At 28.9% G+C, this 72,089-nt stretch overlaps 2 long non-coding RNA genes across 2 annotated transcripts; one reads left to right on the top strand and one right to left on the bottom strand.

The window, feature by feature from the left end:
* Positions 1-36,629: 36,629 nt before the first annotated feature.
* LOC123298477 lies at positions 36,630-52,784 on the top strand. Its single transcript, XR_006535274.1, has 3 exons — positions 36,630-36,641; positions 40,621-40,631; positions 52,483-52,784. It is a non-coding gene; the product is annotated as an uncharacterized LOC123298477 (long non-coding RNA).
* On the bottom strand, positions 45,770-52,533 carry LOC123298478. The gene is made up of 3 exons (XR_006535275.1): positions 52,475-52,533; positions 48,489-48,499; positions 45,770-45,781 (listed from the first exon to the last, which is right to left on the bottom strand). It is a non-coding gene; the product is annotated as an uncharacterized LOC123298478 (long non-coding RNA).
* Positions 52,785-72,089: the final 19,305 nt, after the last annotated feature.

Raw genomic sequence — 72,089 nt, 5'->3', positions numbered from 1 at the left:
TTTATGCCTTATCCCATTATTGATACATTCTGCTTTATATCATAAATGATACATCAATTGGAAGAACTTCTCGAAACATTTCTACTTGACATTTTGTGCTCCATTCCTCTGTATTTTCCAGATATAGTTATTCCAGTGCACACTCTATACACATAAAGAATATAAATAAGAGACAAAATAATGCTATTTTTGTTTTCTACCTTTATGTAGAGACCCCTCAACGCTTAAAAAGTGAAATAGTTGAAGTATATATGCATATTTATTTCCTAAGAGATATATTATAATTTTATGGAAGCATGTAGCAGAATTATTTGATTAATAAAGTTGCAAACTTGTTCAATTCCCAAAAATGTCTGATGTGTCTGCTCTATATAGAATTATTTTAAAGACATAATATTTTTTAAGGATGTATGATCGTGTATGAACAAGTCATTTCAACAAATTAAGAAAATATATTTTTTTTATTTTGATAGTGAATTATGTCAAAACTTAACGATATCAGACGAAAAGATGAATAAATTTTTTTGATATCTGGCGTAAATTTTAAAATATTTACCTGCTTATAAAGGGCATTAATGAGAATGCATATACACGGTGTTAAGATGATCCTCAGAAAACGGGATTTTTTGGGAACATACAATGAGATCTTGTTTTTCGCAAAATCACTATCTGCAAACTTTAATTTCTAGTAGGGTAAATAAACTTGTTCGAATGGACTAAGGGAAGCTATTCAGGGAACAATTATTACAGTAATCTTAGCCGAAATGCTATATAATAAATCGCATTTTTGGGGGAAAGTCCGACTTTTTGTTACGGTTAGCGTAGTCAAAGATAACTTTAAATTGGAAAAGGCGGGATGCTATCCTTTGTAAGGCCGCCATCTTGGTTTGAATTGAAGGGGTGAGTTTGATTTTTTGTAATAACTGCTACACTATTGACTTTAGCGAAAAAGTGCCGAACGAGTTGTAAAGAATAAAAAAAAATGAAAATCTACAAAAAAGGTCCAATGCATTTTATGCGTAGGTCACACATTAAACAATCTACTGAAAAGTTAGTGCAAAAACTCTAAGCTCGCACATGAAACATAGCTAAAAACACTCTCCGTTTAATTACCTTTCAAATGAATCAAAAAAAATTAAAATCGGTTCATCCGTTTAGGCGCCACGATTCCGCAAACATACAAACACAAAGACACACACACATAGCGGTAAAACTTATAACACCCCTTGTTTTATTTCGGGGGTTATTTATAAAAATAACAAAATCAATCCTCTCTGAAACTGAAACATGCTTGAACATAATTGTGAATACAATTGAAAGTTCAGCAATCCAAAGTACCTATTTAAGAACGGAGATGGAAAGTTTTGGATGACATAAACCTATAAGAGATAAATTTTTGAAAGCTAAAAGATAATGTGCTAATTGTTTTCAACTTCAGTACTTTATGGAGACGCATGGTGACAATACTTGTTATATGATGAATACGTAAGGACAACAATAGTTTTACGTTAGTAAGTTTATACAATTAGAAGTTTTGTATAGACCATTGTTGTGACATTGTGTGCAAGCAACTCTCCAAGGAATATACATGATATCGTAAGCTGCCTTTTAACACGAGTGAGGAAAACTAATGAAATTTTTTTTTGTTAAAGGATTCTGTTTACAATCAAAAAGAGTGGTTTTCCATTTAAAATATGAGGTCAAAGTAAAAGTCACATATACAACATACTTGTATGCTATATATAAACAAGTAAAATGTTTTCTTTTGCTTTTGATTTATCATTTGATTTATCATTTAAAAACACTATTATTACCCTTGTAAAAGTATAATGAACTTACTCTATCATAGAAGTACATATTTCTTTTCACAGAAGAAATATAGATTAAAGGATTATTTATGTAAAATCAAGAAGGAAAATCTCTCTGAAATTTTTTGTTCGTTAATACTTTATAGTCTTTTATGATTTTATCGCATATTTTTTACAAATTTCATATTGTAAGAGCATTTGAACTTAAATAACTTTCATGCTAAGTTACACGCTCATACAGGTTGCACAAATCGATATATTCCTAAAATTTTTTTCTGTCTCTTTGCTATACTACAATCTGTTTCTGTGCTGAGACATTAAACAGTAGATTTCTTGAGTATTCAATTTATTGGAGCCTAATTGGCCTGTTCGGCAAACAACCTATCTCGTTTCATACTTTACTCTACTTGGCTTAACGTATGCCTTGAATCAAGTGACGTTTTAGTCTGCGAGACAATTGATTTTCTTCCATCAAGTCTCTTGCAAAGCTGTTTAAAAAAACTGGTATATTTTAAAGTAAACGATATTGGTTTATTTGAAAGTTAAGGCTGTTATGTACAATTTTTTGATTGACGTGAAACATTCTTTGACTGGAGTGAAACTAGATAATTTTTGTTAAAATCCTCTTAAATATTAATTGATGGAAAAAAAATGTATTGAGAAAAGCGGTTTTCCAGATAAAAATGGTAGAATTTTACGATTGAATATCTAGCACTGCGATTATACCTTTTACTCTATCCATTTGAAATTTGAATATGTTATAGGTATTCATATTCTACCTGCCCTGGGTACTTTAGTTTATTTTTCGAAAAACCTATGAAATACAAAAAATTTCTATAATTCCAGGCCAGGTAAAAATATCCTACCATTCAAATGGTGAAAGAAAATTTTGCTTTTTATTCTACTTAGCAAATAGTAAGCCGAATTTTTCCATTCAAAATTTTTCAAAACAATAAAATACAAGTTTAACTTACAACTTTAAAAGTATGTATTGTATAAACATATAAACAAATATGGATTATCTTTATTTTAAACTTGTATTTTATTGTTTTGAAAAATTTTGAATGGAAAAATTCGGCTTACTATTTGCTAAGTAGAATAAAAAGCAAAATTTTCTTTCACCATTTGAATGGTAGGATATTTTTACCTGGCCTGGAATTATAGAAATTTTTTGTATTTCATAGGTTTTTCGAAAAATAAACTAAAGTACCCAGGGCAGGTAGAATATGAATACCTACTGAGAATTTTTTCTGTTAAAGAGGTTCAGTATCACGTACTGAATGAAAATGCACAAACTCTTTACAAAAATAGGCGCGGCAAGTGCCTCCATTTTAAAAGTTAAGTTATTATCATTTTCTTGTTTAAATCAATATTAGAAGACATATCGGTCAAATAGTCAATAATTAAATCGTCATAGTCGTATAAGTCATAAACGGTTAGTGAAACAAAACAAAAAATTACTTACAAAAAAGGTAGATCATTTAATTATCTTCAATAAAAGTTATTACCATTTTTGATATAAAGTGCACGGTTATGAAAGTATACCCTAAAACGTTTTTCCCCAAAATGGAAGCACTTTCACCGCCTATTTTTGTAAGGATTTTGTGCATTTACTTTCAATACGTGATACTGAACTAATTTAAATAACTCCTGTAATTGAGTTCATTATGGACAAGAGTAACTAGTTTCTTTATAACCTGTAGTAATAGGATCCTAGTAAAGTATTGCATAAAAAAAAGTTTACAAACCTGATAACTATCAATAATTAAATTTAACGTTCATGTTGAAAATAGTATTATCATTGTAAAATAGAATTCAATTTCCGAAACTTTGTATATATGTGCATATAGAATTAAATGACAACCAAGTAAACTACTACACATTTACTATAAAGCAGTTGAATAAAAACTGGGTGTTCCGCAAGTTAATCATCAATCTTTTGAAAATATAAGTTTTTTTTTGTCTAAATAGTATACGTTATTTGTTTTGTTTGTATAGTTGTGTCACTTATTTAATCAAAAGACTTTTGATGTTTAATGTATTCAAATTAACTCCAAACGGACACAGATTAAAAAAATTACATATCATTCTGACTATAATCACAGTTGTTTGAGTTTCTTAAACATTTACCCATTTTCAACTTTCTTTTAATTAAACGGCTTCAAAAAAGGGAGGAGGTTCCCAATTCAACTGTTTTATTTATAACTTTTGTGACCTCAGAACTTTTGACTGCGTGAACCGATTTTGATGGTTTTTTTTTACTTATTCGAAAGCTGGTGCTTCTCGTGTGGCCCCATTTCAATTTAGTTCAGTTCTGACAATATCATCCATTAGAAAGTCATATAAGTCTTAAATTTTCATTATGCATGTGCGCGGCAAATGGACGAATAACTGAATATCACGCCAACCGATTACAATGATTCTTTTTTAATACTAAAAAGTAAAAAAAGTAACGATAATTCTTATCTAAACGAAAATTTGGGCAGCTCACGTAATAATATATCGTTGAACTTCCAAGACAATGGCCCGAATAAAATTTTTCACAGAATTTGACTCCATAAATAATATTTAAATACAAATTTCGTGGGCTCTACTAACCTCAGCAATTCCTAGTATACGAAACTCGAACTGTACGATTTCTCTGTTTTTCATAAAAGTCCCGCTATCACGAACGATATATTTATATTTTCCTTTTAATGGGATGTGAATATAAAAACGCTAATGGTGGTGTACTTCTTTCTTAGACCATTTTACTAGGAGAATCGCATAACTGCCAATGACATACATATAATTTACATACATCTATATACAAATATAAACAAATACCTGACTGACTAACTGGCATATCAACTTTCCGGCCATACTCCTGGGGTTACGCCTGTGAAAATTTGTAGGTGTGTTTATTTCGACGCTGTACACTGTAGATGAAAACTAAGGAGGATTTGAAAATTTAACTCCTAAAATGGTGAAAAGGGGTATCAGTTGAGACTAAGAAAAGTGAAGGACATAAAGCAATATTCTTTATCGTCCAAGTTGAAATTATCCAGCGATGCGGTAGTATATATATTCGTAAATTATATATTGATTTTTGAAACACCTTTATATGCGTACGTGAAGTAAAATGCTAAGAACTACTAAAATACTTTGTGTGAATTGAAATCGGCAATAAATTTTCAATTGTCAACAATTGTATTGTCTAAGGAAGACTGATCTTTCACTTGCTTCACAGTAACGATTTATACGTATCTTCAACATAGATATAGCTCCAGTTCTTCGTTTCTTCGGAAACTCGTAGTTTGTGTGTATACCAGTATAGCTTGACATTCACGTTCATCTGTAATATGTTCATAAAACTGTCTATCTATCTATCTATCTATCTATCTATCTTTCTATCTATCTATCTATCTATTACGTCATGTAGATGAATATAGGTAAACTACATACAGTTATTGTAAATTGATTATGACGTTGTATTTGAATTGAAAAAATAAATCACAGAATAAACTAAATTTAAAATGAAGAAAATATTAAAATGTAATTGTGAATTTCATTTCAAAATACCAGATTGAATATTAAATTCAAATTTATTTGTAAATTACACAGAAAAAGTTTACAAAATAAAAAAGTCGCGAGCAGCAGAGCTCCATCAATAAAGTCATATTTAACCCTGAGTTAATTTTTCTTATTGTATGATGTATTGAAAAAAAAAGTAGTGAAAAAACATGTTATGATTCATTCAAATTATACATGCAAGGGGGGGGGACCTTGCAACCAATAAGGTATTTTTGTTTTTTTGATTTGTTTTTTGTTAAGGCAATCTTAAATCCAAGTGTTCGAACTCGACAAACGACCGGATCATGTCGAAAATTTTGACCTTGTATCAGTTTCTGTCGATTTTGACTCGCATGGGCTGGTTTTTCAAATCAAAAACTGCACTATTTATTTTTAAAGCACGTTAAATTTTCAACAATTTCAGATAAAACTGGCTTTTACAAGACCAGTTTGAAAAGATATCGCTTTTCAAAGTTTGTCTATTTTGACAAACAAAAGTTTAAATGTAAAAAATGTTTCTTATAAAAAAATAAATAACTTTGGTTTTGAACATTTCTTCGTAATTTCCCCAAAACCCTATAACAAAACCCTATAAATCATGTTCTAGGGGCTATGAACTTATGAAACAGGTTTAAAACACACCCTTACCAGTTTTCGTTAAACTTCAATACAGTGCATAAGTCTATACTTTCGACTTAAATCTGACTTAAATAAAATGATCGATAATATTATAAAACTTTATAAAGCTAGAACCAGCATTAAGTAACATTAAATCTGGATACAAACAGTACGCAGGAAAAATGATACCATGGTATATACCTTAACCATAATCCATAACTATACTAGAAATGTTATATTTGAGATATATTAAAAATTTGACAATCAAATGTTGCCAAATCTTAGCGACTTTTCTCAAACTAAGTGAAATTTTCTAAATCAAATGAAATATTACGAACAACTTAACAAATTTAATTGATTGCATAGCAATCAATAAACTCTTCTACCCTTTGTAAGATTTTCTCATGCCCTAGTCTTCAAATGACATCTGCAAACTGCGTTAGACATCACAAACTTTGCTGGAAGTCGAATGCATTTAAGGTTATGAATTAAACTAGGAAATTAATGGCTTATGCTACGGTTCATGAAAAATCTACAAATTAGGCGGAAATTTGAATGGCAGTTTAAATAGAACTAATAGTCTATTCGGGCTGTCGCTTATCCATCCCGTTTTAATTCGAATTGCTAAGGATTGTAATACTATGCGATTTATATTGAGCTAGATTTTTGGAAATTTTTGGCAAATTCAATGAGTACCCAAGAAGTATCAATCTTTTTAACCCACGAACCAAAAACAGGGGTGTTATAAGTGACCGCTATGTGTGTCTGTCCGCCTGTCTGTGTGCCTGTCTGTGACATCCTAGTGCCTAAATGGATGGACTAATTTGGTTTTTTTTTGTTGCGTTTGAAAGGTAATTTAACGAGGAGTGTTCTTAGCTATGTTTCAATGGCGAGGTTACGGTCCGTACCCGGAACAACTAAATAATAGGCAATGATCCTTAAAATCGATTCAGTTTGAAGAAGGCTCTAAGGAAAAAAGTAATTTAATGGAGATAATTCTTAGATACGTTTTCGGTATCTAAGAAAAAGGTAATTCTTAGATACGATTTCGGAAGAATTTCTAGGGGTTTTTTAAATTTTGTAAATTTCATTTTTTTCTCAGTATGTTCTCTTGTTGGTATCGTTTCTTTTAACTGATTATGATTTAGTCTTTGTTGTGTAAAAGATTAAAGGCTTAATGGAGAGTGTTTAAGAAGTCTCGTACTCAAGATAATGTGTTCCACTTTCGCTGGCACATATTTCAGGGGCTTTCTTACATTTTGAATTTAATATTATAATACATATTTTACGTAGGGTGGCATAGATATAACAGACATCTACCAGTCAACTACAACGCAATATTATATTATTCATATGAGAAACGCTACAAGTAATGACTAATTATACATCGATTATCGATGCAAGTACTGAAGGAATTATTAACATAAACGTACAGTTTTAAGTAGAAAGTTGTATTATTAGCCATAAGTAGTATAAATACCACTATTATGGTATTACACGGTTTATTGTATTGAGCTTTCAAATTAATTATAAAAAATAATAACTACTGATGTATGTAATGAGTATTTCAACTAAAAAATAAAAAACTAACTATTTTCATACAAAAGAACCATTCTTTACATTTATTCGACTGAGCAACACAAAGGAGTGGTAATGTGTTTATCAGTTTACACATGTATATGTGTTCCTATGTGGCGCACTAGAGGCCGATTTTGATGATTCGGGTGTCAATCGTGTGTCTTATCCTTGCGAGTGCTACTGGAGATATGAGAGTAATGAAAATTCAGTATGGCAACCATCCAAACGGCATATTAAATAGACAAACCGATTAACGTAACAATCACTAAAATCGGTTTACGTGTTTGCTCTCTATAGCACCTCAAAAGACTAATTATAAATACAAAGGTCGAAACGAAAGTCGACAAACTATGGAAAGTTGGGTATCGTTGAATAGAGCCGCTATTTTCATAGCGACTTTAACAATTGGGAAGATTTGAGCTGGTCTAAATTTTAATGGGTCCGGACCGTTAAAGTCGCAATGTAAACTGCCGGATTTGTTTTTTCTTTGGTGGAAGCGCAAATAAATGTATATATTTTCGGATATTGAAATCGTTAATTCTGAAAATCCTGATCAAGATAATGAAATAAACTTATAAAATTAATGTACTCTTATTGGTCCTTGATAAGTACGCCAAATTTCGAGTAAATTCGACGTCTCATACTAATATACGTATGAAACTAATTAAAGCATGTTAAAAAGTAATTATAGTGATTGAGAGAAGTTGGGTTGTTTAAAGGGGGAGTATTTATTGTCAATGCGTTTAGGATCATTTAAAAGCAATCATCATAACTGTTAAGGGATTGGGGTAGCTAAAGTTTGAAAGATATTCCTTAGAATAAAACAAAAAGTTTGTGTTTTATTTCCAGAAATTTATTATTTGCGGTTGAGTTGTGTATGTAAATTTCTAGAAACCAACAAACAAGTATTGGAATCATTTTTTCAAATTCAATTTTATACCCCACTCTAGATAGAGAGAGAGAAAGAGATAGTGAATACAGTAAATTTTACGGTACCGTAAGTTGTTTGAGTAGTAAGTAAAGTATATTATGTTTCTTTAATGAGAAGAGCTACAAAACTACAAAAGTCAATAGTTATTAATATAAAAGCTTCTCGAATTGGTTCACACTAACCCCCAAGCAACATATTTAGTATGCATCATCAATACATGTTCATTAACTTATTTGTTGCTATTAGGTTACCCCCCTTTTCTAGATCAATATTTGATATCATAGACATGTATACTAAGATGTCATCATCAGCACAGATGTTATCATCAGTACTAGTAGATAACTACGAAGACATCGAATATATATTCAGAATGGGTGATTCAGTTCCTTATGGAACTATTATCGAGGTTGATCATTCGAATGTATTATTTGTTTTTACTGGAAAATGCACTGAATCAAATCTCATGTTTAGAGGATGCGACTTTTACATCTTGTCTGATTATTGAACCAGTTGAATTCAATTTGTTAACCAAGCCACGAATAGCCAATTTCACTCATGTTCAATAATTTACATGCGTTGTAGCGAAACTGCGTTTGCCATTTTTCTGGTATTATACAGGGTGGTTCATTTTCATCTATAATGGCAAATAACTGCTTTTGTAGTTAGCCAATAAAAAAATACTTCACGAAAGAGTAAAGAAGGTTTTCCAGAATGTGTCTAGCCAAGACGTTATAATAATAAAGAATAAGATTTTCTCTAGTAAAAAGTCTGTACCTAAAAATCGTGAATGCCTTCACAGCACTCTTTGCCATATTTTTTTGCTTTATCTAAGGACTACGCTTTCTCAAATTTTTGACTTATCTCAAGTAATTCAAAGGAATTGTAGGCTAGCTCAAAAGTTATAATGAAAGCGTTTTAATTAAAAATTTATATCTAACTTCCAGAACGCATCTGATAATAAATAGTGACATTTTATTTTGGAAATTTTTATTTATAAATTGAAACATTTCCTGGTCAATTAATGAACGACATCTGTGTTATAAAAGAAATGCATTTCTTTTTGTTATCGAATACCATATTTATTTTTCTTATTTTATTTGCACTAAAAAGAACAGACATTATAGGAATAAGGTTACAATATCCAGTTTCTAAACTGTCTATATTGAGACAAATACGTTCTGTGTATATGTTTATGTATTTGTACATATATAACAATTTGTATCACCAAGACAAATGAAAAGGATAAATATCAGGATCCAGTATTGTAACAAAAATTTAAAACTGTGCAAATAGTACAAAATATTGACTTTGAGTGATCTACCCTTAAGTTATTTCTTAATGAGAGGAATATTTTATACAATGTATTGCAAATATAAATATAATCGAAGATAATAAATGAGAACTCTAGGATATTTTGAAATAAATTTCGATTTTTGCCCCAATTTCCTAAATCAGTTTTTTGTATTTTATAAATACGTATTTCGACTACCAAGTAGTCATCATCAGTAAAAATTAGCTAGTCGTGATTACTCTTATTATGAATGTTACTCTTTGCTAATTTGGTGGCGGACTGCACGCATTTGTTGCAAAACAAAACAACTTTAGGGTTACCATCCTTTATGCCGGCAAGGCTAGGGAATAGAAATAATGGATTAATTATATTTTATTCGACGACTACCCTCATCGAGTTTTCTTATAAAATAGTGAAAATAAGCCAATCTTAAAATTATCGCGGATTTAAGTTTCAGTAATTGTGATAGCTCAAAAACTACAAGAACCCTAAGATTTGCTTTCTTTTGATAAGTCAACCCTATACCACCACCGAACTTGCAATGGTATTATTTACATTTTAATTTATAATATGTAAGGAAACGATAAAACGATGAAGCTAAATAACTATTCTCTTACGAAATTATTAAGCTTCAAACACGACAACTCAAGGATAAGCATATTTAAAAAAAAAAAATTCCATCATGTTCGTAATATTATTATCCGACTGTCAAGGAGTAGTTATGTTTTTCGTACGTATCTTGTATGTATGGACTGGTGTATTGTATTTTTGTTTGTAAATATCTTTATTACCTCAAATCGTCCAAACACCTCAATGAATTTCGACATTTAAGCTATCGTTATGTTCTTCATTAAAATCCGAATGCCCATAGTTTGGTGTTTGAAGAAAAAAAACAAAATGGCGGATTTTTGTCGTGATAAAGGCGGATTTGAGGCGCGATATACATAAATATTAGACGGATTTTTGGCGGATAGTGGGGATTTAATACAGGAAGGTGTAGTACCTAGAATCAACATTTAGATATCATTTTTTAAAAGCTTTTTTAAATTTTAAATTGTCTCTTTATGTAACTCTGTTATTCCTCTACACTAATCGAAAAAAAAATTAAAAAATTAAACAACTAACGCTAAAAACAGATGATTCATAGTACACTTGTCATGTGTCATCCATTCCAAACTATTATGTATCATGGATCACACCATAATGTACCTAAAACCAACTCCACTGAATGTACTTGAAGGTGTACATGGTTACAGTTCACTCTAGGAAACATCATCATAGAATGTATGAGATTAAAACCCTACACTTTTTTCTCATCGCTTTTGTAATACATAAGAATATTCATATTTTAATAACAAATAAATTTTTAGTGAAATATGTTCTTTAATTTTTGATGTATGTATTAAGATGGTCGAATTAACCTATTTACGCGAACTGATAAAATTAATTAATATTCTATAACTGGCAAATATACAATGGCACACATAAGATATAAGATTAATTTGATAGACCTTGAAGAAATGGATTTCAGTGTCCTCATCAACATTGGCACCTTAATGTTGGGATGCTTCTTTTGAGATTTTAAATTTTACAAGTAAAATTAAACATTTAAAGTTACAAGGGCTTAAAATAAGCTGTAAAAACTAAATATTCGTATTGGAATATATCAACACGGATATACTCCGTGGGGAGGGATATTGGGTCTTATAATTTCACTAATAATTTCTTATTTAGTTGAAAACAATTTTGGTAGGAATGTAAATAATATTTTGTACTGAAGATTATATCTCGTGGATGGTTGCATTTAAATAAGAAGAAAAAGTTTCATTTATGAGATTGAAATTTTGGTAGAAGTACCTACAAAATATGAAATAATTGGACAAAATAAATTTATAAAAATTAATATTAAAATTTTTGCAATTTTAAAAGAGCCGGGAAAAATTTACTTACGCGTTGGTGAATACCATTTTGAAATCTGTTGCGTGATTTACAAGGAGGAGTGGATAGCCAGAAAAACAGGTGCGGATAGCGACTTTCTTTTATAGTACCTATGTGTAGATTTAACGTAAATTTGATCACAATAATTTGACTTTGTATATTTAAATTGGTCTAAATTTTATCTGACATGACAATATATGACTATATTTATACCATGTAACGCCCCAAGTTTGTAACGCTTAGAAATATTGATGCTACGAAAAAAAATTTTGTATAGGTGTTCATAGAATCACCTAATTAATCCATTTCCGGTTGTCTGTCCGTCTGTCTGTCTGTCAACACGATAACTCAAAAACGAAAAGAGATATCAAGATGGAAATTTTATAGCGTACTCAGGACGTAAAAAATGAGGTTGAGTTCGTAAATGAGCAATATAGGTCAGTTGGGTCTTGGACCCGTAGGACCCATCTTGTAAACCGTTAGAGATAGAACAAAAGTTGAAGTATAAAAAATGTTCCTCATAAAAAAATAAACAACTTTTGCTTAAAACATTTTTTTGTAAACATCACTGTTTACGCATGAAGGCGTTAATTAGGTGCAAATTTTAAAGTATGTTTTAATATGGGAATATCAGTTATGTTTGTGTGGCTATTTAAAAGTGGATATCTTTTTTTATTTACGTGACGTGGAAAACAAACGATTGCGTCATAAACACTGTCTATACATGGTATTTCAATAATTAACTCAGTTAATTGTTTGTTTCAACTTGTTTTATTCTTCTTTTTCAAAGTTGGCTCAAAAAATATTTAATTATGAATTTATACTTCAGACTACCGAGAATTTTTTTCTGCGTTAAATTCCAGGAGTAATTATCATTGTTTAAACAAATATTAGAAGAGATATTTGCCAAATAATCAATAAGTTTATCGTCATAGTCGTATAAGTCATAAACAGTTAGTGATACAAAAAAAAATTATTTTACAATAAAGGATTGTTATTTAATTATCTACCATAAAAATTATTACCATTTTTGGTGTAAAGTTCACGGTAATGGAGATAAAGCCTAAAACGGTTTTCATTAAAATAAAGACACTCCCCCTCCCCGCCTATTTTTGTAAGGATTTTGTGCATTTACATTCAATACGTGATACTGAATCTATTTTTTTTTTAAATAACTTCTGTAATTTACTGCATTATGGACAAGAGTAACTAGCTTCTATATAATCTGTATTATTAAGGGCAAGCAACTATTAGCTTTAAATAGTTATTTACAATATTGTACTTTAAAAATAAATCCAACATCTATGTTGAGCAACCATTCATAAATCTCCATTTCTACTTCTTCTGTTTTTACCTAACTTTTTACCTCTATATACTTTATAATATAGAGAAATTTTTCACAAAAAAAAATCGATTATAGATACGTTTTCAAGATCTTCTGACTTGAAGAATTCTATAGGGTGTTCCAATTTGAGCTTCGGAACTTTTATTTAAAAAAAACAAAAAAAAAAAAAAAAAACCGCAAAATGTAATATTGTTTTTTTTTTTATTAATCGAATACTAAGAATAATCCATTAAATATAAAAAACGATGCCAGTCAAATGGCCGCGTGTGAATATTCTGCAGTAGGTACAAATCCCAAGTGCTTCATAAGAAAGGTACAAAACTTGTAAACGACGGCGAACTGATAATTAGTAGTCTTCCCCTACTAATTATTGCCTCTATCACTCACAGAGGCAATATTATCGGCCATACGCTCCTACGATGATCTAACCAATCTTTAATACCCCCAGTTCCCTCGGTATGGTGAAAAATGTATTGACAAATGTAAAAGAAAACTAACATTTTTTTGTATTATTTCCAAATGGCAAAGACTGCTACCTTTCTGATTTTAAGCTGGAGTTTTCGGTCTTCAAGACCTACCTCTGGTGTCCGATAAAGATAGCAGTTCTCCGGATTTAAACGAAAAGTATAATTCTTTTCCTCAAGAAAGTACATGAAAAGCTTGTGTTGTTATCAAAAAATCCAAAAATACTCCATTGGGTATAAATTGCCGAAAACTAATTTTTACAATTGAATTTAAGAAAACCACATTAATAAAATTGAGACTATCGATTAAAAAATTATACCTTAGAAATGTAATAATCCAAAATTACTTTAAGATTTTACGATGTTCAAAAATTCAGCCTTAGAACAACCATCTATGCGTTTTTTTAAAACAAGTATAGAAAACTCGGAAACGGACAATTTGACGAAAAAAAAGGTAATGAGATCTCTTGAATTTAAACGGCATGATATGAAACCTGGCTTTTACAGTCAAAATATCATGCAGCAGTTGATTTATTCGAGGTAATTTTCTTGAAAAATTTAGAAGAAGATGCTAGAAGAATCTTTTGTGTGTAAATTTTATAATAATGAATCATAAAAAGAAAAATCTCAAATCTCTAGCCAAAAAATTTTTTTAAAGCAGAAACTCCTTTTGAACCTTAATTGTCATGTGTTTCGAGTTCAAGTGATTGGAACAGCTTATTTTTTTAAATATTCAAATTTAAAATAAAATCTTTTGTTTGTTTTCCGATCAAAAAATATTTGGTAATTGGGAAAGCTGTATATATGGCTGCGGAGATTGTGTGTTGTTTACTTAAAATTTTTAAAATTTTATTTTAAACCATAAAGTATCCATTTGAAGTGAACCAATTTAGCGACATTATGTTAGTGATATAAGTACATAAGAGTTTATAAAATTAGTAATAATCTTAAAGATGGAAGTACGTAGGTGTATATATACAGCTGTTTGTTGTAGGTATACAGGGTGTCTAGCTCAGTTGGTTACATATGGAAAACTTTTTTATTATAAGGTTTACGAATATAATTTATTTTAAAAAGCTCTGCTTTCAAAAATATTAACATTCAGCTATTCACTTTTAACATCGAATAAACAGGGTGTCCACATATTAAGAAATTTCAATAGGAACGTTAATATTCGTTGACCATGTAGACCATTTACAACAGATAATAAGGGAAACGATTCAAGATGTCACCCCCAAGATATGTATCACTGATGATAAACAATTTTGTAAAAAACCAATTTCATGTATGGAATACAAAGTTGGATACGTTGAGGCAAAAACGAACTGAAGATAACTGTTTTGACTTACGTCAACAATAATATAGTAACGTAATTTATGGAAAATAAATGTTCTGTATTAATTATTATACCATGTATATATGAAATATACATAGTATATTAAGTTTAGTCCCAAGTTGTAACGCTTAAAAATAATGATGCTAGGAAAAAAAATTTTGTTATAGGTGTTCATACAATCACCTAATTAGTCCATTTCCGGTTGTCCGCCCGTCCGTCTGTCTGTGGACACGATAACTCAAAAACGAAAAAAGATATCGAGCTGAAATTTTTACAGCGTACTCAGAACGTAAAAAGTGAGGTCAAGTTCGTAAATGAGCATCATAGGTCAATTGGGTCTTGGGTCCGTAGGACCCATCTTGTAAACCGTTAGAGATAGAACAAAAATTTAAATGTAAAAAATGTTCCTTATCAAAAATTAAACAACTTTTGTTTGAAACATTTTTTCGTAAGCATCACTGTTTACCCGTGAGGGCGCCAATTAGGCGGAAATTTTATAATATGTACTATACTTGATTATTAGTTATGTGTGTGTCACATGTTTGTATGTGTAACGTGATAAAGAAATCAACACTGACTATGCATGGTATTTCAACAATTAACTCAGTCAATTGTTTGTTTTCACTTGTTTTATTATAAATAAACTTAATTTAAAATTGAACTGGTTAAAACATTTTCTTCGTTAACAATTCATTCCTTAACAGTTATCTTCGGTTCGTTTTTTGCCTCGACGTGTCCTCCTTCGTGTTCCATACATGTCTGGAACAATTGTTTAAATACACTTGAATCGTTTCTCTTAATTGTTAAAAATGGTCTACTTTTCTATCATGAACATGAACGACCTTGAACATTAATTTCGAACTTTCTCCATTTGTAGCACCCTGTATATTCGATGTCAAAAGTGAATAAGTGAATATTAATATTTTTGAAAGCAGAGCTTTTAATAAATAATAAATTTTTTCGTAAACCTTATAATAAAAAAGTTTTCCGTACGTAGCCAACTTAGCTAGACATCCTGTATATGTATATATATATTTGTAGTAAATGCAATACTCTGGTTGTTGTTTGAAGTTGTTATTTAGAAAATTAACTATAGCACCTATATGACATGTACAAAGTTGTCTACGAGACGAACGAGGAAGATAGTCAGTGATCTAGTAAGCGGTTAGCTTATTTCTAATAAGCTCATACCACACACATAAGTAACAACTATCTAGTAGTGTTATAGTAGTGTAGTTCTATCTACCTTCATTCTTTAGTTTAGTACCATACTACACTAAATATAACCTATACCTTATACCTTAAAATACTTAATGTATACCGAATGACCAATTTTTAACGTCCCATCCCCATTTTTCCTTAGAATTTCGAACAAATAAAAAAATTTGGTCTATCATCTTAGGGGCCATTCATTAATTAAGTAAGTTTTTTGAGGAGGAGCGGTAATTAAAAAATCTATTCATGTGCTTATGTGTGGGAGGCTATAGAGCCCACTTACGCTATAGAGCCCATTGTGATACCATAGATGTGTTTTACCACCTTTCCGCTGATAATTTCATTTATCAGCTCCTCAATTTCAGAGGCTGAGTGCATCTCCTTCATGCATAAACCATGCACTACACCAGCCTACCACAACTATTGATTGAATTAATTTTGTTGCGACGGCGGGAATCGAACCCGACACCCTAAGCATACCGCGGACAGAATTGGTTACGCCTTAATCAACTGAGCTAATAGGATAATACATATTAAATAATGTGTATTTTTCAAGCATCAAATATATCTGATATGTTGATTCTTTTGCAATTTCATTGACCACGAGATACATCGGGAACTATAGTCTCTGCGCTAAATAATTAAAATCTTTAATTTACGTCCAACTGTGAGTTTAGTGTAACTAATCCTATTCTAGCAATGTTTTATTATTCGGTAAAATGAAATTGAATCGTGCGTAAGAAAGGCGAGGGGGTTCGATAAATCATGTATATGCTTACGTGGGGGGGATGGGGGCAGATTCAAAAATCAAAGCGTCTTGATTGTCCGCTGGTAATAGGCTATATGGCGTTACGTTGAATTAAATATGGCGCCCTATAGAAAACATAGAGTTATGATCGAAAAACAAATTTCGATTTAATGATAACGTGTTTGGTATCAAAATAAAGGGCGTAATTAGCACTTTTCAAAACTATATATATATATTGTCAAACATTATCACCAAATTATAGCCGCAAAATAGTTTAAAATGCATATATTTTCGTCTGTTCCCCTCTAGCTTCTAAACAACTTATCATAATTTGGCAAATGGGATATCGTTAAAAGCGTTATAATCATTCGCTGGTTAAAGGATATGGGATGTCACATTAAATTGAATATGGCGCCCTCTAGAGTACATGAAGTCATGAACTTAAAATAAATTATTATTTATTGATAGCGTGTTAGGTATCAAATGAAAGGGCGTAATAAGCACTTTTCAAAAATATATGTTTTGCAACACTTTATCACGCAACTATAACCCAAATAAAGTTCAAAAACTAAAACCCCGGCGCTCGTACAAAATCGTGCTCTTGTATGCTCTTGTAAAAAGTATGAAAACAAGAAAATATTTTCATCTGTAATTGTTATGATAAGTAAAATCGCCATTGCAGTCGGGGAAGCTCTTTTCTGTCCCGTAGAAAACTGTTCATTCTTAGAAGTCCCCCAACTGTAATGACGATTTTACTTTTCATAACAATTTCAGATGAAAATAGTTTCTTATTTTCATACATTTAAGAGCACGATTTTGTAATAGCGTCGTGGTTTAGTTCATAATTTTTATTTTTTTGAAATTTTGCACCGAAAGAAAATAAAGGAATGGAGCGTTAAAACTGGTCACCCAGTCAAGTCATAGTATATAGTATAGCATAGAACAGAGCTCAGCTATACTAGCAAGCTTCATGCTGCGATACAAGTGTGTTATAATTTAATGTCACACACAGATTGTTTTTGAAATGTTATTGTTGTTCTCATTTTCTCATCCAACACTACCACATTACTAAACTAAAGTAACTCCATATTCATTCTTCATATAACTATAAAACAAAACTATTATTATTAAAACTCTACTATTTACTCAACTATTTACAAGGGTTTTACAATCATTCCCTCAATACAACTCAACTGACTCACAAATAACTGCAATGAAATAACTGTCATGACAACGACGAACTTTTACAAATTTTTCTTGCTTGAATTATTTCACTACGTAGCTTTGTTACAAACTGTTTCGAAAATGTCAGCCCATTTAAAAAAATTATCAAAAAATCATTGAAAAATCAGTGTGACGAATAGAAATCAATTATCACTCAAAAAGCCCTTCAAAATAAGAAAGTAAGATTTTTATACCATGTATATGAAATATACGAAGGTATATTAAGTTTAGTCCCAAGTTTATAACGCTTAAAAATATAGATACCATGAACAAAATTTTGGTATAGGTGTTCATAAAATCACCTAATTAGTCCATTTCCGGTTGTCTGTCTGTCCGGCTGTCATCGCGATTACTCAAAAACAAAAAATATCAAGCTGAAATGCTTGCTACAGCGTGCTGAGAACGTAAAAAGTGAGGTCAAGTTCGTAAATGAGCAACATAGATCAATTGGGTCTGGGGTCCGTAGTACCCATCTTGTAAACCGTTAGAGATAGAACAAAAGTTTTAATGTAAAAACTGTTCCTTATAAAAAAAATAAACATCTTTTGTTTGAAACATTTTTTTGTAAACATCACTGTTATTGCGTTTTATCAAATTATGCGCAAATTGTATAGTATGTATGTTCTGGCTATATCAGTTATATATGTGTGTGTAATGTGACGGAATAATCAACACTATACATGATATTTCAACAATTAACTCAGTCAATTGTTTGCTTTAACTTGTTTTTTATAAAATTTGACGAGCCCTAGTCAATGTTACTTAAACCTTAAACTTGTCTGGCTTGTGAAAAAATTGTTCTTCAATTTTCATCTTCATAAAGGCTTTCAAAGTTCCCTTCTAAGGTTTATACATGGTAATTCCGCCCATTAAATCGTACAGGCTTCAATTTTACTATAAATATGTAGGCCTACAAGAAAAAATTCACATTTTTCGTAAATTTAAAGAAACAGTTTTTTTTTTTTTTATTAAAATTGGCTTCAGCAAATTTTCTATACAGCCATTATCCAAATAAAATATACAATTAAAGAAACAGTTACGAGTATATTCTTCGCAGCTCGTAGGGGTCGTTATAATATATTCGACACTAAAATATAGGTACACCACAAAATTTTTCACAAAATTTCATTCAACTTTTTATCAATCGTAATTCCATGCCTTAACTTAACTTAGCATCTTAACTTAGCACTGCTTTAACTTAGCATCTTATTTTGTCTGTGAATCACCGCTTTCAGTTTCTTCTTTCGTATCCATAGAAAAATTCATTACACCTCATGGAAACTATAAACATAAACTCTCCGTCTTTCAAATAGATTGAAATTTTGACAAAAATGTTATTGCATTAATATTTTGGCGTAGGGTGTGTTTCATATTTCACTGATTTCGAATCAAACTAATAATAATAGTAATATTTATTGTTTTGAAAAGGATTTCATAGAATTTTTAACAGTGAATTAAACTATCCAGAATATTTTGAATTTAAATCATGCATAGAATGAGTTAGAATTGAAATCATTCGATAACTTTATTATTACTGAAATATTTAATATTTTATAATAATTTACTTTGAAATAGTTGATATTTTATTTTATTTATATCTATCTACCCAAACAAAGAGAATTATATATAACGTATAATATTTAAGAAAAAAAGTAGGTACTGAATAAGGACTGAGTTTTTATTTTTTTTCTTGTTCCAAGAACATCAACTAAGAGAAATTTACATATCAAAAATTAAAAATTTTTGTTGAATTATTTAGCTTTCGATATTTCAAAAACCAAGATAGATATCGAAAAATTTTATAATTACTTTTCGTCTACATTTATAAAGTTGTAACAAAACTCATCATCAAAGTTGAAAATAAGGTACAAATAATTTTAACCACAAGTCAAACTTGCCTTGGCGCTTTTACCACCTTAAACTACATATAAATAATTGAGCTAATTCTTTCGAGAATCTCATGTCGCAATTATTAACATTATTTTTCTGAAATTGGTTAAGGAGTAACCAATTCTGTCTGCGGTATGCTCAGGGTAGCGTATTCGATTCCCGTCGTCGTAACAAAATTAATGTAATTAATAGTTGTGATGGGCTGGTGTAGTGCATGGTATATGCATGAAGGAGGTGCACTCAGTTTCTGAAATTGAGGATCTGATCAATGAAATTATCAGCAGAAAGGTGGTAAAACCCATGTATGGTATCACAATGGGCTCTATAGCCTACGTGTGTCCTTCGTGGACAGCCAATATAACCTAAAATAACCTAACCATCGTTACATAACAATATATATATATTGATTACAACCTATCAAAAAATTTACCATCCCTTATAAAATTAAATAAGTAGTAATTTATGTGCGTGTGTTTTCTTAATTCTCAACTTATATCATCTACAAATTAGGAGATGAAAATTGATAAGTACCCTATATTTTCTTGGAAACTTGTCTCACTCTGTTCTTGAAACAACAATCGAATGTTCATTTATTTTATATGCTTCATACCATACTCACTTACTCACTCTTTTTAATTTCTTTTTTTCTCCGTTTGACAAAACAATAAACCAAAATAAAAGCATCAGTTAATTAATTGAAAAAAAGTTTTTTTTAATTAATAACATTGAAAAAGTATTAAAATAAAAAAAGTTTATCATTTTTCAATACAATAGTCAGAATTTGAAATGGTACACATTTTACCCGACTCTCACAGAGTAGGTAGTTATGCTTCTTGTTCGTATCTTGTATGTATGTATGTATGAATGTACAGTGTGTCGCAATTAAAATGAAGACACCCTCACACTTTCGTCATTTATAGGAATATCAATTGGAATATTTGCAGAGTCATTCAGGGAGATGGGTTACATTTTTTAAGATATGTAACCGAAACCTGAACCTTAAACTATGCCTACTACAAATTAATAAATAGGGAAAATTCTTAAAATTTTGCCTTGCGCCAGAGATGGTTAGAGATATCGCAAACAATTATTAGAAAAAGTTGCTTAGAATATTTTTTTATGCTCATATACCGATTTTCTTTACTCAAAATTATTACAAGTTTATTTTTTAATTTTATGACTATGGAATGTAAAAACTGGAACAATTGATAATCTAATAGTGTTATGTATTCAAATAAAGAAAATAATATAATATTGTTTAATTCAATAAAGTTGTAATAATTTTCCGTTCAGATCAAAATAATTAAAAACTTAAAAGTTCGAATTTTATCATGAAAGTCGGTATATGGGCAAAATTTATTTGTTCTATTGTTCTATTTAAACTGTTTACTTTTTTATTCATTTTTGTACTTAGAAAATTATACATAGATAACGCGAGGGATATGCTAGCCTGTAAATGGATGAGACATGATGAATGAGAGAGAAGACTGCCAGTTTATTCCTGTGTCCTTGTCATAGTCATCGGCCATATTCATATGATGCAATATCTTGCGAATGTCATATAGATTAGACAAGTACACATAGGAACTAACTGGCAGTATTCTCTCTCATTCATCATATCGAAAATTTTGGGCCATGGCGTTCTCTATGTAATAGGCACCTTTGTTTCTGTAATTCGGTGGTATCTCTTTAAATAATGATAGCAGTGAATTCTTTATGACTAAAACAGCTAAAGTGGGTTCTTAAAACATTACATAAGTAACAATTTAATAAATTTTGATTTTTACACAATAAAAATTAGTAATATAATTTAAAAAAATAGTAAATAAAACTTTGACCTCTTCTTTTTTCATGCATTAGTTTTATATATTTAGTTTTTTAATGAATAAAAATATTAACTTTTCCATTTGCAGACACTACAAACATTTCTGTTTTTCATTAATGGGAAATTTAAAATAAATAACAAAATATAAAGAATATATATACAAGCATAAATATATTACCTATGAATTACACTGTAAAAAATGTTACTATAGATGCAAGGAATAATATGTTCTTCGTTTAAGAAAATATGTTATTAACAAGTAAATATTTTCCTTTTCCAAGTATTAAAAAATTTGTTTACAGAAATAACTAAATTCTTATTTCAAGAATGTTTGTTGTTATAACGTATTTTCTTACTTTATACTCTATATTGAAATTTGAAATTACGAACTTGAAATATCTAAAGTATTGTTTTAAACTTATATATGCGTCTTAATTCAAGTAAATATTTCTGAGTACTCAACTCTTTATCACAGTGTTTGATTTTCTTAATTCAAGGCAGGTGTACTTCGATTATGGTTTAATCATAACAAAAACTTATTACTTAATACTTTTCTTACGTTATTCAATACTTAACTTTGTTTTGAAATGATATTAGAGAAAGTTGTTTACTGGATAAGTTTGAGAATCAATGGCTTAGATATACGTGAAATTGTGGACTTGAAGCAAGTAAATGATTACAATAAATAAATTCTGCTTTCAAGAAAATTGAAGAAAAAAATTTAAACAGTCAAATATTTTCTTGAATTGATTATTCAGATCGTTGAATCAAGATATAATTACTTATAAAAACATCAACAGTCAACATATTTTTATTGAGAAAACTAAATATTTACATTGGTTTGTGTACTTTTATAAGTCAAAGTGCCTTATCACTTAACATATGAGAGAGAAAAAATTAGTCAAAGCCGGGACTTGAACCGGGTCCTCCAGATATCCGGTTTAAGACGAAACCAACTCCGTCACTTCTGTCCTATGTGAGTGACACAAATTATGTGTAACGTCTTTTGCATTTGTGTGTATATAAAAAACACAAACGTGTCACATTGTTATACAAGTCATACAAATTACATATTTTTTGTACTTTAAGTCATCAGCCATTACTTCAATCAAGTAATTTATTTTTGCAGTTTACAGTAATAACACTTTCCAAAAATAACCCATAGTTAATAACTTTTCAATTCGTAGAAAAAATGCCATGTTATAAATAAAGTGTTATTTTTTATCATAAAATTTCATTTTATTAATGTTATTTATTTATAAACCCAATCTACATTTTTGTTTAAATTATTTATTATTTATTTGCAACAATTTTTGTAAATGTTTTCCCCAGCCGACAGCCGAACAATCAGCAGTAAGAGAACTATTAAGAGAGTCACCATTTGTCGCGATTATGAGATCAGGCAACATTTATAATTTAAAATTAATGACCTGCAATTTTGTTTCGTATCCTTCAGAAAATTTTTGCAATCACTTTCTAACCATCGTCCAGGTATAGTATTAAAAACTTGAAATCTCTTCTCTATCTATTTGAAGCTGCTAGTGCAGTAAAAAATTTGCTACTTGAAAGTCAAAAACCAGCTTCGATACTTGAAGATGTATTTAAAACATATTTCATAAATTATACCATGAGTAGGTTAGAATCACCCATTTGAATGTAAAAATTCCTACCGTTATGATTGCCTCGGTATTTAAATGAATTTATTAAAACTGAAAATTTTTATACAGATTATATATTGCCATATAAATAACAGTTATGACAGTCAGTCCGTCAGTTAAATATGAGAACATAGCTTATTAATTTATTGTACAGACATTAAGGCTGACTGACCAGCCCTTTTCTAAAATTTAACTGACTGACAGTCATAACTGTTATTTATATGCAATATACAATCTGTATAACAATTGTGAGCTTTAGTAAATCTATTTAAATACCACGGCAATCATAACTGAATATTATTTCTTTATTATACATACATAGGGGCTGACTGACTGAAATTTGGTTAGATTTTTTTGAAGGTGGGGCTAATTAAGGGAAGGCATGTAGAGAGCATCCATCGATTGTGTATTTCTTACTTATTTGAACTTTTTTTTTAAATTTTTAATTTATATTTTTACAAGAACGTCGACATGCGATACTCAGAATTTAATATGATGGACTTTGTACAATGATTTTTGTATGGCTATTGACAACCCTTATACAATAAGTACATTGTACCTATAACATATAACCAGAGTTAAATCTTGCTTCTCATTCTCTTATGGACAATCCGTTATTCAGTTCATATTTCCGCTTTTCATAATACACATACAGAAAACAATCCCTTCACTACCTGCCATAACTGCCAAGTTTATAATATAGAATACAAAACAACTAGCAACCAAACGACGACAATAAGTTCTGCCAACAATAAAATAACAAAAGAGTTGTGATAATCTCACCAACACATACACATCCACACCCACACCCACACCCATACACATGTATAAACACAAATACCCCTAAAAATGATGTTATGTGTACGTATGTACATGTTATGTTGACTTTTGTAAACTGAAATCGTTTAATTAAATTTTATCAGTCAGTTAGTTACAATACAATATTCTTTTCTATATTCTCTCTATATTAACAATAAAAAAAAAAACATTTCAATTTTTCTATTTTCATATGTCAATAATATTACATAATTGGTTTTATTATTTCTTTTGAAGTAAATAAATAATATTTATAAAATAAAATGTATAAAACTATGCATAGGTCAAAGTGTATTTAATGATTTGAAAGAAAATACTGTTCCGTTTTTACAAGAAACAATTTTACTATCTAGCTAACAATTTTCTCAAGTTTAAATAAAATGTTGCGTAGGAAACGAATATACTTTACTAGAGCACCAGAGATGTAACTAGGTAATCAAATATTACAGTAACTTTATACATTACACTATGCATCAAATCCGGTAGTTCTGAGTCTCTTTTTTTGTAGACTTGTTTATGATGTTATTCCAATGAATAATCCAAGTTTGTGATCTCGAGCACCGAACGCAGCTTTGCCAAAAATCGAAAAATCCGTGAAAATTTCGGTATTTGGCGATTATCACCCTAAAGGATTAGTTTTTTGATAAAATCTTTTCAAAACGTTTTTAAAGTAGACTAAATTTGCTACAATATTTTGCGCCGAAAATGGACTCTAAAGACCAAATATTTTCCGAGATAAAGCCTTTTAAAATTTATCGACGTAAGTTTATACATCAGAGCAAACGTCAAATCCGGTAGTTCTGATTTTTAGCAGATTTGTTTATGATGTTGTCCCAATGAATAATCCAAGTTTGTGACCTCGAGCGACAAACGTTAAATCGATAATCGATACAAAATATTAAAGATAAAATAAAAAATGGTAAACATTTTCTACAACTTTAAATGGTTGATTAATTGTAAAGTTAATTTAGTATCGAACTATCCAAAATATGACTATTCAAATTCATTGGCGGCATCAAAGGCGTGCCAACAAATTTTCAACTTATTTTATTTCACATGACTAGATTCATAAGTCAAAAATCGAATGCTGAGAATCGATTGTCGATCGACTTTTTAAAGTAAAAATCGATTCTCAAAAACTGATAAAAATAAAGGAAAATGACAGGAAACACTCGTATTTTGCTAATACCCTCATGGAATGTATTTCTAAGGTGTCAAATATCATTAGTAAGACATGAGTTAGTGGCGCAAATGTTTCTATCTGTTAATAAACAATAAATTGTTAATTAAATGAAACGGTCAATGCAAAAGTTGATTTAAACATTAGTAAATAGGGATCTTGTATTACGTATGAGTAATACATGTATAATTATTTTTCGATTATTTGACAAACATTCTCTTACAAATGTAATACAAGTTGCCTAATTATTAATTTTAAGTCAACTTTTGCATTGGCCGTTTCATTTAATTAACAATTTATTGTTTATTAACAAATATAAACATTTCCACTACTACCTCATGCCTTACTAATGATATTTTACATCTAAAAAACACATTCCATGAGTACAGTAACATCTTTTACTGTACTAAAAAGTCGATTCTCGAGTAGAATCGGAATCAACTTTACCATTACTAGTGGAAAAAGCTGGGCACTTAAACTGTATAGGTGTAATCAAATACTTTAACTAAAAATTTAATATTTGGATCAGAACTGCTTGTAGATAACTGACAAAATTTGTCAATTTTGTGTAATTTTTGCTTACTGTTTTCTCTTTCTTGACGTTTGCGCTTAAACACACCATTAGAAACTATACTAATCATAATTACATAATTATATTGTCCTTACACAAAAACAGTATCCTTCGCCAGATATCACAGCTTTGTCTTCTCCCAATTACTACCTTCTGCTTTAAAAAAGTACAAGGTAGAAACTTTAACCGAAAATAGATTACTTATTTTGAACTTGAAACTCAGATATTAGATTAAGAGAAATTAAATATAATAAAAGCTTGAAAAAAGCAGATGTGGGAACAATAATACGTACGTTTAATATTTTTTTAATCTTCAATTAAACTTTAGCGTGTTGGTTACAATATCTTTAATTTTATTATATTATGCTAATAATAATACTATTAAACGTGTACAAATTAATATGCATGCATACAAACAGTAATTTAAATACATTGATTTTTATTACCTTTTTTTTTAATGCGTTGTTAAAGAATATAGCGAATTTTGACATAATAATGCCACCCATTGACATAAAATGATTTAAAACAGCTGAAATTGATTGCAGCTCTAAATATTCAAATATCTACCGACAATTATCATACACAGTGTGTCGCATTTAAGAGAAAGACACCCTCATTATTTTATTATTTAAAGGAATATCGATTTTAAATTTTACACATACTGAGTGATGGATAACATTTTTTAAGAAACTTAAACGAAATCAGAACTTACTACACTCAGCCTACTACAAAATGACAAATAGAGCCGATTCTAAATATTTTGCTTAGCGTCAGATATGGTTACAGATATCGAAGAAAAACTCTTTGAAAAAGTTGCTTAGAATATTTTTTTATATCTATCCACCGATTTTCATGACAAAAGTAGCATTTTTAATTTGTTCATTATTTTGGTCTTTACTCAAAATTCTTACAAAAATTGAAATATTTGCATAACACAATTAAATTATCATGTCAAAAAAATGATCAACCTTATCTCAAACATCACATATGGTCACGTGTGCGCGTCCTTAGATATTCATGTCAAGATATTCAGATATTCGTCGTTTGAAAATCAATTTTTTGAGAATATCGTATTAACATTTACAATACAAGTTGTAGAGGATAAAATTCTAAACAAATTTCGCTTGAAACAGTTTTTTATACGATGGAACGTTTTTGAAAAAGAGGATTCAGAAAATGAAGCGCTCAGCTATACGTATCTTTATCAATCTAAGGTATTTAATGATTTTTTTATTATTATTATTAATGTAGTTTAACGACTGTACGTTAAACAGCTTAGGTCATATGTACAGCCAATAATATACAATGTATTAATGGTATAATATTTAATAATTATTTAAGTAGTATTTAATGAATAATTAAGTAAAAATAGCGTATAATAGACTAAGATTCGCGATTGACACTGTCTATTAATCGGGGTTTTTACTTAATTATTCATTATATACTAGTAGTATAATTATTGCATACCTTATTTCAAAAATGGTTCAACTTACAAAAAAAGTTTCAGGCATTTATAGAATTTTACCCTCCACAACTTTTATAATAAATGTAAATACGATTAAAGGGAAAAAAACGATTTATTATCAAAAAAAATTGATTTTTTGCGACTTTTGACCATGAATATCTAAGGACACACACACGTGATCAAATGTGACGTTTGATAAAACATTTGTACTATTAAAACAAGTGAAATGTACAAAATTTAAAAAACCCCCGACAAATTTTACGACTACGGAACCCTAAACTAGCATTTGAAACATATCTATGAACACTCTTTATAAAATTGCCTTTTTCCTTAAAACCTTTTCCAAACTAAGCACATTTGGAAGATCATCGGGATTTTTTTGGGTAACCTAGCTAAAAACACCCTCCATTGAATTAAATTTCAAACTAAACAAAAAAAAAATCAAAATCGGTTCATCCTTTTAGGCGCTACGATGCCACAGACAGACACACACATAGCGGTCAAACTTATAATACCCCCTTTGTTTAGTTCAGGAGTTAACAAAGGTTTGTACAAACATTCAACTTATTCCATTAGATTTCGAAACGAAATCCTAAGATAAAACCCTAGGAGTAAGGTATATAAGTGAATAATCGTCCAGTGAAATCTATTAGTTCCCAGCTCGATACCAAAATAAATGAAAAGTTTTGAATTGGTACAACCTCCAATATAATTTTACTGCTATTATAAATAATTGTTACACATTAGAATGGTATTTAATATTTTTATACTATAAATAAATAAAATGTTCGATATATCATTTAAATTACCTTTTTAAAAAGCGAATCATCTACTTTGTAAGGGATAGATATATTTTTCGTATACCGAAAAATATATTGTATAGAAATGATAAAACAAATTTATGGAGCATTAAAATAAAAAAAAAATCGATTCTATTTTTCATATTGAAGAAAAAATAAGACATAAAAATACCATTATTATCGAAACTTGAGAAACAATACAACGTAGCAATACTTTTTAATTCAATTCTACATCGAGGAATGTGTACATATCTTTTTCATTATATAAATGGCTTTTTATTTGAAGCGTTTTCAAAAGTAATATTTTGGTAAATACAAAAGGGATAAAGTCTCCTGCACTATTGTATTACTAACTATTGGAAAATAAATAATTTTTTCATCTCCAAAATCTTTTCATCGATATTTATTCTAACTATTACCTTTGTACCACGAACCTCTATATCACATTCGTTTTTTATGTGGAACAAATCGTTGTTGACATTCTTTTAGGCACCTTTTTTATTAACTTGTTCAAAGTGAATTGAAAAATAATTTTATCGATATTATATATCAATATTTAACACTAAAATAAAATCATGAACATCACAAAAAAATATGTGTATCCATTCAATTTTTTAAAACTTTGTCCATTAGAAATAAGTAAATCGAAAATGACTTTCTACTTTAAAAAAATCGAATAATTTGAAGAAAAGTTTAAGTTTTTAGCCATATCTAAGTTTATTACCTAAATCCAAAGACAGGGACATCCAAGAACAATAAATTCCATTAATATTTTGAAATTATAAATGTTTAATATTCCTTAATATCTAATTCTTATATATTATAAATATGAAAGTAAGGTTGTTTATTTGTTTGTTTTTTTATTTGTTACGCTTTCATGCAAAAACTATTGAATGGATTTGAATGAACCTTTACAATAATATAGCTCATACATCAGAATAACACATGTGCTATAATTTATAAATATTTATTTAAAAAACAAAAAATAAATTATTTTTCCACATTTCTCAACGCCATGACCATAATTTTACAGCTTAATTAAAGATTCCTGTAAACATGGTGAACGAGATACAATTGATGGCCATCTGTTCTGATATACTTAATGAATTATGACTATTTTACATTTTAAAAAGAAATCGAAAACTGGACATATATTTTACCTGCCTAAAAAAATTCCTATCCCTATTTTTAGTGTTATGGAAGGAGGATAAATGAGAGCATGGAAGGTGAAAGCTACAACGAGGTGGCCTTTAATTTTTAGCTCAGCAAAGCGGGTGGGTATCAAGCTAGTCTATCATATTTGCATCTACTTACTAAAACTAATTAGTAAAAAAACATTTTAGTTGATTACAATTGGTCTAAAAAAATTTAACTCATTATTGAGAATGTATTTGTTAAGTGAGTTGTATTAACGCACTTCCAGTGCAGTATTTTCTGTATAACACACTTTTGATGAAAAATGATATTTTTTCGCATGTTTTGAAAATGTCTTTCAAAACCCAGATATTGATGTTGAACATCGATATCAATACTTTAAGCCAAAAATTGTACGAACTAATAAATGGTTACAACTCAAAAGAAAAAGACATCGTTGGATTAAAATATGCACCCAGAAAAAAAATAAGTGAAAGTAACAAACCAGTCACGATCTAAGCTAATTGTCAAGCGACATCAAAATTAAGGTTACAACATCCAAAACGTTTAGTATTTAACAAGAACGTGGAAACAGCAATAAAAGATGCATCACTTCCACTGAAGAGATAAAAATGTATAGTAGCATCGCAATTGCAGGATAATCGAACAACTGTAATCCAAGATATGAGATCATTAAGATGTCAAAATACATTAAGACTTTTGGACACATGGCCGCCAGAAAATGTTTTTATAAGTCGAAATAAACTTTCAATAATTCAAAATCGTAAATTACAACTTTTTTGGGAATAAATCGAAAAGATGATTATGTACCTGTGTTACACACCCGGGAGAGAAAGCACATTTTTTGGACATCTTAAAGAAATCAGCTAAAGTAATAAAAAAAATAATGAACAAAGCTAAAAATACTTCAAGGCTATAAGAGGATATACATAGGTATTTGATTTGTGATTTTACTGCTTACTCAAAAATATAATCAATAATCCTTTTTTACGGGTTTCATTCAATTAATGAATGTTAAATATTTAACAATTAGTTTAGTTTGTAAATTATAATTGATATAGAATTTAATCGGTTTATAAATATTTAATTTAAAACAGAAACAATGCACATTGTCTCTGGTTTCTATTAGTTTATTTTCAATTATAACACGTCAGATAGTTATTAACCAAGCCCAGATATTTAGGCTAGCACGTATCGGCAAATGAATATTCCAGATACTTTTTTCCAAATATACAAGGGATAAAACATCTAGTACTCCAAAAATACAAATTTTGATAGTTCATTCTAAGTATTAAAAAATTTCCAATAGGATGAAATTTCATAAGAGTCTTAGTACACGAAAACTCCATAAATGAGACGATACCATCTGATGGCAAACTTTTCAAGGCAGAGCTCGGAGCATAGCAAGAGATATTTCGTTCCTGTCTGTCCCATCCCACGACAACACTATGGATTATATCTGCATGATTTGAAGGAAAAAAAATCCGGTCCGAAATAATTTTTGTACCTTAATTTTTTGTTGAACTGATCATTTAAGATTATTACTTTTCTTAAATTTTCGCAACAGAAACATTTCGCAAACATCAGAAATCTTGCATGTTTGTGCAAGGTATAATAATTTTAAGATTTATTTTTCAAGACTTTGAAAAAAAAATTTTTTTTTTTTTCGGCAAAAATGGAAAAATCGTATACAAGCTTTATAGCAAAACTGTTTTTATTTTTTCACGATAATTTTTTGTTACAGTCAATTTCAAAAGAACTTTACAAAAGAGAAACGAAAACGTAAAAGATCATGTAACGTGATAATGTCAATTAATAATTGTATATAGTGTATACTATTCAATTAACATTATTACGTCACAACGATGTTATACGAACACTTTTTTGTCGAGCGTTTTCGTTTCTCTTCTGAAAAATTCTTTTAAAACTGTCTGTAACTTTAAAACTACCAAGAAAAAATAAAAACAGTTTTGTTATAAAACTTATATATGATGTTTCCACTTTTGTCAATAAAAAATTTGGTTCAAAATCCCAATTCTTATTTGAAAAATGTCGAAATCCGTGCACCCACTCATCCTAGACTAATTATAACAATTATCTAAAGCTTTTATTAGTGCATACAGCAGATCAAAAAAGTATATTCATACGTGTTAGTGATAAAGGTAACGTGTACCTGTGGTTATGTCGTTATATGATCATTGTTCCATGAGCACGAAGTTGTAATTGCCACTTAAAATTTATATTGATTCATCATTATGTAATTTTTACAAGCTTTTTATTTAACTCTCAACGTACGTTTGTATATGCATATAAGTTGTCATTTCGATACAAAGCTTGTGGCTGATTACTTTGCTGTTTCAGATAGATTTTATATTTCACACACAGAATTCGAAGTAGAATTATCGTGGCAGTCACATTAAGAATATATAAATATCATGGGGTGTTAAAAACACTTCAAGAGATTTGTCCAACAAATTATATGTAAATATAAAAACAGATTTTGAAACGGCGAATCGAGTGGCACACATCAAAATTAGAAGTAGAAACTGCATACATCCTCAATTATCATTAATAGTCTAAAAGCTGATTTTTATCTAAGCTGATGATAAGTTAGAATTTGGTTATAAGCTAAGACTTTTGTTTCATCTACATTTTCCTGAAGGATCCCCAGTCAATTTGAAGATTTAAAAAAGAAATGGGAATTGTCTTTAGCGATAGATCCTAGTGTATGTACCTCCCATGGCCTCAGTATACTAACTAAATTCTTCTTAGACGTATTTTCAGCGCGTTCGTCCAAAAAAAAATTGTGGAGGAAAAAACATCTAGTTTTGACATCCCGTTTAGTCATCTAAACCAGGAGAAAATTTTACTTAGCCCTTTCAAAATTCTCTTTGAAAATATTTCAAAATTGTTTATTAATCCTGTTGTTTAAATTGTTTTAAAAAATGGGTGAAAATTAAAATTATAACAGAAAATATTCCCTCTTTTTTAACCTCTTCCAGCAGCCTTTAAAATTAAGCTCTTCAAAAATATTTATAAAAAAATTTGTCCTTTAAGAACGGCTTATAAGGGTTACACGTATATTTGAAAGGCTAAGTGGAGTGTTATGGTGAATCGATTAGTTCAATTGGCTAAAATAATTTTGCTCCTCTAAATAATTTTGCTCCTAAGCCCAATACTGCCCATATGCAAATAATAAGTATTTTTATCAAGTAACTGAATAATATCTACCTAATTCAAATTATCGACTATTAGCCAACTACTTTGATTTATCCCTCAGAATATACAAATAAACAGATTAATGCATAATAAATTAATTAAATTCAATATACGGATTTACTTTATTTCAACATAATACTTCATCGCACAAATAAATTATTATTATTAATTTTACTGTAAAATTGTCGACTGTAAAGTTTTGTTGCGGGAAGATTGTCAAAGATGGCCATTCTATTGACTTTCGTCGATATCTTTCATTTATAAATCTTTGCCATAATATAATTACCAATTGCCAACAATATGATCGTATATTCATGAAGTTCAACAAAATTCATCATCCAAGTTGAAAATAAGATACAAATAACTTCAACCACAAGTCTAAACTTGCCTCGGCGTTCGTATTACCTTAAATATGTTAGCGAAAAAAAAAAAAGACATTTAAAGCCGTGTAATATGAGTGCGTCATAGTTACACGGCTTTAAATGTCATTGCTCGGCATAGTAAACATTTTCAAGAGGGAGAGTTTTTGAAGGAGGCCTGGTTAGATAAGATGATAAGATAATTTAGCGCATCAAAGATACTCCCCCATTTAGAAACACGAGTAAATAAAAATACTTAAAACTGGAATAGTTAATTGCATATCCCAATAAACACGAAGTCAAAATTATTTAACGACACATTTATGGTCACATTAAGCACTTCTTTATTAAAATGGAACGTTGATATATAAACGTTCGCCACCCCTGGTCTAAATGAAAGATAATTAGTGTCCGACCGAAGGTTGGGTTTCGGTTTCGGTTTCGGCTAGTCTTGGCCAAAAAATATAATTTCGGTATCAGTTTCGGTTTCGGCAGAAAATCTGCCGAAATCTCGTGTCTGCTGAGTTTGCCGGCCAGTCCAGTGTAATTTTGTTGTGACTTTACTTATCTGTTGTGTTGTGTATGCGTTCTTGGATTTGATTTTATTAATTTTAACCACCCAAACATTGAAACAACTGCCTGCTATCGCTATGCTTTAGTTGTGTATGATTTTCAGATACTTCTAAGATAATAGAATAGAAAGACTAAGACAATGAATGTACCTAGACAAGTTTCTCCGGTATATATATATATATATATAATAATATATGTAGAAAAGTGTATATTAAATATTATTAACTCATTAAATGATATTGAATAAAACAAAGTTGTTTTCATACATAATATATAAGCATTATCGAAGTATTATTAAAACAAAAGAACAAATGATATGATCGTTTATACAACACACATAGATATACAAATTTCTAAATCCTCGGATTATTATTAGTTTTATTACATAATCCAATAATAAAATAATTTTTTTTCTCTCTCCCAACATCATATCCCATATATATTTATTTATTATGCATTTATTATCTCTAAAACTGTGTGTAAGTGATCGAATAAATCATATTTATTACATGTAATATTCCGGAGATATATGAGTGGATAGGACTCTGCTGGTCTGGTATAGAAAAAAACTCGTCAGCAACAGAGCTCTATCACTAACGTTATATTTTCTCCACGTTAGATGATTTTTAATAACTAATATAGGGTACTTTCGGTAGTGAAAAATAAATTATGAAATTAAAATTAAAATTTATGTAGAAATTTACTTAAATATTCTGATTTTGAGTGGAAAAACACATAATTGTTTTATTATATTAAAATTAAAAATCGTAATTTTTAAACTGTATATCATGTGATCCAAAACACGATGTGATGTCATATAGGCAAAAACAAAAAGGCAAAAAGTTGAATGTTGAAAAAGCTTTGGACATATCTACCAAATTTAACTGCGTTCTCTCGCTAATGCATTTCTTTTGTACCTATTTATTTATTAAAATGCAAATAATACCCACTCAGGACTGATAAAAAAAGAAGGTAAAAACTGATGAATGCAAAAGTATTGATACAGTGACAAGTATGCTAGAAGATTTTTTGGCAGAATAAAAAAAAAGAAAAATTACTAATGTCAATACTTAAAACATGAAAATGATTTTGTTTGCAAACAAATTAATATGCTCTCATTACATTACCAATGTGTAGTAAAAAAAGCAATGATTGTGGTTAATTTTTGAAACAAATAGAAGTGGATTATGGTACGAGTTATAACGCATTATTAACGTACTTCTGCGATTGTCCAATTCATGCTACGCATTCGTTGTGCACATTTCGCAGGCTTACGTTAATAACGCTCTTATCTTACTTGTATTGTAAATAACTTTAGTTATGCTAACAACCAATTACCCTCAGGAAGTGGACTTCAAGACATTAATCAAGTTATTATTTCTTCTTCAGCATTCATGTAAAAGAGCAACCTCTTACATGTTCTAAGAGGTTATAAAACAAATTTATGCAATACAACCCCCACTGCACCCCGTTAATGTTCGATATAATCCATAAGTATATATTTTCGGAGATAATATGAGTAAAATGGTTCATATGTGTGTGGAACCTAATCTAACTACCTATCATATGTATGTGATATGTATATGTATGTACCGTATTATAGTGGTCATATCATATGGATAATTTATACATCAACCAACCTTCTCTCTATATCAAAATTTATTTGAACAAAATGTACAGTTTGAAAATTTAAAAAAAAAGATAAAAAAGTTGTGTATAAAATATAAACGAATCGCTTTAGTTATGAGTGTTTATCGCAAAATTTTATCGCGTCGATAAATTATATCTCATCCAATCAATTTGTTTCATTCCTATTCATTTGATTTTATAACAAGTCCACAAAATAAAACAAACAGTGTTCATTTGGATCATTTTGTAAATGGGTTTAATTTGAATTTAAGTTACCCAACAAAGGGAGATAGTTTGTTTACGTGTCTGTTGTTAGACGACAACCGCTCAGCGAGAAGTAATGAAATTCACTTTGTCGTCTTCGTTGGTTCACCGTAGCGCATGAATAGTTATTTCAACATAGTTTTAACTATTTGTACTTCCTTTCTTTGGGTCTATTTTTAACCCTTTTTCCGTAATCCAGCTGAACTTTACAGGTTGACTCGTAGCGACAAAAAAAAATGTTTTTTAATTTTTGTTAAAAATAAATTTAAACAAAGAAAGGGGTAAAATAAAAACTTGAATTATATGGATTTGTTTTTTAAGAGTTACACCTATTTCAATAATTCTGATTAACTTCACGTCTGTGCAAAGCATCACCTCCAAAATTATCAGTTGAGCCAACAAAATCAAAATTTTTCTTTGTTTAATTATATAATTTTTTGTTTGTTTAATACTATAACTTTTTCCTTTAAATTCAACAAGTTTATCTATCTACTTCAAAATTCTTCTCAAAAACTGTTCAGAAGAACAAAAGAGAAATTTTGATAGATCAAAATAATGTTGGCCATAGGAAAGCTTTTTGCTTCACGACGTCAGTACTAAAACACTGAGGTAACCTAGTGTTTTAAACAGTAATTACATCGTTTCAGAAGTAAAAAGTGCATTTAGTGTCTGAATCCCCGCGTGTCAAGAACTACCTAAAATAAATAATTTACGCAATTCATAATTTCGTATTAGATATAAATTTTTTATTCTTTGGTTTTTAATCGAGAATGTAGTTCAAATAAATGTTGGTTTTTAAATATTTGTCTAATAATCTTACAATTAATTATAAAAATAGCTAACTAGTTTCAAAATACGTTTTTTGCACATATTTCGTGTGCAATAAACTTAATCTTTTGCATCATGTGTATATAAAAAAAAGTTTGTAATTCAGTTTCAAAAATTATATTTATGGTAGCTATGTCCCAAATCTAACCCTAATTAGCTGATATAACCCTTCCATCTAATTAGTATAACTCTTCTTTATATGCAAAACTAAAAGATTTAGTTTTGCAGATCTAGAAAATTTAAATTATACATGAAAATATATATCATCTCAAAAGTACGCGTCCAGTGTTCAATGAATGTGTACGCGAAATTATAAAAATTTTATTTTCATTTCATTCGAATAAAAACGAACTTCTTTTATGTTTGTTCGTTTCCAACAAGTTTTATTTCTTGTAATTATAATAATAATTAATATTACAACTGCAGTGACGGTTACTAAATAAGTATAAAATATATTCCTGTGAATATTCTTCTTCTATTTATTTTGCTTTTTCTAAGGAAGCAAGATAAATAAACATGCATTAGAAAATTGCATACTTAAAAGTATCCAGAATTATTCTACCATAAAATTTATAGACCACAAATTATTTTATTTAATCATATTAGCTAAAGCAAGATGCATAATATTTTATAATTAAAATAATTATTCATAATTTTTTTCTGTACAGAAAGACAGTCAATGTGATTGACATTTTCCAAATACGACCAATCATAAATGACATTCTTGAAGATAACAGTTTCCCTAAGATATCTTCATAGTTATTAATCTCGTAGATTCATGGCAAAACCGTGAAAATGCAAAGAAAAACGGAAATTTACAAACTATAGTGTATAGTATACACTGTTCAGTGTGGTGTCGATCAACTGTTACTGTTATTTTGCGTTTTTCTTTGCATTTTCACGGTTTCATCATGCATCTACGAGATAAACAATAATGCAAACTCTTTACAAAGAAAATGTTTTTTTTTTAAATTGTCGTAAGAGGCTTCTGATTTAGTAGTCTACCCAATATGTAATGTACCCCCAACCATTTAATTGATCCGGATATTTAATATGACATAACATAAAATTTACTTGTATTTACTTTAAATTATCTCCATTATCATTAACTTCTGATAACTCACAACTCATTTTTTTTGAATCAAAAAAATATAAATTTTGATAAAACTTACAAATTGGCGGGTTTGGAAATGTTTGGGCATATTCTCAAAATTCATGGTAAGCTGAATAAATTAAAAAAGTTTTAATTTTCTAGGTAACCTACATGTCAGATTTTGGTGTCTGTTGCACTTTTTGTGGTTTTAGCTCCCAACCAGCAAACAAATCATAACGTGCTATAAGGAACACAGTCCCAAAAAAAATAAAAAAAATTAAAATTTAGATCTTCCTTTATACAACGTTTGTTATCTCTTGTTTGAATATTATTTGAATTTAGTTATTTTTATTTAATTCAATGTAGTTTTGAAGTAAATCGAACATTATTTTATTAAAACTGAAGTGTTTATCATAATTTATATGCCTAATGTTTATTAAAATATTATAATACTTCACATAAAATTAATTTTCCGGTTAGCTTATGTACTTAAAATAGAAATATTTTCTATTGTAGAAAATTAATTTTACATAATTGATAAATGAATACAATAATTTATTGAATCAGAAAGGTATTTGCCTCATTACCAAAAACCATATCTACCATAGATTGCTATTTACGGGCGCGGTGTTTACTTTATAATTGTACAGTTAATATTCAGCGCATATAATAATCTCAAAATCTCATAATAATAAATTACTATTCACATGCTTACAGCAGACAGAAAAATATAGAATTTTTACCGTTTTTACAGTCATTAAAAATCCACTATGACAAAAAAATAAAACGTAAAATATTTTATGAACTTTAAACCGCATATTATACATTTTATATTTTTGGAATCTGCCCTCTATACCATTCGAATGTCATTTCTATGATATTATTATTGAAAGCCAGTATACTGGTTATGGTTAAGTTTTATCCCACGATGGCATTCACAGGATGTGCTGTTTTAAAGCTGCTCTAAAAGAAAGAAAACACCACACTTTCTAACCGAACTACCTTTTTTCTACACCCTCCTATTAATAGTTTGCACCCGATCCCATAAAAATCGCAGGTGTATTTTTCTGTTTTAATACCTCGATTATAAACAAATGGAAGAAGAAAAACAACTTATTGTTAATGTATTATTTAACTACTCTAAAAAAATGCAAAAAAGACAAATAAAATTAAAAGAATCTCTTGTATTAAACCCTATTTTTGTTTTGATTATAGTCCGAAACGTATTTGGTAACTGAGTGCGTTCAAGTTTTGCATTTTGAGTCGTTCTACATTAAGTTTATCTATCTTCTATCGGCGCCTTCGAAGATTTTCGTAAGAAGAAAATCTTATGGATTCGCGTCATCAACATCCTTCAATGAAAACAACGGTTTTCACCTGATCACTGGAGTTGATCGGTTGAAAACGCTGTCTGTTGTTGCTTTTTTTTATAATAAAAATTTTTATACACACGTTAATAATTTCAATTTACGAATTATAAAATTTTAATTACTCAAACTATATATATATATATATATATATATATATATATATATATATATATATATATATATATATATATATATATATATTAGCACTTCAAGCCTCAAGGGCTCATGGCTTCTGTCATTTTGACAATTTGCTTCCACTTTTTCCTGTTCAAAGCATCCTTCTTCCAGTTCTGTACTCCTATCTGCCGGAGATCTTCTATGGTGGACTCTAATCGCCGTTTCTTCGGCCGTCCCGTTCTCCGCTTACCACCAACTCCTTGAGTGAGTAGTTTATTCGGAATCCTTTCCTTTGACATCCTATGGACATGCCCCAACCATCGGATCCTGCGTGCTTTGGCAATTTTTACTATATTTGGGTCACTATACATTTCGTATATGTTCTCATTTGTTCTTCTTTTCCACTGTCCACTTTCGTCTTTTTGGCCTCCAAAGATTCTTCGTAGAATTTTTCGTTCCCAAATCAATAGCTTATTTTCAATTTTTTTATTTACAACCCATGTCTCTGCTCCGTACAAAACCGTTGGTCTAATTACTGTCTTATTTACTCGGACTTTTACCCTCCTTGAAACCATTTTGGACAGCATGACCCCTTTCAAAGAACTCATTGCTCTGCTTCCACTCTGAAGTCTTTTATTAATTTCGGATTCTTCTTCACTTTTGTCTTCAATTGTCACCCCCAAATAGTCGAATTGTCTTACTCTTTCGAATGCATATGCTTTTCGCTCGATCGAATTTGTATACCATTTTCATTTTCCTCATTATGGTTTCGTAGCTTAAGATACTTTGTTTTTTGTTCATTTATGGTCAACCCGTACTCTTTAGCTTTATGTTCAAGGTTTTTAAACACAGTGATCAACTCTTGCTTTGTTCTAGTTATAATAGCTATATCGTCCGCAAAAGCTACAACCTGATGTCGAAAGTGGTTTACAGTTCCTTTGGTCTGTAATTTACATTCCCGAATAATTACTTCCAGCACCAGATTGAACAGCATTGTGGACAACGGGTCACCTTGCCTTAATCCTTTTTGAACATTAAAAGCTTTTGATATTTTCCCTTCCCATGTTACTTTACTCCATGTTCTCTTCAATGTCATGAGTACCAACTCAAACTATAATTGATTAAAAATTTTATTTAAAAAAAAAAAAAAAAAAAAAAAAAACAATTATTCCAAAGTTTTACACTTCCGTCGTCAGTCCCTATGACTGGCTATGTTCTTTTTTGAAATTTTGTCGCTAGGTACTGTTTGCATCGCATTACAATAAAATCTTTTAATAAATTAATATGCACTTAAAAGTAAAAAATGTAGTTACAATAATTTTTATTTTTGAAGTCGGTGTCAGCTATGATTATGACAGAACAGTTTGCTACATTAACTTGGCTGACATCGACTCCAAAAATAACAATAATTGTATTTGCATTATTTTTTTATTTTTTAGTGCATATTAATTATTTTGGAATTTTAAGTACACTAACTAATCTGTCACTAAAAAAAGAATCACCTGTCAAATCAGTTGGTATGATATTGAGTTATTCGTCTATTTGTCGCGAAAATACTTAACGCAAATTTAAGACTTATATGGTTTTCTCATGGATACCATTGTCAAAACTGGACCAAATTGAAATCAGGCCGCACGGGAAGTACCAGCTTTCAAATAAAAAAGAATGATCAAAATCGGATTACCCAGTCGAAAGTTCTGAGGTAACAAACATTTTTTTTTTTTTAAATACAGTCGAATTGAGAACCTTCTATTTTGAAGTTGGTTAAAAAGTGTATTTAATACTTTTTTTTCTTTAAGTCATCACATTAATATTTTAATGACATACATTTTTTAAAATATTTAATGGAATATGATTGAAATATTATTATTATTGATAAATAATAATTTTAAAATAATTATTCCTAATAAAAAAGTTTAAATCAAGATAAGTAGAATGTATAGGAAATAATTTAAAATACACCGACTGTAGTATTATATCTCGGTATTAAAATCACCATATTAATACAAACACAAACCTATATAAGCGTAAAATTATATTAATTTTTTCCAATATTCCATATATCATAAATACATATTACATATACAATAGACAAAGATGGAACGAACAAAACTATAATACAAATTTACATAATATTCCAATCAATATTTCAACAAAAAAGGTCAATATTGTACATTATATAGGCAGGTTATCAAGGTCGTTCATAGTTTTGACTTCCGCTCAAACCTACATTTCGTTTAGAAAAGATATGACCGCAACGAACTTCAAAGATCCAAAGAACTGTAATCAAAGATCCAAAACAACATACACCAAATATACAATGAACGAAGCGATTGGTTTTTCTGTTATGTATCGTAAAATGTGGAAAAAAAGGCATACATTAGTTTTCGAATGTATTTTCACTTATTTAAAAAAATTATACGTTATTGACGATTTGTTGGATCAAAAACAAATGTGACAATCTAGACTATGTAACATATTTTTAATCCCCGCGCCCCGAATCAAAAAGAGAGGCGTTTGACTGCCTGGCTGTGTCACCGTAACTCCTAAACAGATGATTTTTGTTTTTTTGTTTTGTTTGAAAGGTAATTTCATGGAGAATGTTCCTAGCTATGTTTCAGGTGCATGGTTAGGATTCCGTACCCGAAAAAACTTAAAAACAGTTGATGATCTTCAAAATAGGTTCAGTTTGGAGAAGGTTGTACGGAAAAGGGTAATTTAATGGAGAGTTTTCTTAGCTATGTTTCAAGTGTGTATTAAGGGTTCCTCACCCGAAATTTTTGTCAGGGATTTTTTTAATTTTCTAAATTTCACATGTTTGGCATGAGCTTTACTACACAACCACAATTGTTGCGTTTAATGCGATATTTTCAAACCACCAGGTATTTCTAAGAGTTTCCGAAGTTATAATGACACGAAATAAGTTCATCAGCAATAGGAAATAGTATTTTGTGGAAAAAGTAGAAAAAATGACAATGGAACACAAGAATAGAATAGAAAAGTACCTGCTATTATCACTCTTTATTTTTTCAAACAAAGTTCCTGATGGACCATAGGGACAGATGAGAATTAAACTGACAAAAGAGTAACATTTGTAACGTCACGAAATTTTTCACTTATTTTTTTTAACGAAATAAATAAACACGAACCGAAAAGGCCTGTATCCGAATTCAAGTACGCTATCCACTGAGCAGCGAGGAATATATTAATGTGTATCATGAATTTAACATTAATAGTGTCAGTTTGTATTTATTGAATAGTGTCATTTTTCATAACTTAAATAAAAATTTCAGTCATTTATTTTGGATCAATTATTTTTACGTTAATTACTCTCAAGCAGAGTTAATTTATTTCATAGTGCCTGTATTTAATAACTATAAATATATATTGAAAGATGCTTCGTTCCTACCGGGCTACCTATGGCGTCTCATATACTTTTTTTTACTAATGCGGACTAGTTGACTGTGAAGCACTTTTCTTGCAAATGAAATTTGAGTACAGCAAGCAAATGATTAGAACTTAATTACCAATTAGCTTTTTGTCGAACGGAATGTAGTACAAAACGAGAGTACTACTAAGCCTAAGTTTAAGATTAATAAAATCAATCAAATTTTATGTTGAATCGACATAAATAGAAGGTCTACCTAGACAACTTTTCCCTGCTGATAAATTATTATTATTTATCGAATGATATTATTTCAAGTTAAAAAAACACATTTCTTTGCATTTTGTTTGTATTTTTACACAGATATAATACAATTGTTTTCCTTGATAAATTGATCCGTATTATAAATCAATTGGTTTAGACATACATTGTGTATCTATTCCAAACATAATATATATTATAAGGAATAAAACGTCCGAAATATCCCATATTCATTTCAAGTACACCATATTTATAGGTTCCGACTAAATATCTGACATAAATTGAAATGTCAGGCGTGAAAAACTTTTATGAACCTTTCTTTATGGTAACGTTGATAGAAGAAGAAATCAGTGCAAGATGGCTACATCGAGCTTTTAATGCTGGTCAGAGATAACGTTTTTTCTGTTGTTTTCCACCAATATTTGATCTCGTATTTATCAGAGCGTTATTTATCTGACTACGTTTCCCAATACATCCATGTCGAAAAAGCTTCCTTAGGTTATTTAAGCTCTGAGGGCTTATATCGACATATCTCCTGGACTTTTAAACGCAACATAAGCAAAACTTTATCTTGGGATATTTCTTAAAAGTCCCGTGTTAATTTTCATTCAATTTGATTTCATAAAACATTTAAGTCTCTGAAAAACAAAATTGTGATACGAACTATAATGAATTAAATTTGATTTGATATTTTATGATCGAATATGTAAATTATTTGCAATATGTAATATAATAATGTTTGTGTAAATATCCATTTCTAATCACAAAAAATTCAAAAAGTGTTCCGATTATGGTATGAATAAAAACAACGAAGCTAGTGAATTGTATCAATAATTTTATATAAACAATATACTGTAAAAAAATTACTGGATTGAAGTAAATGCGTTTACTAGGTACTTGTCTGTTGATGTTCTAACAAAAATTTTTTTGAAAAATATCCCAAATGTTTTTTAAGTCAAATTATGTATAGACTATTATATATATATATTTTATACTATTATGTATAAAACAGGTGACATTATTTTTTATATATTTGAAATTTAAAACAGAATAATTATTATAGCTATAGACTAGAAGCATGAATCTTCTTCAAAATAAGAAACAAAAATACTGAGGAGAAAACTGCAAAAACAGTTTTAAAATAAAGTTCAAAGTTTATTAATCGAGCTAATATTTTCAATGTAAAATTTTCTCGAATCAAAAGTATGGGTTCCTATAATCAGGGTAAAATACACTAAAGCTCTATTGGTAGTTTGAGCATCCCGTATAAGTACAAACGACTGCAAAGTGTTCATTTAATTTAATTGTTAATTATTATAAATAATAAAATCATATCTATTATACAATTATATTAAAAACTACAGTCAGTGGCGGTAGATATAGGTTTTGGTTAAAAAGGAAAATTAAACATCTAATTTTAATTTGAAATCAAAATTAAATAAATAAAAGCATTTATAAATTATAACAATAAAATATACATAAAATTGACCATCTACTGAAAAGTATGTTGTTTTCTTCCCTTTTTTGTGAATTTCCGCCTCAATGAAATGGAATACCATTATTTCGAGAAAATTAGCTAGTTTTTATACCATGTATATGAAATATACCAAGATACACTAAGTTTAGTCCCAAGTTTGTAACGCTTAAAAATATTCATACTATGAAAATTTTGATATAGGTGTTTATAAAATCACCTAACTAGTCCATTTCCGGTTGTCTGTCTGTCTGTCTGTCTGCCGTTTGTCTGTCATCTGTCTGTCATCTTTCTGTCGTCTGTCTGTCCGTCTGTCATCACGATTACTCAAAAACGAAAAGAGATATCAAGCTGAAAGCATATAGCGGACTAAGGACGTAAAAAGTGAGGTCAAGTTCGTAAATGAACAACATAGGTCAATTAGGTCCTGGGTCCATAGGACCCATCTTGTATACCGTTAGAGATAAAACAAAAGTTAATATGTAAATGTTATGTTCCTTATAAAAAAATAAAAAACTTTTGTTTGAAACATTTTTTCGTAAACATCACTGTTTACCCGTGAGATCGAAAATTATGCGCAAATTGTATACTATGTATTATATGGGAATATCAGTTATGTATGTGACATGTATGTATGTGTAATGTGACAGAGTAATCAACACTGTCAATACATGGTATTTCATCAATTAACTCCATCAATTGTTTGTTTTAACATGTTTAATGTTTCAAATCTATTATAAACTTAAACTACAAATCTCTAAAAAATGCAACATTGTATATCACCTCCGAAGAAATCTTAAAAAAATTGTTGATAGTAGTGCTTGATAAAGAACTTCAACAAAAGTATATTCGAATATGCAAGTAAACTCGACCGCCTTTGATTACAATGAATTTTTATTTCATTTTTATAAAATGTTATTATTACACTATTATTACACGACTATAGACAAAAACCGGTCAAGTTGCATGCAGGGTGTGTGTAAAATGGTTTCATTATTTATAGAGGCAGTATTTTTTAAGCTACTAAAATTGTCCGTAACCATAAGTCAGAAAAATATAATTATACCACACTTGTACAGTTATGTTCGTATTACTTGATATTAATTTAAAACATTAAACTTTTTATAATAAGTTTCATATTATTTCTTCCATTCCTTTTATAACATTATGAAAGAGTTTATTGCATTAATTATACACTTACACAAACCCACAAAAAGAGGGTTAAAATAATACTTTAACGTTAAAATCATTTTATTTTACTTATGTTTTAATTAACTTTTATTCAGTAATCAGTTAAATTTTCATTTCTCAAATATGAGTTAAATCATTTTAAAAACGAAAAACTATAACAACCTAACCTAAGGCGTGAGCCAATGGAATGCAACTGGAAAATTTTTCTATAGAAAAGTTCATTTTTTCAAAGGTTAAAGTAATAACATGACTATATACTATTTAAATGGAATATACTATCCAAAAAGAATAGAGAAAGAAATTTCTTCCAGAGGGCTAGTTAAGACACCATGCTACCCAACACGGTTTGACTGTGTCGTTTTTATCCTAAATATATAGAAATGATAAAGACAAACCGTAATGGGTAGCGCATGTTAAGCAACTTGTATGTAGAAACAGACATATAAATAGGCATAACAGACCTTATTTGAAACTCTTATAATAGATGCAAAATAAATGAATAAAAAAATTTATATTTTTACATAAACTTGATATTCGCTCGTTTGATGGGGACATCATGCTCTGACATCCATCAGATTGGAACTACTTCTTCGTTAGAGATAGAATAACACTTTAAATTAGAAAGTTATGCTCCTCATAAAAATCTTTTTTATCTAAACCAATTTTTCGAAAATCATCAAATTTCGGAGGAAATACGGTTGAAAATATGTCATTATTACATTTAATCGAAAATACACAGTAACTTTCATTTGGCATAAAGTTACAGCGCTGCAAATGAACAGTTTTCAAAGATAAATATGTCAATATTTTCAAAATACAAAACAAGATAGTTAGAAAAATAACAAAGTTAACAATGTCGGGCGTGTTTTTAATACAAAAATTTATATAGAAATTTGAACAGTTTAAAATTGTGTCTAAGTAATAAGATTCATTTACGCTATCAAAAAAAACCAGTTTATAAAAAGGTGACAGCAAAATTTAATTTTAATTTTTTATTATTTTAAAAATTATTTGATTTTTAAGACATTTTATTTATTCTTTTTACGTACTCTCAATGGATAAAATAAAATAAAAGTGTTTTGATGGACAGATTCATTTAATTTTCTTCAATTTTCCTTTTAATAAACGTTTTTCTGAATTGCAAATTTCCTCTTTAAGATGCGATGTCACAAAAAAAAAATAGCCATCATGAAAAATTTATAATATTAAAAAAAAAAGTAATATTGTGTTGGAATCACTTGTTTATTTTTTTCCGATTGAAATCATATTCTAGAATTTTTTTTAAATTATTAAATGATTAAATTGTATGAATTTCCATTTTAAAATCCAAAAAATACAAATTTCACTTACAATATTAATTTATTAATTCAGAATTAGTGAGATATATCATTCAAAATTTTTCATTAGGGAAGTACAGTATTATCACCGATATTGACTGTTTAAATTGTAACTTACCATAACAAACCATCTGGCACGGTGTATAGCGAGTACACCTCTTAATACTGAGTTCATGAGTTCGAAACTCGGTTAAGTATAATTTTTATTTTTTCTTTACATGTCATGTTACGATTTATTTAAAAATAATTTCATTAATTTGAATACGTGCTACGTTCCCGCATTTTATTCGGCGCCTCCATTCAAAATTATTCGTTAGGTTAGTAGTGTTTTATCTTTCACAGTGAACAGTTGGTTACTAGTTTGACATTTGTGTTTCACCTTCACTTGACTTCCAAACGTCAAATTTCATTTTCAAATTTGTTTCTGAGTAAGTTTTTCGAATTTGGATTCTAATTTTTGCAATTATTTTTTTTGTGTTTTGTAAAATTTTATAATATATGTAATTTGTTTTATATTTTGTCTAGATATTTTTTTCCACAAACCTTTTAATATTAAACAAAAATGTGATTGTATTGAAATCACTTGTTCAATCATTTTTTTTTTAAATTGAAATCAGAATTACTTTTTTGTTTTGAATTATTAAATGATTAAATGATTAAATTTTATGATTTGTTTTATAAAATTCTATATTATAAATAATTTGTTTTATATTTTGTTCAGATATTTTTTTCCATAAAACTTTTAATATAAAAAAAAATTGTGTTGGACTCACTTGTTTAATTTTTTCCAATTGAAATCATATTCTTGAATTTTTTTTAAAAATCAATAAATGATTACATTTTATGAATTTCCATTTGAAAATCCTAAAAATAATAATTTCACTTACAATATTAATTCATTCAATCCGAAATAGTGAGATATATCACCCAAAATTTTTTATTAGGTAAGTACAGTTTTATAACTAATAATGATGTTTAAAATTGTAACATTGCGTATATATAAGAGATACATCCATAGAGTATATAGTGTATAAGACTAAATGGACTTACAGTAATTATTTATGTATAAATATTATTGTAAATTAAGCAATTTTAACCTTTTTTTTTGCCCAGATATATTTTTAGATTTTTAAAGTCACCATTGTTATAACTTTATAGTGTGCTACAAACTTTATTGTGTGTCTCTTTATCCAAGTCCGCACAGAGGAGGAAGCGGGACAGGTATACAACTTTTCTACCTTTTTCAGTTTCTCTAATAGTAATGAGATAGGTAAAAAAAATGTTGTCTGTCTTACTCTTATTAACACAAATGAAAACAAACAATTGACTGAGTTAATTGTTAACTGAGTAAATTGCAGCATTAAATTATACATGCCGATTTCTTTTTCCTATTGTATTCGCGCCTTTTTTTGCAGAGTATAAAATTTTATGAACAGTATAATGAGCGCTCTAATGATAGATTATATTCCAATTCAAGTAGACCAATTAGTAAAAAATGTACCAATTAGCAATAGTCATCTACAATGTATTATTATTTTTAATCTTGTATCTCATGTAACACAACAAAACAAGGATTACTTAATCGTTATATATTCCTTCTATCCTTATTCTAATTCAAACAGAAACATTTCATAACATATATATATATATTGATAATAAAACCGCGAAAACGCAAACTAATATTGCATACAAGACTGTATAGTTCTCTAGCTTTAGCACTACATATTATTTTAGAAACTATACGTATATATTGTTTTAGAAACTTCTATATATTTTGAAGCCACAGAAATAAGGAGCTATGAGTAAATACTTGAATTATGTGAATATCGAATCATTGAAGTATTAAAATGCTTTTTCTATTTGCTACATTGCTTGAATAATGAAATTATTCTATAAAATAGTTTTATGACTTACGATACCGCATATTAGCAACATTTACAAAATAAACACTGCAAAAGTTTTGACTTGACAATAAAGAACTTTAATGTTTTCTTATTTCCAAATTAAACATTTACATGATCAACAACATGACTTTGTAGTACTAATTATTTCTCCTTATTTCTGCTTATTTCTCCACATTCTCAAAATCCAAATCTTGCTGAAGCGTACCAATAAAAGTAAGTTTAATAATATTTATATTTTCTTTCCAGTAAGTTTCCATGCTCTCATAATATAATTTTTTTGGCGAGTATCACAGCGAAAATATAACGACAATAGTCAAAAATTTTTTTTTCTAATCTTAATTATATACGAATAAGGGAGACTGTACATTTGTAACTATTATATATTTCCTCAAATTTAATCTCAAAATTTTTATTTTTTTTTTTTTACTCGCCAAGGAAAAAAATTCCCTTTAACAACTATCGATAAAAACGTATGAACCGTAATAAGTATGCGTGCACCACGGTACAACATCATTATGTACCACAGCATCCAACAACAGCTTCATCTCGTTTTTTTGATCTCTCAGGTGAATTAGACTTCTTTTCCAACTTTCATTGCGCGTACCTATACTTGGAAACCAATAAAAAACAAGAATACAATTTTTAAATTCACATACATTACCATTTATAAATTGTAGATCCAAGATACGTTATATTGTTTAATTCAAGGTACATCACTTTGTCTATTTGAATCTGTATCTCTTCAAAATTTAAACATAAAAAACTGGAGTATAAGAAATAATAACTTACCACCAATAACTGACGATTTACGTTGAGTATAATTTATAAAACAACATGCAATTGTTAGCTTGTAAATAGACAGTTAGAAGAATCAATTTTTACTTTTTTCGTAAAAAAAAATATATTTCTAGTTTATTCAAAAATAACACCACATTGAAATCAGTCTTTAGTCTATCTACCTTTTGATAAAATACCTTCATTTCAATATAAATTCTGTCCAATGAACTTGTTGCATTATTGTTGCATATAGTTAGAAAATAATATTAAATTTTCAATGTAAACCACATATGAAATCCATAGAATTATATTTGCATTCATATAATTATATTAATAAGTCCTCCTTTTTCCCTTTGCATTACTAATCTCCCCCTCTATAACAGTCGCAATATAGACAATGCCAACTTCTAAATCGACCACAAGCTATCCTTCAATCCATTTGCACTCACTAAGCTCGCTGTCAATACACCAACATTACTTCCATCCCTCAAGCAATGAAACCCCCTTCGGCCTGACTTCGGAGCACGGAGAACTAGCGATATAGTACAGTTATAAATTTATTAAGTGTAAGTATAATGGTTTAATAATATCTACGTATTGTAAAAAAAGTTTTTTTTTTTTATCATTATATCTCCAACCACCGTTATCGTACCATTTTTCCGAAGAAACAAACATTAATGCATGCATACAAACTTTTACATTAATAATAAACATCTAAGATTTGTACATTAATATTCCATTTTGAATAAAATATGTACTAATAATCTATTTAATAGCGGGTTCAATTCATTTTGGAGGATAGATGGCACATACGCAGTTAAATATATAGTAAAAAACACCCGCTTGATGTTAAAAACCATGAATATATCGAAATATTTAATAATAGAACATAGCACCCATAAATTATTTTTGTTATTGTTTTAAAATGTATTTAAAATCTTATTATTGTTGTTATAAAAATTTGCGGTTCATTCAGTTCATTTATTACGTCTTAAATAAACCGCAAACCATTTATATAGAAACTTAGGTACTAGCAGACGGTAAAACTTTGAAATAGAAGTTATATAAATGGTTAAAGTTTAAATTATAATTTAACAGTTAATATTTCGCGTTCATTTAAGACGTTTAGGTTTTTTTAAATGACTTTCAAAACGATGACGTTTTTTAATAATAGTTCAAACATAACCAGGGTATTTATATTACTTGTTTTAATGTTGATTTAATATCATATTAAACAAGTGAAAACAAACAATTGACTGAGTTAATTGTTGAAATACCATGCATAGTCAGTGTTGATTTCTTTATCACATTACACATGCAAACATGTGACACATACATAACTGATAATCAAGTATAGTACATATTATAAAATTTTTTTCTAATTGGCGCCCTCACGGGTAAACAGTGAAGTTTACGAAAAAATGTTTCAAACAAAAGTTGTTTAATTTTTTACAAAATTTGAAACATTTTTTACATTTAAACTTTTGTTCTATCTCTAACGGTTTACAAGATGGGTACTACGGACCCAAGACCCAATTGACCTATGATGCTCATTTACGAACTTGACCTCACTTTTTACGTCCTGAGTATGCTGTAAAAATTTCAGCTCGATACCTTTTTTCGTTTTTGAGTTATCGTGTTCACGGACGGACAACCGGAAATGGACTAATTAGGTGATTTTATGAACACCTATGACAAAATTTTTTTCCTAGCATCATTATTTTTAAGCGTTACAAACTTGGGACTAAACTTAATATACTATGTATATTTCATATATACATGGTATAAAAATTATTAACGATAAATTTCATATCTAAGGAAATTTTTTTTAAATAATAAATTTCAAAAATGTTTGACTTGTAGGTAATTAATATTTTTGACTAATGCGTATACACTTTTTAAAATTTTTTTCTACGTATGTTTAAGTTAATAAACCAGCCAATACACAGAGTTTTATAAAGTTAACCCGTTGGCATTGAATTAAGAAGCTTTTCATTGGAACATATTTTTCAGACGTACATTTATTATTATAAGGCATTTAAAATTAACATTTGAACACACTGTTTTGATTTGAATAACATGAGCTTATTAGCATATACAACAATACCCGACCATTCTATTCTATATATATGAATTATTGTGTATCCTCTGTCCAAAATACTGCAGATAGAACTGAAGAGTTAGTTAAAAATACATGTTCATTTATCATTTTAATCTAATACTAGACCATTTTTAATGGACATTTTCAATTGAATCGTTATTTTGCTAGTTGAGATTTTCAAATGGAGCAAATAAGGTTAAGAGTGTTTATTTCCTATCATTTTTTTGAATGAAAAAACATTAATTTTGAACAAAAATTACAAATTGACAGATTGTAAATTAATTGTGCTTATTCTTAAAATTCATGACAAGGTGACTCGATTAAAAAGTTTAAGTTCCCTAGGTAACCTACATCGGTCGGTTTTTGGAGTCGTTTTTATTTTTTGGACTTTTTTGGTTTTAAATCCCAACCATCAAAAAATTTAGAACGTGCGATAAGGAGCATTCTTCCAATATCTTTATAAAAAACGTCAGCCGCTTTTTTATTTCGCCAAGCAGGCGTAACTCATTCGATGATTACCCTGGAACCAGCAAAAAGGTTATTATAAGTTACAGACAGCACATGGAGAGGTGCCACAAGGCTTTTTGCCAACAATATGTTAAAAACTCGCAAGAATTGGTCATAAAAAATGTAATACTCATAAAGTGGTCGATTCTACCAAAGTGTCACCAAAGCGCACTACCAAGTTGGATAAAAAAGAAAAGCCTACATTATAAGATTACATCTTTTATGTGGCAAAATTACGAATTACAAACACATAAAAAATGGTCAGCCTAAGCACAATAAATCATGCTATTGGAAAGCTATCGAAGGAAGCTATTAGAAAACGTCACACCGGTGGAATATAGAGCTAGGTTTTGGGGCAACTTAGCATAGCTGGGATTCATGGAGGCAGAAATCTTTAAGTTAATAACACTATTAGAGTAATTTAGTCTATTAAAGTTTGTTATGTAATGTGACTAGGAGAAAGAATAGACGGTTTCGATTCATATTTACCTTTCCAGAATCATTACTTTGTAATCAAGTGATTGCTCACTAATGTCCTCATAGAATTATTTTCAAGAATGATTTGCCAAATAACCTACCCCGTCAGTCATCTTTCAGTTGGTATGTAGTGACTTTCTCTTTTGACTCCGTTACAATAAAAAAGCCGCTTTTTTTAGCGAAGTCATGCAAGGTAAGACATCACAAGCATATATGTAATACTAAAGGTATATGGGCAGTTCCTATAAGTGGAAGGCGTTCGGACTAAGTGAAACAGATAGTGTATCGTTCTCTCACTCTTCCGATCGCATTTGTCAGCTCTGCGCATTTTTCGTGCGCACTATTTAAAATTTTTAAATGGTAACCATGGTTACCATATTTTAGAGAATTCTCAAGCATGCGCAGTATAGATAAAATGTCTCGAACGAGAGAGAAAACAAATATTGTCGGCACCGTAAAGTTTGGACATTCTTTCCCGTACCAACTGCCCATATACCTTTAGTATTACATATATGATCACAAGTATCACACCATGCTCGTGCCTTAGCCAACTAAGCGCTACTTCGCAAGATTAAAGAGAAGGCTTTGGAGATTGGGAATATTATTTACAATCAAACGATTAAACGATTCATTACAACGGGTTTGAACCAGTTTTGTGATAATACAATATAAATCTACGGATAAAATTATGTTTTTTTTTCTGTTAAAAATAATAAACTGTGTATTTGAAAAATAGATTTAGTAATCTTTTTTTAGCCCCCAAAGGCTCTACTTAAATTCACATCAATAATTGTTAAAAAAGAGGAAATATTGAAATTATATATGTAAGTAGGTGGAATTTTAATTAATTTTAAAACGCCGTAAGTTATCCTGTTCATCTAATACTATTATATGGAAATGGAAATAAAAAGAGAAAAATTATGTTTTATAATGACGTAGAAATTCATTACATTTTGCTCTTTTCTTACATCTTTATACCACAATATTGTCTATTTTTGTCTTTTCAAATGTAATTATTTTTCTGAGAAGAGAAACTCAACTGTCATACAAGCAAGCATAAGATATATCTACTAAAAGTAATTCAACAAATCAATCTGATAATATATAATGATCTTTTTCTTATATATTATTAAAAAAATATATTTAACTTTGTCTAACAACATACATTATTCTATATAATGTATATGGTGTGTTCGTATTTATATACCAACACTGATTGCTAGGTAGTACCAAACCTAACTTAACCTGCAGGATGCGATGTTCCCAAGAGAAATTAAACGCGAATAAATTTTTTTTTTCTACATCAGTATATATATATAAGCGGCGATGGATATTATCTTTAAAGTCCAGACCAATAATTATCAAATTATGTGCTATAGAATGTAAGAACATTTTTGGAAGTAACAAAATTTTGGTTATCACTTCATTTTCGGTTGGCAGTACGTCCATTCGTCTGTCCGCCTGTCAATAGCGATAACGATAACTGAAAAACGAAAAGAGATATCAAGCCGAAATTTTTATATTCTACGGAATTGTTTGTTTCGTTTTTCAGGATAAAATATATACAGGGTGGGCCATTTTAATCTATACACCTGAATATCTCGTTTTGTAGATAACCAATAAAAAGATAACTTGAACAAAAGTTGCAGAGTTTGATGGGGGATATCATGTTCTGGCATTAAATTGGACCTAGTTCTGCGGGTTTCTTTAATAGCCGAATTAGATCCTCATAAAAATACTAACATTTTTTATCTAAACCTATTTTTCGAAAATGGCCAGCTTTCGGAGTAAATACAACTTAAAAATATGTCATTATTGCATTTAATCGAAAGAACATCCTAACTACGGGAAAATTATAGCCATTCGACCTACAATTTAAAGTATTATTCTATCTCTTAGCCTTTATGATCTAAATAAGTTGTTAAATAAACCCGAAACACTAGGCCCAAACTGATATCAGAACATGATGGTCCCCCATCAAAATAGGCAACTTTTGTTTAAGTAATTTTTGGATTGGTTAACTACAAAATGAGATATTTAGGTGTGTAGATTAAAATGACACACCCTGTATAACCCTGTATGAAGTTCTCTGTTAACAGTACTTATAGATACGAAATAATATGATTACGTATTGTATCAGGAAGCTCAGGTTTAAGGTGTTTGGCTGCATGCAAAACATTTTCAGGTGTGATTTTTATCTATATGGCAGCGAATCTACCTGCTTACCCACCTCCGTAAACAGTTAATAGTGTTAAAAAACCAACTACCTGTCAGGTAGATACTGTTCATTCGTATAACTAAAAAATATTACTTTTTATCATATACAAGTAGTATTCACATTACTTTTAATAAAAAAAGGCATGTCGATTACGACTTACTCACGCGCTCTACGATTTCTATATAAATTTAACTTGAAGTTTCTTCAAGTTAACGGAAACATTTTACGAGTAATTTTTTTAATCTATGAAAAATTTCACAATCGCCTTATTTTTCGACATTTTGTAGACAGACGTAAATATTTATGATGCTGAAAGATTACATTTTCTGTCAATTTTTATGTATATATGAAATAAATCCAGATATACTAAGTTTAGTCCCAAGTTTGTAACGCTTAAAAATATTTATGGCACGAACAAAATTTTGGTATAGGTGTTTATGATAAAATCACCTAATTAGTCCATTTCAGGTTGTCTACCCGTGTGTAAACACGATAACTCAAAAAAGAAAAGAGATATCAGGCTGAAATTTTTATAGCGTACTAAGGAAGTCAAAAGTGAGATCGAGTTTGTAAATGAGCAACATAGGTTTATTGGGTCTTGTTTACTTTCACAAGTGGCCGATGTCGAATATTTCTCGATACCGAAATCCATCGAGCCGTTTGGAATACGAGGTACCTAATAAAAAAATTTACAAACCAGGTAAAAATGCACATGTGAACCATACTTTTTTGTATAAAACATTCATTTTTTGCGAATAACTGGAAATTTAAAAATCTCACATTTTAGCGAACTTTGTATTAATTTAGCTTTGTCCCATCTTAACGTGATTATTTGCTTCTTCGAAATTATAAATATAAATACAACACATCCTGTACATGCCTTTAAAATTATGTAAAACCTAATTATACACTTTTGAAACCACCATTTTTAAATTTTGTTTAACTATAATTAACTGAGTTGTAAAATATGATGATTTTGCATTTATTGTTGTTATATTCTATTTTTTGTATAATTGTTTACAAAATTAAATTTTTAATCAAATGGTATAGACTATATTATGCAGCAAAACTGTATAGGGGAAAATTTAGTACCTAGAATCAAAATTTATATATGTTTTTAAAATATGCAAGTTTTTCTTCCAAAACATCAAATATTTCATGTTCATTAACAGCTTCAACAAGTTATTTACAAGAGAGATACATTAGAACAAAAGATATGGTCATAATTTTTTTCTAGCATTACAAAAACTAGAAATTGAATAAAAGAAAAATCAATATACATCGGTGTTCCAAATGAAAGCCTATTCGTAGAAAGCGCAATGAAAGACAGCTGTTGGCAACATTAAATCATGCTCAAAGAACGTTGAATAAAATTTTTTTCCTTGGATCAGTTGAAAAAAGTAAAAAGAACAAACACAATAACAAAAACAAATATCATTTGAATATCATCAAATTGACAGATTTCATCTGTCAAAAACTCTTATTGTTAAATTAATTAAATATTTATTTTCTTTATTTAATCTTTCATATAGAAAATGGAATTTATTATATACAAAATTAAAATTTATTTTAATGCTGAACGTGAGCATGATTTAACGAAATTTGTTCCGCTTTGAGCGCTATGATCGACTCCACTGATTGACCATACGGTGTGCTCTCTACGAATAATTTCAGAGGAAAAATAATAATTAGAAATGTATTGCATTTTACCATGGCCTAAAATTTTTAGTTAAGCTTTTCTACTCCAATATTTTGATATTTTTTTCTAGAATTTTTGTTCTCAAGAGGAAATTTATTAATTGCCTTAGTTGGTGAAGTTATAGGTATTTTTTTCACGCAGCATCTATAGGAGATAGACTTTTACTCAAAACTTGAAACTATTTACTTAAAATATTGTACCGACCTTTCAACATAAAAGCCCCTACCATCATTACTATTTTTGTACCAAATTTTTTTTATATACAAAACAAAGCGTCCAATATTTATGATACTAGACAAAGTATGCCTGATCTAATAAACTATTTGGGTAATTTAATGCAGAAAAAAATTCTCTGTTGTCTGAGATAGTAGCACCGTTTCAATTTTAGGTAAGTGCCACAAAATATGTATTCAAAATTTATGGTTCTAGCTACTTATTTTGGGAGATTTCTCCTGTTTTTTTTTTTTGTTTTGTTTTATTTTCTAACAGTAGGTAATATACAGAAGCTGTGTAAATACACAGTCCACTACAGATTTTTTTCTTTGTATTTCAGTAAAAATAATTTGTAATTTTATTACATAAGTGTATATAGTTTACATTGTTCATCAACAAAACTTTCAAAGACGATGTTTGTGTAAAACACGTAAAACGTGTAAAACACGTTTAAGTATTCTAAACAGTTTATTAAACTATACTTCAGAGACGCTATTAAGTAGATACTCAACTTAACTCTGCAACTCTATATATATATATATATACATAATAAGAGATAATGTGCAGTACCTTGGATCGTTTGTACCTTGGATTATTTCTAGTGTCTTCAAACATATTAGTATCTAGGAAACAGCAGCTTTCTTACTTACCGAGTTTACTTACCAAAAGACAAGTAACTAAGATTAATAAACAAATGGGCTTATTTTCAAGGGAAATAGAAATGAATTTGATGAGTGTCCAAATATTTTTCTTTTGTATTTCATTTTTGTTCGAGTAGACTATTATTTTTTGTGATCTAAACCACATTCTACTTTAATCAACGCTTTTTAGTTAATATGGTATTTTGCTATGCCATATTTCAGTTTAAAACATCGTATACCATGTTCAACAAGTTTGATAAGATTTACTTCCATGTGCCATAATAATAAAAACTCGTAACGCAGGAGATGCGTTAGCTAAGCGAATTCCCTCAGAGATTAAAAACAAACACATTTTCCTTAAAATCGAATATTGCATTGTTAGTTTTCCAAGAATTTCAAAAACTAAGCGTTTAGAGAAAAACCAAATATTTTTTTTTAATTCAAAATTTTGTACTTTACCCAGATCCTATCCTATCTATTTGTCGTATTTCCTCATAAACGAACTTCAAATACTAACCTTTCAAATACTAAAACCCTTTTTCATACCAAATTATATTCAAATCGGACTTAAATTGTGACCGCTAGAGAGTTTACAAACACATAAACGTATAGATACATATGTATATACATACATAAATAATATATATATAAATTTTAACAATGGTCATTTTTGATATCTATCTATATAGGTAGGATCGAAAACAATAGCTACATTTGATTCCTACAACAATTCGCTAGTATTATGATAATACGTTCGCATCGGCTACTGTACCTATAAGTAAGTTTAGTACAATCACATGCATTGTATGATGCTTTATCTGTTACCCTGCTATTCCTGAAACGTCTTAGAACGATCTACAATGGTTGCGGTATACTACAAATTAAATGCAAGAAACACGAAATTCGGTGATAGTGATTTTATGGATCACAAATTAATAAAATTTAAATTCGGTTTGATTGATAGCTGTTTAATATTCTGAAATAACAGTTCTAGAAAGCGTTCAAACCAAAATGGCACCGTACAAGAGAGAGTGTTGATGTATATGTATGTAATAAATTTAATCTTGATACTAGGTACTACACTCTCCCCTATGCTCATAAAATCGTTGATCGTTTTTGGTACACGAAATAAATAGCGTTTGATCCTTTTTACATTTTCAATTAACTATAATTATTATATTCATGATTGTGATTTAAAAAAATGGTGGAAGCGCATTTAAATTATGTAATATATACGTTCTTACTATAAACTACTTATTTATATGCACTTCCACCATATTATTTAAACTGACTTTCTCCAGTTCAATAGTTTAATAAAGCTGTAATGACGAATCGAAGCTAGCTATTAAACAAGTTACAATGACCCATAGAAACAACAATCTATTAAGTTAGATTGAAACAAGAAACTTTTCTAGACCTTTTGAATAAGGGATCGGACTAAATTTTTGTTATCACTTCAGATGAACAATTCCCACTTCACGAAAAAAAAAAGGGAAGTTGATTTTTAAAAGTAATTACTAGTATACAAGATATGAACGTTTAAAATTCCTAATTAAACAAATCAAACCCACTAGTCACGTCATACGTGGGTATCGCCATAGAGATCAAATAGATTACATATAAAACTTTGTTTTGCTAAAAGAAGATGGGCAACCTTTGAATGCAATATTCGATTGCTTATAACTTCTTCGTTTTTTAATAAATTTTAATTTCACTTTCAAATTTTGTCATTATATCAAGTCTAGTTTTACATTTATGGGAAATATGGACAATTTGTCATTAGAATTATCTCCTATTGATAATTGACTTCACTCTCTATTATGCCTGTTTCGTTTCTGTCAAGTCCTTTGACTACTTATATAGGACTTTTTATACCATGTATATATGAAATATACATAGTATTATAAGTTTAGTCCCAAGTTTGTAACACCTAAAAATATTGATGCTACAAAAAAAAATTGGTATAGGTGTTCATAAAATCACTTAATTAATCCATTTCCGGTTGTCCGTCCGTCCGTCTGTGGACACGATAACTCAAAAACGAAAAAAGATATCGAGCTGAAATTTTTACAGCGTACTCAGGACGTAAAAAGTGAGGTCAAGTTCGGAAATGTGCATCATAGGTCAATTGGGTCTTGGGTCCGTAGGACCCATCTTGTAAACCGTTAGAGATAGAACAAAAGTTTAAATGTAAAAAATGTTCCTTATAAAAAAATAAAAAACTTTTGTTTGAAACATTTTTTTGTAAACATCACTGTTTACCCACGAGGGCGTTAATTAGGTGCAAATTTTATAGTATGTATTAATATAGGAATATCAGTTGAGTGTGTGTGTGTGTATTTAAAAGTGAATATCTTTTGTTATTTACGTGACGTCAAAAAAACAAAACGATTGCGCATCAACACTATGTATTATAGTACCTATGTATTAATATGGGATTATCAGTTATATATGTGTGACATGTATGTTTGTGTAATGTGACAGAGTAATCAACACTGTCTATACATGGTATTTCAACAATTAACTCAGTCAATTGTTTGTTCTCACTTGTTAAATTTAAATATGACAGTAATTTCTATTTGAATTTCTTTGTTATTTTTGTAATGCAAAAATTGGCCTAAAGACATTTAAATTCAAGTTTGCCAAAAATCTGTGATGGAAATTAGAACGTCATTTTGTGCCTAACATAACTTTAATATCTAGGGCGCAAAATAAAGCACACTTATTAAAAAAAAAAAACCTATTTAAATTACAATAAGATAATTTCCAACACCATTTACGGCTCACTATCCCATCATTCAAGTTCTATTAAATAAATTACAATTCTTTCAAATTTTGAATAGTCTTATATATAATTTCATGATTCATGATGTCCTATGAATGTTATTTTTAGCCAGTGTGTCTGAATTTTAAGTTGTTGTGTAACTGTAGATAGTTAGTCCGTAGTCTTTAACATACGGACATGAATAAGTATCTACTAATCACCTAGTAAAACATAAATTGTAAATAATTAGTGAATATGGTTGTTATTAGTTAATATTATTATTTAACAAAGTAGCATATAAAGTGTTTAAAACAGTTATATTAAAACAACAAACAGTTCGTTCACCAAGTCTACTTGCTATCTATATAGTACTAACTAGACTACTTACTTGGTTCGAGAGTCAATTGTAGAAAATCTACTCTAGTAACAGCGTAGAAAACACTTAAAGATGTAACATCGCCAGGGAAATTCTTGATAAAAGGCTTTATAATTTTTATATGAAGTTGGACTAATCATAAATCTATTCTAAAATATAAAATATTTAGGGGGGGAGGAGGCTGTACGATTATTTAAATAAATAAATGACTTTAAAAGTAAGCATATTTAACATTAGTTATAGCAGATATCCTAAATTGTATTCTTTTTTTTTGTCTACATTTTTGTCTAGTATCTAAATAATTCTTGTATCATTGTTCAAACTGAGCAAAAAATTCTAAGAAAACCACTTCTAATGAAGATATTTTATCTTGTAGTATATCGAAATCTAAAAATTCATTTGTGTGGTTTTAGTATATTATAAGCTTATTGTAGTTTCAGATAAAATTAGGTTACTTAATTGTAACGTTAGTCTCAAGTTTGTAACGCTTAGAAATATTAATGCTATGAACAAAATTTTATTATATAATAATATAATTTTGGCATAAAATCAACTAATAAGTCCTTCTGTTTATGCATCCGCCTATCTGTCCATGACTAGGATAACTCAAAAACGAAAAAAATTATCGAGCTGAAATTTTTATAAAAAGTTACTTTTGCAAATAAGCAATTAAGCCATAGGTCCGATCGACCCATCTTCTAAACCTAAACAGATAAAACCAAAATTTAAGCCCAAAAAATTTATCTAAGCAATTTTTATTGGAAACATTTTTTCCTAAATATCTTTGTTTTTCCGTGAGGATCCAAATTGGAGCAAAATTTTGAAAAATGGAGAGTTGAAAATTTTTAGGTAGCTTCATATAGAGAATGTCTTAATTGTAGTTTCATACTTCGCGAATATTAAGATGGTCAAAGGGGTCTATTTTTGGGGGAAAATTTTTATGTGTTTAATAATATCTTTCAAAGATTTCAAAAAACGAAAAACAAAATTATTACGTTTCTTGTTTATTTTTACTTTTAGCAATGATATTTAACAATGTTAACACTTGTTTAATTTATATTTTGGATAATTTCACCACAATGTGCGCTCAAAATTTACTAACCTTGAGCAAATGGTTATTTTAGTGCGATAAGCAATTTTGAACGATTAGTCTTTTGTCCCAAAAAAAAAAACAGTGTGGAAAGAGAGTTTTACTTAGCCTGCATAAATAAATTGTTCGCCATATAAATGACCTGTTTGGTCAACAACTGAGTTATACAAAGCTTCCAGCATGTGAGTGATGGTCAAAACTGTAAGAAAGTATAAAAATTAGCTTTAGACTTATCAAGAAGGATTTACTGCAATCAACTCTCTTACTATCTGTACAGAGCTACTCAACTAAGTCTATATTGTATATGTACGTATGTATATCTTTAATATAATGTAATCAGTATGAGAATGTTTTATTATTGTTTCAGCTTCCGGGTGCTTTGAGGGTAATGCGACAAAACCACATTGTATGAAGCCGTTGGCTAGATGATGTTAACATAAATTCAGTAATAACATTTTACATAACAACTCCAAGAAGATTATTTGGTTTGTATCCATCCATTCCCTGCTCATATATACCTACTGTTATTACTCGTAGCTCATAGTCGTAGCGATATGCAAGGAATGAATACAGAAGGTTATTATTTTGTGTTGGTTGTCTTTATTGTTATTAATTGTTATGATTATTTAACATCAACCCCCAACTATTTACTAATGAAACAAAGCCAACATCTGTTTATATTATATTTATATTTATTTTAGAGAGTTCCTCGCATGAAAGGTAGAAGAGACTTGGATAATACCTCGCGGTTGATAAAATATACCACACTTTTCTATATGCAAAGATACAAACACAAATAAGAACGCACCTTTTATAGTTTGTAAAATCATATTCTAATAAAAACACTTATTAATCGAGAAAATAAGGCATTTGACCCAGGAATCAACTCCTTATCAGTAGATTTCATGGTAGCCGATGGAAATTTCCTGAGTGTACTCAATAAAGTAATATCCAAGCGAGTTTGAGTTTTTTCTATTTACGTCCATAAAGTGAGGTAGAAGTACCCTTCTTCAGGACTCAAATTTTCTTTATTTGAGGTTTAAAAAAACTATTGTACATTACATTTTGGATAAGGTATTTATTTGGATATAAGAGACCTCTTCTATTTCTTAATCTTTTCATTTTTTACTTAACCTCTCCTTTTTCGAGATATAATCATTTGAAAAAATTCTTTGTTAATCGTTATTAAAGAAAATAAAGATTATTCTGTGGTTTCGGTCAAAAATGGAATTTGGAAGCAATTAGATATTCTATATTGGATAATTCTGTTATAATTGGATTATTCAAGCCGCGCAGTTTTTGATATAAAAGCCTTTGAAAAAAAGTTTTGGGCGAAAATTAATTATCGATTATTTTGTAGTCAAAATTTTGATTTGAAAACCTGGCATTTTTTATCTAACCTCACCGTTGTTTAACATAAGAGTTTGAAAAAATGTTAATAGGTAAAAAATCCAAACAAATCTTAGGGAAGTCTAAAATATAAATATTTTAAAATTTTAAATTCATAATTAATGCCAAAAAATAATCTCAAAAATATATATTTTTTTTATGTATAGCTGAAATTGAGGCCAAACTACGCGTTTTTTCAAACGCTTGCGGCTCATCGGCTCACCGGTTGATCCCTGATTCGACTTCCACTATTTTTTCGGTTTTCGATCGTTCTAAATTATTTATAGGCCTTAGGATATGAATTTTAGGTCCAAAACATTTTAGGAAAGTATATACATAATGAAACTGCTCACAGTTGAATAAGTTTATTTCTCATATAGATTACTGATTAAAACAGCGCAACGATCATAGTATTAAAGTCTCCAATATATTTTAAAATAACACTTTTTGTAAGATTTGAACAAAAAAATAAAAAAAAATAAGTTTATCTCTTAAGGCTAACAAAACACTTAAAAATTTAAAAAAATTGTAATAAATTCTCAATTTTTTCACCATCAGTGTGAACACAAATAATATTTGTTTTAAATGTTATTAAAAGCAAAAATTCTTCGTTGTTGAATCAAAAACACCTCAGGGGCTAACATAAAGATTGACAAAAGTCGAAGAAGAATAAATATAATTCTACGTATTGTGTTACTGCAAACAACGGGTAAGATACTCTTAACTAACTTGTGTAATATTATATTACTACTGGCCTGATACACATTGATACAACAAAAACGTTGTTAGGCAATATGTTTTTCATTTTGTTTAAAGATATTTAATTCTGTTTTAAATAATTCACACAATAATTTATTACTGTGAAGTAAAACGTTTTGAATCCACGATGAACCCAGTTTATAGAATATGCGTTACCAATACACAGCTTTATCATGCTTTTTGTACTTTTTGTTGGACATTTTATCGTAAAGCGTGTTTTTGCAGCACATTCCTTTCAATCCCTATTTCAACCCTTTACTCTACTATATTTTGCATGTATTATACATGAAAACCTTCTTTTTGAATCACTCTATCTATTAGAAAAAAACCTTACCAAAATCCGTTGCGTAGTTTTAAAGATCTAAGCATACTATGTTTTATACTATGTATGTGTACCTATGTACCAGTTTGTATCGGACCTTATTGAGAGAAATCGCAAAATTTATTTATTTTTTATTGAATTTTTTTATAATAATAATCATATTATGTAAATATTTGCTTCAACTTGAATGAACAATTATTTTCTTCCTTAAAATATAAATTGAAAAATCAAGTTTCTTTATACTTTGTATGTATGTAATATACGTCAAGGTATACTAAATTTAGTCCCAAATTTATTCTGAAGTTTTTATAACATGTTCACACCGTAAAAAATGAGACTGAGTTCGTAAATAAGCAACATAGGTCAATTGGATCTTGACATCTTGTAAACTGTTAAAGATAGAACAAAAGTTTGAATGTAAAAAAGGTTAAAATAATTAAAATAAACAACTTTTATTTGAAACATTTTTTCGTAAGCATCACTCTTTGTCCATGAGGGCGCAAATTAGGACAAAACTTTGCCGAGGGGCTTCATGAACCATTCTCGTAAAACGAAAAAAAATTATATAAAATACTTTCGAAAATCCGCAAAGACCGTCATAATTGTGTTGGTTTTATAAACTCTTCTAACTTGCAAAAAAAATAATGCAAGCAATAACATTCAACACGATCTATACAGGGTATTTCCACAATTAACTCAGCCATGTGTTTGTTTTTCACTTTTTTATATTTAACTTTCCTTTTTCTTTGTTTTGATAATTTTGCAAAAATATTTATGATTTTTGAAATAATAGCAGTTTACAAATGTCGAAAAATTTGAAAATGATTTTGTTTTTTACAATTGCACTCCATTTTTAAACCCTTTTGGCAGTTTCAAACTTTCTAGCAGCTTTTTCCAAGTAACCTGTTGTCAATAACATTTTGCGATCCTTTTTACAATATTTAACATCATTCGGCAAAACAAACAAAAATCATGGGAAAATACGATTTCCATAAATTTGACACTCAATTCACTGTTAAAATGTCAATTTTCAATATAAACAAACATACCTTTACCAAATCTCAAAAAGGAGACAAAAACGTGTGAAATTGTTTAGTGCATACAAACCCTGTCTACATGAGAATGGAATTTGATAATATGCTTTTTCGAAAATTGGATCATACCCAGATGATATTTAAAATAATAGCAGTGAGTTTACAAATGTCGAGAAGTTTGAAAATGATTTTCTTTTTTTACAATTGCACTCCATTTTTAAACCCTTTTGACATTTAAAATCTTTATGGGAAGGCACTTTTTCAAAGTTACTTATTTTCAATAACATTTTTACAATAACTATCTTTTAACATTATACGATTTCCACAAATTTGCATACAAATCCTGTCTAGATGAGTATAGAATTGAATTCGACAATATACTCCCGATCATTAGTTTCATAGCTAGTTGATATTTAAATAAACTATTTTGTAAATTTTTTAAGGTTCCACTAATTTATTAACTGACAATATTTTACATTTTTCCTTCCATCCTGTATATGTCTTAAATAACAAAAAAATCACACAAACAATACAAAGAAACAAACAAAATGACTTACATATTGTAGTATAGTGTACTAGTACAGTAAATAAAATAGAAAACATACTAAGTATTTATTTTTTATTTTTATAAAATTCATATTAAAAACATTTAACTGATGTTTTAAAGTTTAAGATAGTTTTATTTATATTTAATAAATAATATGTTTAAAAAGTTTTCACAAAACTTTATAATTTTCAGATTTGTAGTATTTACTACTTTACTGTACACACATATATGTAGTAAATACATACAAATACTGTAGTATACCATCATCATGACATAGTAGACATATGCAGACATACATAGAGCTTCATCTCGAATCAGCAGCTTTGGTAGTAGTTAACTTATAAAGAGATAACACGATACAAAAACATATAACAAGAAAATTTAATCACCCGGAAATAACAAAACAATATAAAAACTTTCAAACAAAAATACAAAAAGTAAATTTCAATTAAAAAAAAGTCCTAAGGTCGTCACACGGACCTCTGTATATTATTAAATTATTTGATAAGCGAGTTGTTTTAAAGTCATTAGATAATTTTGAAATGAATATATTTTGATTTTATTTGGTAACTTAAAAAAATTGATCCGATAACTTTTTTATTATGCCATGTATATATGAAATATATAAGGTTATACTAACTTAGTCCCAAATTTGTAACGCTTAAAACTAAATATTGATGCTACGAACAAAATTTTGGTATATATATGTTCATAAAACCATCAAATTAATCCATTTCCGGTTGTCTGCCCGTCTGTCTGTCCGTCCGACGGGCAGACAACCGGAAATGATTACCGATAAACATGATAACTCGAAAACCAAAAGATATATCAAACTGAAATTTTTGTAGCACGCTTAGGTCGTAGAAATTGATGTCGAATTCTTAAATGAGAAACAGGTAAATTGGGTATAGAGTCTCTAGTAAACCGTTAGAGATATAACAGAAGTTTAAATGTTAAATAATGTTCCTTATAAACAAATAAACAACTTTTGTTTCAAACATTTTTTCGTAAACATCACTGTTTACCCGTAAGGGCGCAAATTCGGCTAGAAACATTGCATATTTTAGAAATATTATGAGAAGAAAGATACTCTTATTACTTTATGGATAAGAGTGGTTATCTTTCTTTACTTACATAACAAAAAAAACAAACTCTTGCGTAATCAACATTGTTTATACATGGTATTTCAACAATTAAGTCAATTGTTTTTTTTCACAATTGTTTTCTTATAATTTACACTTTCTTTTACAATTTACCTACTTCTTAATCATAAATATTCTTTAATGGTCGACGAAAAATTGATTTAGGTGTTAAATATATGAACTGTAATTTATATCTTAATACTTTTTAAAATTTAGTTTGATTTTTTTTATAACAAACTTTGTTCCTTAGTTATACTTATCAAACTAAAATTATAGCCACTACAACATAAGAGCTTTCATTTCGCAATAATTACTTTTTATTAAAATCTAAGAACACTAGTCTAGTAATTAACACGAAGTTTTATTTCTAAAACATAGAAGAATTATCATTTATATTTAATTATCTTTGATATTTTAAGAAATTTTAAATGAATTCTCTAAATTACACATAATATATACTTAAGTTAGCTTTTATTATTTTTGTAGCATACTTAATGAATCAATTGTAATATTAGTTTAAAAACGACATACTTCTGATTTAGTAGTCCACCCAATAAGTGTGTACATTATCCACAGTTTGTTTGATCAGGATATTGAATATGACAACATAAAATTTTCTTGTACTTTAAGTTATCTCTATTATTTTTAACTTCTGATAACTCACAATTCATTTTTATGAATGAAAAAACATAAATTTTGGACAAAAATTACAAATTAACAGATTGTAAAGTATTTTTGCATATTCTCAAAATGCATTGCAAGCTAAATCGATTAAAAAAGTTTTAGTTTCATAGGTAACCTACAGTCGGATTTTGGGGTCGTTTTTGTTTTTTGCACTTTTTTTGTTTTACCTCCCAACCAGCAAAGAAATGATAACGTGCTATAAGGAACATAGTTCCAATATGGTTTTGGCATTTAGTTTAGACAAGTTTTGAACAATAATTTTGGGCATTGAAGAAATCAGTTTTATGCACAACCGTTATACCATATTTATAAAGATATAATTATAAAATAAATTGTAGTGTATGGAGGAAATAAATAGGAAATATGCAGTTGATTACTGTGTGACAAGGATAGTGAATATCTTATCTCAGTTTTGTAAAAAGGTTTTGGTTGGTGTTTTGTACTTGAACTCGAAAAATTAATATTTTAATGAAAAATATGTGTTTTTTTTTAAATTTTTTATTCACCATAGCTGTGACTAAATATGTGCACTTAACTTAACAACTCACCGAGTACAACTGACAATGAAGAGACAGGTATAACAATAGAAGCGCAATAAGACGGTTGTATAATTATGTACACTTATAAATCTTAAATTTTATGCAGAAATATTTAATAAAATAAAAGTCTTATATTAAAACAGAAGACGGGTATCATTTTATGAGTTCAAATAACTTTTTTGTGTCGTATTTTATATAATTCACATAAATAAATGCACAAAAAATATGAGCAAATCGAGTTTTTTTTTAGTTTTATATATTTGATAAGGTTTTTAATTAATTTTACCGAAATAATTTTGAGACATCGACTATGAGTATTTATTGTTTTTACTGAAAACTTCTAGCTAGTAAATTCGTCGTATTAGACTGTAATTACTTCCATTCCAAAATCCTATCAGATATTTTCAAAAACTAAGATACTATATTTCTCAAAGTTAAAAATCTATAGTAGTATCATTCAAAGTAGTATCTCGAAAAGTATGTGTAATTGCATTGTCGATCCACGTAAAGGAAAACTTGTAGGTACAATACAAAGAAAACCGTTGCCTTATTGGAAAATGTTTCGTGTACAGGTCTTATCTACGATCTTTGCGAACTAATTCTGATATTTATTTCTAAATTAGACTGGCTCATCGATGCCAACCTTCAAGTTGACAAACGCTGTTCTTGATGACAGAGAAAAATTCTTGGGGCAAATATAATCGTCGAATAATGTTGAAATTTGAACACAGAGGTAAAACGATAAAATGAGAAAAATCGAGAAATATGAGAAAAATCACAACAAAAAAAACATTGTGTAACGTTCTTATTTACAAACGAAATAAACAAGAACAGAATTGAAGATTAATGATCCTTAATATCTAATAGATAATAATTAAAATTTAATCAAATAATCTTTAACCAGTAAAATCCTTCATTTTTATTTAATAGTGTAACAAGCAAATTGGAGCTAATAAAACGGTATATAATAAATTCGAGTTAACTACAAAACTAAAATACAAAATATTTTGAATATTTTCACAAAAAATATCTTTTTTTAAATGGATAAAGCGGTCCGCTGCGTCGAGTAATTTCCACTTTACATAAATTCATGGTTTAAAAAAAATTCAACATGCAGATTTTGTGTAGTCTTAGCAAATTTTCGTACTCAAATGAAACAGAATATACGATCAAAATATCTTATTATGCTGCACAAGTTTGCATGATTAATCTTCTGTTCAAGCAAACTTGAACATCTAAACAATTTCCTTGGGAATTGATTAAATTTGAATCATGTGAACATGCATACAAGTACACAATACACAAGTCTAGCTAAACGGGTGTATCAAAGACTTGTACAAATTCTAACTTGCTTTTTGGAGCTTTCTCTTTATCGTATTCTTTTCTTTAATTAAACTTATTATGATAAAGCGTCATTTTTGAATTCATATGGGTTCAACTGTCGTCATGGTAATCGTTGTCTTGGTAAAAGCTACATTATCAGCGGGTAACACGGACCTGTATTATAATTTTTTAAATTTGTCTTCCGATCCAAAAAACACCCATGAAATTGGGATTAAAAGAAAAATGTAGGTTATAACGTGGTTGTCGTTGTTTATAAAGTTGAAATTGTCCAGTGAAGTGAGCTTTTGTATTTAAAACTACTAGTTTAACATAAGTAGTTTTAAATTTAAAACTACCATATGCTTGAGTTGTATTATCTACGCCGGCTTTTTGAACTTAAAAGTGTGTTTTCGAGCCTAATAATATTCGAATTTATATTTTTACTAAATTATATTATTTTAAATCAAAACTAAAAGATCGAACTACCTACTTAAATTAAACTGTGTGCTTTAAAAATGTACTCTGTTTTTTTAAATTTTGGTCTCGATTAAATAACTCGAGTATAGTATTAAATACAAGAGGAAAGATGATTTGTGATTGATGATTTTTCCATTTATTATTCGGTGACCTTTATTTTAACACAACAACAAGGATTTGATCAAGTTTAAGCTTGTCCATATACAATAACTAATTTTATGTTTTTGAATTTACTTCTTGATAGAGAACGCAAGAGAACTATCGCAGAACAATAATTATTAAGCTAAGCATAATTAAGCCATACACAAAATTTTCAAGTTGTATTTATCAATGAAAATGTAGATAGATATTTGCTGTAGCATATATGCTGAAATGATTAAGCATACTAGAAAAAAAGTTTTTGGATTTTCTGCTTTATTATTACCAGCTTTTCCATAAAACTCTCTTTAAATATTGCTGCAAAATAGTAACTGGTGAGTTATGCAACGTTATCATGGCTGTAAACAATATATGACTTTTTCAATATTTTAAATGAAGGTAGGTATAGTGCACATACATATATATCTACACTCTCTCTTTTTCGGTGCCACTTTGGTTTGAATGAAATAATTTATCGCTCTCTAACCCAAATTTATTTCTTTATTTGGATATTAAAGTAGTCGTTGAGTAAGGGGTCTTCACTCTTAAAAGACTATGACTCCGTCTTTAGTACAGCCTGTAACCATACTTGGAGACCTTAAAACTAAACGGCTAGTTAACTTCCCAGAGGAAGTTAATGTAATGTTATGGCATTAACACGTGACTGAGCTTATTTGACGCGTAATCGCATATTTAAAAGCTTTTCAACAGAATTAGTTGAGCCGTTTTTTAATGGTAATAAAAAAAACTGGAAAAAACTTAATAAACAGAATCTGAAAAGTGGATAACAACACATCATTTATCTATGGAGATAATGATCTTTCCAGCATAAGCTGCAGTACATGTTCGAAGAATAATCTGTGAAGGCTAACAAGACCTTTTTTATAATGTTTTTTCCAAATCTGGGAAGTTAGTCGTGTGTACTACAGGGATCGCATTCATACGACTTCAGTACCACACCGACTATGTACTGACAATTTTTTAATATCTAATTAAAACAATCCTCTTTTTGGTTCAGTGGTTGATAATCATTATTTGTCAGTAGTTAAATTTGTCATTGAGGTTTTAATATCTAATTATGGAAGTTAAACAATACATTAACGGAAGTAAAATTGCCACTGTTATATCCACGTACCATATATATATGTCGACAACATTTCTACTTCTTCCTCATTTACAAAACTAAAATTTAAATATGCATTCACTTCAAAAAGTGTTCAATTTTCTTGGAGAAAGCGGAAATAAAACAAGTACTTGTTTCTAGGTAAACAAAGTTTTTTAGTTAAAAACTTTTTTACCATATTACCTACCCCAAGAACAGAGAATAGTTTTTAACATTTTACTTTAATACACACAAACAAAAATAATATAATGGTTTGAAAAGTTTAAAATATCTATTCTTATTACGGATGTTTTAAAAATTTTATCTTAAAGTAAGTATATAAAAACTATACCTATAGAAAATTTTATACAAGATTTTTCTATTAAAATATATATACTTATTTGTTTATACATATAAATCCTTGCACTTAATGCGTTAAAACGGATTCTTTTTTTGGTCATTTTAGAGCACTTTTTTGAGTCCGAAAAAATAATATTTGGATTAACAGTAAACAATACAATGGGATATTTTATGGAGTACATAGAGTTTGAAGACTCTTATTAAGAATGGTCAATTTATGATGCTTTTAAATTCGTGTTTGACATTTTCCTACGAAGAGTACCAGTAGCAACCTTAGGACAGCATAGGTACATCATTTTGGGGCATATCTAACACAAAAATTATATTTATATATTTTGACTAAGGATTTTTTTTAAATAATATATAAATATTAAAACCAAATTTCTAAGTTTTTTTTAAATATATTTCATTATGCTATCCAAAAAAATTTGATGTTTCAAAATGTTTCATTTTTATTAATTTTTATCATATTTCGTCTAAGAATACATTTTTATCAAATAAAGCAAGGAATTTATGTAATATTAGCGACGAATCTAATCTTGTGATATAATTTTTTTTTAATTAACGAGTGAGTCAACCTGAGTGCCACCTATAATATATTATCATGAGTAGGGGAGAGTATGTTTGAAAGAGCCAATTTTTAAAATTATGAAAAAAACACCACTTTAAACAAATTATTTTTAAATTAAACTACTTTTTTTAAACAATTACTTTTATTGTAAATGTTATAGAATAGATAACAACGCTAATAATCGGTTAAATAACTTCTTAAAAAAAGAAGAAATCAGCTCTTGAAAATGCTTACCAATTCAACAGTTACAATTCTCTTGTTAAATAAAGTAAAAATCAACTTTTTTACCAAACTATATGTTAAATCTCATAGAGAAACAACATTAGACTTTTAGAATGTTGAAGGTGTAGATGATTTTGGGTACATTTGGATGTGACCCATAGTAGATTATGATATTATACCGTTGATCATACATCTTCTAATAATG

This window comes from Chrysoperla carnea, chromosome 4 (genome assembly GCF_905475395.1).
Source record: "Chrysoperla carnea chromosome 4, inChrCarn1.1, whole genome shotgun sequence".
Lineage (NCBI taxonomy): Eukaryota > Metazoa > Arthropoda > Insecta > Neuroptera > Chrysopidae > Chrysoperla > Chrysoperla carnea.
This window is presented reverse-complemented; position numbering and strand designations above follow the sequence as displayed.